Below are 72,089 nucleotides of genomic sequence, written 5' to 3' on the forward strand. Positions count from 1 at the left end.
TGAGTTTTGCTGATTCTTCAAACGTTGTTGGTCTAGACCCAAGCATTTCTGTTGTAAATTTGCTAAGCGTAATAATAACTACAAGTTAGTATAAAAGGAAAGCAAACTTTTTTTTTTGGGTAAATGTAAGTTTCATTAAGTAAAATAGTAGTACAGTACAACAATGTGATCATCAGTTGGTTTCTCCCTCGACAGGCCAAGGGATACGCCATAGTCTATATAAAGCTCGTGTACTGACTGATGTAGGTAGAGTAATGCTAAGAATCCGCTGTCTAATATCCTCAACTGATATAAAGCCATGGTGCTAGCTGTCCTCTCGGTGTGCTCGAATCGTCTCAAGTTTCTCTACCTCCAAATGTGGTAAACACATGCTGCTAGTAATGCTCGATAAGACATGTTAACAATATGCTTACCCCTCCATCTCTGGGAAGCCCAGTCAACATCTGTTTGCCAGTTTCTATTAGGCCAAGTAAATTGTACCACTCTCTGGATTGCTGCAAGACACTGTCGACTAAATCTGCACTGATAGAATAAGTGTCCATGTGTCTCCATTGCTCCCTCGTTACATAGAATACAAGGGCCAAGGTGGGCTAACCATGGTTTATCCGTCGTGCCAACTTGCCAAGGATAGCAAGCCATAGGATGAATAAATGACGAGGAATCTTCAATGATCCCGAAAGTAGTGAAGACCAGCCTACTTTCGGTCCTGGGGGGTCAAATAATCTATACAAATAATCTCTCCAAATCATCCGGTCCTCCCCTCCGTGGATCGTGGGTAATACATGTGTGATCTCCAAGCACTCGAAATTTCTGATAAGAGGCCACTGCCACGCTCCTCCACTAATCACCATACTGAGTCTTGCTGATTCTTCTATTCCGAGTAGTCTCGGTCCCCGTGGAAATATGTCACTAAGACGTCCAAGGTAATGCCACGTGTCCTGCCAAAGGTAGAATCTCCTCCCGTCTCCGATCTGATAGTCGACCATAGGGCGGAGGAAAACCCGTAGACGTAGAATTTTCCTCCAACCCCATGAGCCTCCATGCTCCCGAATTGACCAAATGGAGGTGTCTCGTAACCGACCATGGTAAAGCCATTCAACCCATATTGAGGTTCTATCGCACCTGATGATATCACATAGTTTCTTTGTCATTAATGCATGATTCAAGATAGAACTAGGAAAACAAACTGTTTTTTTTTTTTTTTGTTCCCAATAGAGAGTGGAAAGATGACATTACACACCACCAAAAACACACACTTTTGTCTTCCCCATGAAAACTCCGACCGGCGATGGAGGAGAAGCGCCGGCCGGCGACGACTATGGTGGAGAGGAGGCCGACAGCCGTCCGGTGGCCGGGGATGGAGGGGAGGAAGATGAACAGTTGCTGCGCGAAGAAGAACCCCAACTCGCCATGGAAGAAGAAGAGCCGGCCTCCTCTGATCCGGCGACCGAAGGTGACTCCCATGGCAGCCCAACGTCTGTGGAGGTGGAAGGAACGTTGGTGATAAGAAATGGTGAAGAAATGGGCGGTGAACAGCCGGATCTGGAACTGAGGTCTCGCGCCGTCAACAATGGCGGAAATGGGTCTTCGTCTCCACGCGACTTCAACTTGGACGAGTTCCTCACTCTCGCACACAAAGTAATCGACCATGGCGACTCACAGGCAATGGATGCTCTGAACGAACTGAAACGATTATGGGAGGCTCGATTTGGGATTGAGAAGTCGCGGTTGCCGGCGGAAAGCTTGAATGTTGACGATACACCCGTTTGCTCGCGAGTTGAAACAGGTATGCCGGAGACGTACAACACAGGCGACGACGATACTAGGGACCGGAATGGCAGCGACACTTCAGCGTCGACCGGCTGTGCGTGGGAGAATAATCACACCTTCTCCGCCGGCGGCTTTGCACAGCAACAACGCAAACCAAATCTCGGCGGCGGCTTTGAGAAACGCGAACCAGACCTCGCCGGCGGCTTTGCACAGCAGCAACGTGAACCAGACTTCGCCGGCGGCTTTGCACAGCAGCAACGAGAACCAGATCTCGCCGGCGACCGTTGGAATTCCGACGAAGAATGACGTGCGCAATGTTGCTGACATGGACGCCTCGGTGGACAACGTTGGAGCTGATGTGGCGGGGAATGTGAGTGACATGGAGGCTTGCTTGGAACATACTGCTGACATCAGCCCTAGTAGGACTGACATCATCGCTGCTGCTAGGGCTGACATCATCACTGATGCTAGGGCTGACATCATCGCTGCTCCTAGGGCTGACATCAGCGATTACATTGATGCTGATGTCAGCAATGACACAGGTGCACCTAGGGCTGATGTCAGCAATTACACTATCAAATCTAGGGCTGACATCATCGATGATACAAGGCTCGGACACATGCAAAAATAGGGCTGATGTCAGCAATTCTGTGGAAAGAAAACAAGCTATGCATGATGCTCCTGTTCCAACGGGATTGTACGTTGGAAATATCCCGTTGCACGCATACCGGAAACAATCATTGACGACAAAATAGCGCATGCATTTAATCATTCGACCCGGAAAACCTTATCATTCATTGCCCCAACAATGCAAAACGGAGAGGTTGTCGTTCGACCTTCTTTAGATGCGGTCCGTAATGGGTCTAAACGTTGGAAATCTACTGCAGTTGGCTATTTCATGGGCAAACGGCCATATTATCATCACCTTAAGGAGTTTGCACATTCGGTCTGGCCAGCACTAAGGGAGGTGACATCGACCACAAACAGATTCTTCTTTTTTTAGTTTAAAACAGTTTTTGATATGGAGGAGATAATTGAGGGAGGCCCGTGGTTGTTCCAAGGGCAGCCGATAGTACTTCAAAAGTGGGAACCGGGGATGGCCATGAGAAAGTTGAAGCATACACAAGTGCCCGTCTGGATTAAATTACGACACCTTCCGATGGAATTTTGGACGACAGAAGGATTGAGCACTGTAGCGAGTGGTCTGGGGAAGCCCCTTTACCCCGACGCGATTACAAGAGCATGCACGACACTGGACTTTGCTCGTGTATGTGTGATGATTGATGCCACACAAAAGTTGCATAAACATATAATTGTCATGGCACCTGATGAAGAAGGAGGGGAGACACCTTGCAAAGTTGACGTTGAGTACGAATGGCTCCCGCCAAAGTGCACAGCATGCATGTCATTGGGACATTTGGATAAGGATTGTGCACTAAACAAAACCCGCAAACCGACGAAGCCAACAGTAAATGTGTATGTGCCGAAAGTCAATGTATCACAGCCACAACTTCCGACTAAGGGACGTAATACGATGAAACCAGTGGTTGAAGATATACCCAAAGCAGATGTGGGAGATAGACATGTGGACCAGAACCACTCCAAGCAAGACGAGAGAGGTAAGGCAATTGTTATTTATAATGCTTTTGACGCTTTGCACTTAATTGATGATGCAGGTGAGCATTCAGGGGGTCCTAACACAAGCAGCCCCATGGACAATGATCCATGTTGAACATCGCTATGTGGAATGTCCGTGGGCTGAACAAACGAGACCATCACCTCGCTTTGAAGGACTTGGTCTCTGAATACAGGTTACACTTCCTAGGCATTCTTGAAACTCGTGTTCGTTTAAATAATGTTATGCATATTCAATCGTTTCTACTTCCACATTGGAAATGGTTTGTCGATTATTCTTCTGTTGGTAATCGCATCTGGCTAGCTTGGGATGAGAATGTTGTTGATGTCCATATCTTAGACTCGGCAGATCAATTTATTCACTGTCGGGTTACTAATATGGCTGACAATGAATCTGTTATTATCACTGTTGTTTATGGGGCATCTGAGGTGATTGATCGTCGGAATTTATGGACTGCACTGGAGATGCTAGCTCAGCAATGCTCTGACATCCCGTGGATGGTGGGAGGGGATTTTAATGCAATACGTGACCTTAACGAAGTATGTGGCATCTCAGGAGATATAAGGATGGCCACCGAAGAATTTAATGCCGGTATTCTGGAGGCGGGGCTGATCCCACTTCCTATGCAAGGTGATTGGTTCACGTGGCATAATTGCAGTACGTCTATGAGGAGTTTATGGAAGCGGCTGGATCGGATTCTTATTAATGACCGCTGGCTGGCAAGGTTCCCGAGTGCATATTATCACAGCCTTACTCCACGGACATCTGACCACTCTCCACTGGTTTTACATGGGGATATACAACAGCATAATGGAGGCATGTTTCGATTTGATAACTATCTTGCCCATTCACCTGAGTTTATCCACAATGTGCAGAATATTTGGCATCATGAGATTGTTTGTATTCCTATGTATGCTGTGACACGTAAGCTGTAGGCACTTAAACCAGTCTTTAGACTACAAAGGAGAAATAAGGGAGATTTGACGATGAATGTCCAACTAGCCAAAGGTTTTCTTGATGAGGCACAACAGTTGGTGAGCTCTGACAGACAAAATGAGCTATATTTACTTCTGGAGCATTGTTGTCGAGTCGTTTATGCTAAAGCGGCAAAACTTGAACAAATTATGCTGCAACAGAGAGCCAAGATGGAGTGGATGAAAGACGGAGACCAATGTTCCCGGGTTTTCTTTCGTAAAATTGCACAGAGACGAGTAATGAGAAGAATCTTACAGATCAATGATGAGAATGGTTTCACACACACGGATCTAGGGGAAGTCGCCCATGAGTTTGTCTCATACTATCAGAACCTCTTAGGAGGCACCAGAAGACGGCTGTTAGTGGATATTCGTTATCTTAAACCGTGGGCAAGGCACTGTATCACTGATGAGGAAGCTAATCAATTACTCCTTCCACTCTCGGCGGATGATGTGAAGCAAGCAGTGTTCGATATTGCTGATGACAAGGCACCGGGACCTGATGGTTACTCGTCAAGGTTTTTCAAGGCGGCTTGGCCTGTGGTGGGGGAAGAAGTTACGAGGGCGGTACTAGATTTCTTTTCTACCGGAAAACTTCTGAAGCAGATCAACTCCACGATCTTGGCCCTGATCCCAAAGGTACATACTCCTATGTCGGTTAATGATTTTAGACCAATTTCATGCTGCAATGTTTTATACAAGATCATTGCGAAACTACTCGTCCAAAAAATTAGTGTGCTACTGGACAAGATAGTTAGCCCATGTCAGACAGCTTTTATTCCGGGAAGAAGCATTGGGGACAACATTATGTTAGCCCAGGAATTATTCTCGAGATATAACCAGATGCGCCTACCCCCGAGATGCGCACTTAAAGTGGATATCAGGAAGGCCTATGATACGGTGGAGTGGGACTTCCTCTTAGCAGTTTTGCAGTTGTTCGGGTTTCCACCTACGTTTACAAGGTGGATTGAGGAGTGTGTTTCCACGACATCATTCTCGATTGGGCTCAATGGAAAACCTCATGGGTTCTTTGCTGGAGCGAGAGGACTACGACAGGGAGACCCACTTTCTCCTTATCTGTTTGTTCTTGTTATGGAAGCTTTACATCTGGGATTCTTGCAACGAATTGAACAGGACATCCAATTCACTTATCATTGGAAGTGTGAGAGTTCTAAGGTTTTTCAGATGGGATTTGCAGACGACCTCCTCTTACTTTGCAGAGCTGACTTAGACTCCATCAGAGTCTTCAAAGAGGGATTGGACTGGTTTACGGAGTTGTCGGGCCTTCGGTTGAATGTCCAAAAAAGTCACTTAATCATTTCACGTTCGGCTCAAAATTTGAAGGACCAGATGTTGGATATTTTGGGCTTTCAGGAGGGCCACCTTCCAATGAGGTACTTGGGTCTTCCCTTAATCTCGTCTAGGTTGACCATCTCTGATTGCCAACCGCTTATCTCAAAAATTGATGCACGTATTAATGGATGGGAAGGGATTTCATTATCATATGCTGGTCGGGTACAAATCATCAAATCTGTGCTTTCAGCATTGAGCTTATATTGGGCTTCTGCATTCATATTACCTAAGAAAGTCATCAATGAAATTGAGAAGAGATTGAGGACTTTCCTATGGAAGGGTACGACGTCTAGTGGGTACGCTAAGGTAGCCTGGAAAGATGTGTGTCGACCGATGGATGAGGGGGGACTTGGGTTCAAGGACATCTCCACCTTGAATCGCGCATTAATGAGCAAGAAATTATGTGATGTTATCAGTGTGACAGGACATCCATATGGGTTCAGTGGCTCTACCAAGACCGATTACGTGAGAGATCGATTTGGACTATCCGTGAACATGGAGGTTCTTGGGGATGGCGAAAAATACTCAGGCTTCGTCCTTTCCTTCGCGCTATCGTGGATTACCAGATTGGAAATGGAGACAGATTCTTTGTTTGGCAGGACCCGTGGCATCACTTGGGTCCACTTATCGAGCGATTCCCTTAAGGTCCTCGCCATCTTAGACTTGAAGAATCAGCAAAACTCAGTTTGGTGATTTCAGCAGGAGAATGACAATGGCCTACCATCACTGACTTTGAATGTTTGGAAATCACACATAACCTACCGCTTATTTTCGGAGGAGAGGATCGGGTGGTGTGGAGATGTGACGAAGGGCAACCTACTACTCAGGCCCTCTACCGATTATTCGCTCACCCTGAGCCGAAAGTAGGATGGTCTTCACTACTTTTGGGCTCCTTGAAGATTCCTCGTCATTCGTTCATCTTATGGCTAGCAATCCTTGGCAAACTACCTACCACAGACAAATCATGGCTATCTCACCTGGGGGTGTGCATATTGTGCGATGAGGGAGCTACGGAATCTCATCCACATTTATTCTTCCGATGCAGATTTAGTCGTCAGTGCCTTTATAAGATTCGCAGAAGGATTCGCTTTCACTGGCCCAATAGAGATTGGGCAACAGATATTGAATGGGCGACACGGAAATGGAGAGGTAAGCACATTATTAATAGAGCTTACCGTACACTACTGGCAGCGTGTGTCTACCACATATGGAAGGAGAGGAACTTGAGGAGATTTGATCATACTGAGCGAACACCGGCCACATTGAGCATCCTAATCATCAATGACGTCAAACAGAGGATTCTTAGCGTTGATTTAGCATCGTCAGTCAGTACACGAGCATTGTATAGATTATGGCGTATCCCTTGGGTAGAGGGAGAAACCAGTTGATAATCCCATGTTGTACTGTACCATTACTCTTTATTAATGAAATTTACATTTACCCAAAAAAGATGACATTACATTCCCACCTAAGTTCACAAGGTGGATCGAGGAGTGTATTTCCACGACATCATTCTTAATTGGTCTCAATGGAAAACCTCATGGGTTCTTTACTGGAGCGAGAGGATTACGACAGGGAGACCCACTATCGCCTTATCTGTTTGTCCTCGTTATGGAAGCTTTACATTTGGGATTCCTGCAACGAATTGAGCAGGACATGCAATTCACCTATCATTTGAAGTGTGAGAGTTCCAAGGTTTTCCAGATGGGATTTGCAGACGACCTGCTTCTTTTCTGTCGAGCTAACTTTGACTCCATCAGAGTCTTCAAGGAGGGATTGGACTGGTTCGCGGAGGTGTCGGGCCTTAGGCTGCATGTTCAAAAAAGCCACTTAATCATATCCCATTCAGCTCAAGAATTGAAAGATCAGATGTTGGAGATTTTGGGCTTCCAAGAGGGGCATCTACCGATGAGGTATCTGGGTCTCCCCTTAATCTCTTCTAGACTGTCTATCTCTGACTATCAGCCTCTTATTTCAAAAATCGATGCACACATTACTGGATGGGAAGGGATTTCGTTATCATATGCTGAGCGGGTACAAATCATCAAATCCGTACTTTCGACATTGAGCTTATACTGGGTATCTGCATTCATACTACCTAAGAAAGTTATCAATGAAATTAAGAAGAGGTTGAGGAATTTCCTATGGAAGGGTACGACGTCTAGTGGCTACGCCAAGGTAGCCTGGAAAGATGTGTGTCGACCGACAGATGAGGGGGGACTCGGGTTCAAGGACATCTCTACCTTGAATCGCGCATTAATGAGCAAGAAATTATGTGATGTTATCCGGTGTGACAGGACATCCATCTGGGTTCAATGGCTTTACCAAGACCGATTACGGGACACATCAATTTGGACTGTCTGTGAACATGGAGGATCTTGGTGATGGCGGAAAATGCTCAGGCTCCGTCCTTTTCTTCGCTCTATCGTGGATTACCAGATTGGAAATGGAGATAGATTCTTTGTTTGGTAGGACCCGTGGCATCACTTGGGTCCACTTATTGAGCGGTTCCCTCGTGGTCCACGTCATCTTAGACTTGAAGAATCTGCAAAACTCAGTTCGGTGATTTCAGCAGGAGAGTGGCAATGGCCTACCATCACGGACTTCGAATGTTTGGAGATCACACATAACCTACCGCTTATTCTTGGAGGTGAGGATCGGGTGGTGTGGAGATGTGACGAAGGGAAACCTACTACTCAGGCCCTCTACCGATTATTTGATCCCCCCGAGCCGAAAGTAGGATGGTCTTCACTACTTTCGGGCTCCATGAAGATTCCTCGTCATTCGTTCATCTTATGGCTCGCAATCCTTGGCAAACTACCTACCACGGACAAATCATGGCTATCTCACATGGGGGTATGCATATTGTGCGATGAGGGAACTACAGAATCTCATTCACATTTATTCTTCCAATGCAGATTTAGTCGTCAATGCCTTTTTGAGATTCGCAGATGGATTCGTTTTCACTGGCCTAACAGGGATTGGGCAACAGATATTGAATGGGCGACGCGGAAATGGAGAGGTAAGCACATTATTTATAGCGCTTACGGTACACTTCTTGCATCGTGTGTCTACCACATATGGAGGGAGAGAAATTTGAGGAGATTTGAACACACTGAGCGGACACCGGCCACATTGAGTATCCTAATTGTCGATGACGTCAGGCAGAGGATTCTTAGCGTTGATTTAGCTTCGTCAGTCAGTACACGAGCATTGTATAGATTATGGCGTATCCCTTGGGTTGAGGGAGAAACCATTTGATGATCACATGTTGTACTGTACCATTACTCTTTATTAATGAAATTTACATTTACCCAAAAAAAAAAAAAGATGACATTACATGGGCTTCACGGAGATGGAGGGGTAAACACATCATCAACATGTCTTATAGAGCACTACTTGCATCATGTGAATACCACATTTGGAAGGAAAGAAACCTGAGACGATTCGATCACACCGAGAGGACGCCTACCACCATAGCATTACTGATCATTGAGGACATTAGACAGCGAATCCATAGCATCACACTAACTAGATAAGTCAGCACATGTGCTTTATATTGATTATGGCGAATCCCTTGGCCTGTCGAGGGATAAACCATTTGGGGACCACATTGTTCTACTGTACCATTTATACTTAATGAAACTTACTTTTACCAAAAAGAAAAAACAAACTTGTTTTAATAAAACCGTACAAAACAGCTAAATTTTGAGCATTCTTAGAATTCAACGAAACTTGACCCAAACGTAGGTCTAGACCCAAGAGTTTGTGTGTTAAATTTTCTAAGCGTAATAATAACTACTTTGAGTGAAGAGGACGTCAATTCTTTACTCCTGCCATTCACAACAGCGGACGTCAAGTAGGCAGTTTTTGATATTGCTGAGGATAAAGCACCGGGACCAGACGGGTATTCATCGGGCTTTCTCAAAGCTGCTTGGCATATTGTGGGGCAAGAGGTGTCTTCAGCAGTGCTGGAATTCTTTAATACGGGCCGACTTCTGAAGCAGATTGGCCTCTTATCACAAATTTTGAGTGTTTGGAGATCACACATGTATTACCCACGATCCACGGAGGGGAAGACCAGATTATTTGGAGATTTGAGCAGGGGCACCCCACAGCTCAGGCTCTTTATAGATTATTTGACCCCCCAGGACCGAAAGTAGGCTGGTATTCACTACTTTCGGGATCATTAAAGATTCCTCGCCATTTATTCATCCTATGGCTTGCTATCCTTGGCAAGTTGGCCACGACGGATAAACCATGGTTAGCCCATCTTGGCCCTTGTGTCCTATGTAACGAGGGAGCAATGGAGACACATGGACACTTATTCTTTCAATGCAGATTTAGTCGACAGTGTCTTGCAGCAATACGGAGAGTGGTACGATTTACTTGGCCCAATAGAAACTGGCAAACAGATGTTGACTGGGCTTCCCAGAGATGGAGGGGTAAGCATATTGTCAACATGTCTTATCGAGCACTACTAGCAGCATGTGTTTACCACGTTTGGAGGGAGAGGAACTTGAGAAGATTCGAGCACACCGAGAGGACAGCTAGCACCATGGCTTTATTGATAGTTGAGGATATTAGACAGCGGATTCTTAGCATTACTCTATCTACATCAGTCAGTACACGAGCTCTATATAGACTATGGCGTATCCCTCGGCCTGTCGAGGGAGAAACCAACAGATGATCACATTGTTGTATTGTACTACTGTTTTTACTTAATGAAAGTTACATTTACCCAAAAAAAAAATAATAACTACAAGTTAGTATAAAAGGGAAACAAACTTGTTTTAATAAAATCGTGCAAAACAGCTAACTTTTGAACGTTCTCAGAATTCGACGAAACTTGACCTAATCGCAGGTCTAGACCCAAGCATTTGTGTTGTAAATTTGCTAAGCGTAATAATAACTACAAGTTAGTATAAAAGGGAAACAAACTTGTTTTAATAAAACCGAGCAAAACAGCTCAATTTTGAGCTTTCTCAGAATTCGACGAAACATGACCCAAACGTAGGTCTAGACCCAAGCGTTTGTGTGTTAAATTTTCTAAGTGTAATAATAACTACAAGTTAGTATAAAAGGAAAAAAAACTTGTTTTAATAAAACCGTGCAAAACAGCTAACTTTTGAACGTTCTCAGAATTCGACGAAACTTGACCTAATCGCAGGTCTAGACCCAAGCATTTGTGTTGTAAATTTGCTAAGCGTAATAATAACTACAAGTTAGTATAAAAGGGAAACAAACTTGCTTTAATAAAACCGTGCAAAACAGCTAAATTTTGAATGGTCTCAAGATGAAACTTGACCCAAACGTTGATCTAGACCAAAGCATTTGTGTTGTAAATTTGCTAAGCGTAATAATAACTACAAGTTAGTATAAAAGGGAAACAAACTTGTTTTAATAAAACCGTGCAAAACAGCTCAATTTTGAGCTTTCTCAGAATTCGACGAAACTTGACCCAAACGTAGGTCTAGACCCAAGCGTTTGTGTGTTAAATTTTCTAAGTGTAATAATAACTACAAGTTAGTATAAAAGGAAAAAAAACTTGTTTTAATAAAACCGTGCAAAACAGCTAACTTTTGAACGTTCTCAGAATTCGACGAAACTTGACCCAATCGCAGGTCTAGACCCAAGCATTTGTGTTGTAAATTTGCTAAGTGTAATAATAACTACAAGTTAGTATAAAAGGGAAACAAACTTGCTTTAATAAAACCATGTAAAACATGTTCCTGGCCGGAGCATAGGGGACAATGTTATGTTAGCACAGGAACTCTTCACTGGTTATAATCAGGCCCGACTCCCACCGAGATGTGCTTTGAAAGTTGATATCCGAAAGGCGTATGACACTGTCGAGTGGGATTTCCTGCTATCGGTGCTTCAGCTATTTGGCTTCCCAGAGATATTCAGTCGATGGATTGAGGAGTGTATCAGCTCACCATCCTTTTCGGTAGGGATGAACGGAAAGCCACATGGTTATTTTGCGGGTGCCAAAGGGCTTCGATAGGGCGACCCCTTATCGCCATATCTATTCGTCCTTGTGATGGAGGTTCTACACATGGGAATTCTACAGCTGATCGAGCAGGACATGAACTTTGCATTCCATTGGAAGTGTGCCGATCTTAGACTCTTCCAACTGGGGTTTGCTGATGACTTACTCCTATTCTGCCGAGCCAATACTGAATCTGTTCGGGTCTTCAAATCCGGATTGGATAGATTTGCCGATTGGTCGGGGCTAAGACTCAATGTTGAAAAAAGCCATATCATTATATCCCGTTCAGCCCAAAATATACGAGAGGAATTGCTTTCGGTGTTAGGATTTCAGGAAGGCCACTTACCGATGAGGTATTTGGGTCTACCATTGATCTCTTCTCGATTAACTATCGCCGACTGCCAACCATTACTGAACAAGATCGATACACGTATCAATGGTTGGGAGGGATTGGCACTGTCATATGCGGGCAGGGTACAAATCATTAAATCTGTCCTTGTGGCTCTGGGTGTCTATTGGGCTTCGGCATTTATTTTGCCAAAAGGGATCATTAAAGACATTGAGAAGAGATTGCGAGTCTTCTTATGGAGAGGTACGGATTTAGTGGATACCCTAAAGTTGCATGGAAGGAGATTTGCAAGTCAAAAGAGGAGGGAGGCCTTGGCCTTAAGGATATGAGTACCCTTAATCGAGCATTGATGTGCAAAAAGCTCAGTGAAGTCATCCGATGTGATAGGACTTCTATCTGGGTCGAGTGGTTGCGACATAGCCGCCTACGAGATGATTCAATATGGACTATCCCGGAGAATCGTGGGCCATGGGGATGGAGAAAAATTTTGCGATTGAGAGGTTGGTTACGCTCAGTGGTGGAATATCGTATTGGCAATGGAAATGAATTTTTCTTATGGAAGGATCCCTGGCATCACCTTGGGCCCCTCTTCAACAGATTTCCGCGGGGACCCAACAGTCTGGGATTGCATGAGTCTACCAAGTTGAGCTCGGTTATCTATGAGGGCCATTGGCACTGGCCATTGATTACGGACATGGAATATGTGGAGATTACACACGTGCTGCCTCGAATCCATGGGGGTACAGATCGTATTATATGGAAGGGTTCGAGTGGGAAACCCACTACCCAGGAGTTCTATCGGGCTATGATACCAGCAGGACCGAAAGTAGGTTGGATTTCTCTACTTTCGGGTTCTTTGAAGATCCCGCGACATTTGTTTATCCTTTGGCTAGCTATCCTAGAGAAGCTAGCAACGACAGATAAACCATGGCTTTCCCATCTTGGGTGCTGCGTGCTGTGCAATGAAGACATGGTGGAGTCACATAACCACCTGTTTTTCCACTGCAGATTCAGTAGAAGATGCCTCAATAGTATTCGGCGCATTGTACGATTCCAGTGGCCTAATAGGGATTGGGTCAGAGATGTTGAATGGGGTGCAAGAAAATGGTGTGGGAAGCACATCATCAATATGTCCTACCGAAGCCTGCTAGGATCTTGTGTTTACCATATTTGGAGGGAGAGAAACCTGAGACGGTTTGAACACGAGGAGAGGCCACCGAGTGTAGTGGGCAACTTAATAGTAGAAGATGTTCGGCAACGTATACTCAGTATTAAGCTACCTAGCTCTATTAGCACATGTGCCTTGTATAGACTGTGGCGTATCCCTTGGTCTGTTGAGGGAAACGCCTAATGAGGGACATTGTTGTACTATACTTCTCTCTTTTTTAAATGAAAATTACACTTACCCCAAAAAAAAAAACCATGTAAAACAGCTAAATTTTGAACGGTCTCAGAATTCGATGAAACTTGACCCAAACGTTGGTCTAGACCAAAGCATTTGTGTTGTAGATTTGCTAAGCGTAATAATAACTACAAGTTAGTATAAAAGGGAAACAAACTTGTTTTAATAAAACCGTGCAAAACAGTCAACTTTTGAACGTATACAGAGTTCAACGAAACTTGACCCAATCGTACGTCTAGACCCAAGCATTTTTGTTGCAAATTTGCTAAGCGTAATAATAACTACAAGTTAGTATAAAAGGGAAACAAACTTACTTTATAAAACCGTGCAAAACTGCTAAATTTTGAACGTAAACCATAAGAAAATGGTCCACAAAAATTCTCTCTCTAAAAATTCTCTCTCTCCTACACACACTAACACATCACAAATGGCACACACACATACATCACACACGGCCATCGATGGTGGAGGAGATCCGACCGACGAGGAAGACATCGGGGCTGAGGAAATCTGTCATGGGAAGGGCAGTCGTGAAGGTAGATCGGAAAAATTTTGCTTAGAATATGAACGGTCGCCGGCGGATTTTGAGAAGCTGTTGTTGAATAGCGCCGGTTTGGAGGAAGAAGATGACGTGATCTTTGCTGCAGATGTTGAGGAAGTCACAGAAACTAAAACTGACTCGAACCTAGCCATGGATGAGACGATTTCCCTCGCGGCCGCCAAACCTAGGGTTTTCTGCAAATCTGGTTTTGGAGGATGAAGACGATCGGATTGCGCCGGCCAATGGCGTTTTTCAGGCGAAAGAATGTGATCAGACGAATGGGGAGACATCAGCATTAATTTCACATGGGAAAGGAGGAACCTTGGGCAAGAAAAAAACGGCTGCTTCAGCGCCGCAATTTTTAGGGTTTGCTGCAACCTTGGAAGACGATGAGACACGCGATTCTCTGCCGGCGTTTGACGGTAATTTTCACGACTCTAATTGCAGCCAAGGTTTCAGGGGGATGGGAGGAACACAACCATGTGGAAAAGACGTTACCTTGCGTGCTGAAACTATTGATCCAAAGCTAGGGTTTGATGCCGCCACCATGGGCGACAGCATTGATGCGGAATCCAAGCTTTCTGGTTTTAATTTTAATGAGTTTTTGGGACTTGCTTACAGGGTTTGAGATGGTGATACCTCGTCCATAACAGCACTCAATGAACTCAAACGTCGATGGGAAGAAAAAATTGGAGGCTGTGAGTTGAATCGCGCAACGGCGGCGCCGGTTCGCCATCCCAAACCTAGAAGATGTCTTCTACCTGGACATCGTCACTATATGGCCGGAAAACAGACGGAGGAGAAGGAGATGAACACTGAATATGCTAGGTCGCGCTTTTTGCCGGAGAAAAATCCGATTTCGACGGCAAAATTGCAGTTTCCGATGATGAGGAGCAGTTCTCCAGCGACGACACTTGTACTTCCGGTGGATGACGCAGCAGCTAACGTGGATCATGGGGATGAAGGAAAATCCTTCGATTACGGATGTTTCTCCGAACCATGGTGGACTATCAGATTGGAGATGGGAGGAATTTCTTCTTGTGGCAGGATCCATGGCACCACCTTGGCCCTCTTTGTGACTCCTTCCCACGAGGACCGAGGCTACTTGGACTAGATGAGTCATCCAGACTAAGCACGGTGATTCATAAAGGAGTATGGCAGTGGCCCCTTATCACGGATCTTGAGTGTTTGGAGATCACACATGCACTACCCACTATTTTTGGAGGGGAAGACTGCATAATTTGGAGATTTGAGAATGACCAACCAACAACACAGGCTATTTATGAGTTATTTGACCCACCAGGACCAAAAGTAGGCTGGTCTTCACTACTTTCGGGATCACTTAAAATTCCACATCACAACTTTATTCTATGGCTTGCCATCCAAGGCAAGTTGGCTACGACAGATAAACCATGGCTTGCTCACCTTGGCCCATGTATCCTATGCAATGAAGGAATGACAGAGACACATGCACATTTATTCTTCCAATGCAGATTTAGTCGAAGATGCCTTACGGAAATTCGAAGAACGATACGGTTCTTGTGGCCCAATAGAGAGTGGAAAGATGACATTACATGGGCTTCACGGAGATGGAGAGGTAAACACATCATCAACATGTCTTATAGAGCACTACTTGCATCATTTGTATACCACATTTGGAAGGAAAAAAACCTGACACGATTCGATCACACAGAGAGGACGCCTACTACCATGGCATTGCTAATCATTGAGGACATTAGACAGCGAATCCATAGCATCCCACTATCTAGATCAGTCAGTACACGTGCTTTATTTCGATTATGGCGAATCCTTTGGCCTATCGAGGGATAAACCATTTGGGGACCATATTGTTGTACTGTACCATTTTTTTTTTTTGGTACGTGTAATTTTCATTAAAAAGAAAGTATAGTACAACAGTGTCCCTCATTAGGCGCTTCCCTCGACAGGCCAAGGGATACGCCACAGTCTATACAAGGCACATGTGCTAATAGAGCTAGGAAGCTTAATACTGAGTATACGTTGCCGAACATCTTCTACTATTAAGTTGGCCACTACACTCGGGGGCCTCTCCTCGTGCTCAAAACGTCTCAGATTTCTCTCCCTCCAAATATGGTATACACACGATCCAAGCAGGCATCGGTAGGATATATTGATGATGTGCTTCCCACGCCATTTTCTTGCACCCCATTCAACATCTCTGACCCAATCCCGATTAGGCCACTGGAATCGTACAATGCGCCGAATACTACTGAGGCATCTTCTACTAAATCTGCAGTGGAAAAACAGGTGGTTATGTGACTCCACCATGTCTTCATTGCACAGCACGCAGCACCCAAGATGGGAAAGCCATGGTTTATCCGTCGTTGTGAGCTTCTCCAGGATAGCTAGCCAAAGGATAAACAAATGTCGCGGGATCTTTAAAGAACCCGAAAGTAGTGAAATCCAACCTACTTTCAGTCCTGCTGGTATCATAGCCCGATAGAACTCCTGGGTAGTGGGTTTCCCACTCGAACCTTTCCATATAATACGATCTGTACCCCCATGGATCCGAGGCAGCACGTGTGTAATCTCCACGCATTCCATGTCTGTGATTAATGGCCAGTGCCAATGACCCTCACAAATAACCGAGCTTAGCATGGTAGACTCATGCAATCCTAGACTGTTGGGTCCCCGCGGAAATCTGTCAAGGAGGGGCCCAAGGTGATGCCAGGGATCCTTCCATAAGAAAAAATCACTTCCATCACCAATGCAATATTCCACCACTGAGCGTAACCAGCCTCTCAACCTCAACATTTTTCTCCATCCCCATGGTCCACGATTCTCCGGGATAGTCCATATCGAATCATCTCGTAGTCTGCCATGCCGCAGCCACTCGACCCAAATAGAAGTCCTATCACATCGGATGACTTCACAGAGTTTTTTGCACATCAATGCTCGATTAAGAGTTCCCATATCCTTAAGGCCAAGGCCTCCCTCCTCCTTCGGTTTGCAAATCTCCTTCCATGCAACTTTAGGGTATCCACTATTTCCCGTACCTCTCCATAAGAAAGCTAGCAATCGCTTCTCAATGTTTTTCCTGGTAATGATAAATTTCATAAATGAAAAATATGGTACAGTACAACAGTGAATTGGGTATTCCCTCGACTGGCCAAGGGATACGCCATAGTCTATATAGAGCACATGTACTAATCGAACTAGAAAGATTAAGACTCAATATCCTCTGCCTAACATCGTCAATAATAAGAGAAGCCAATACATTAGGCAGGTGCTCAATCTGCTGGAACCGTCTGGAATTTCTTTCTCTCCACAAATGGTAAACGAATGACCTAAGTAATGCTCGGTATGCTACATTAATGATATGCTTCCCTCTCCATTTCCTCACTGCCCATTCCACATCCATTGCCCATGTTCGATTGGGCCAAGCGAATCGAATGATTTCCCGTATGGCTTTAAGGCATCTTCTGCTAAATCGGCATCGGAAGAATAAGTGATTATGCTTCTCGATTGCTTCTTCATCACATAGAATACACCCTCCAATGTGTGTGAGCCAAGGTTTGTCTGTTGTTGGTAGTTTTTCCTGAATAGCCATCCATAGGATAAAACAATGTCGTGGGATCTTCGCTTCTCAATGTTTTTAATGACCCCTTTTGGCAAAATAAATGCCGAAGCCCAATAGACACCCATAGCCACAAGAACAGACTTAATGATTTGTACCCTGCCGGCATATGACAGTGCCAATCCCTCCCAACCATTGATCCGTGTATCGATCTTACTCAGTAATGGTTGGCAGTCGGCGATAGATAATCGAGAAGAGATCAATGGTAGACCCAAATACCTCATCGGTAAGTGGCCTTCCTGAAACCCCAACACCGCAAGTAGCTTCTCTCGTATATTCTGGGCTGATCGGGATATGATGATGTGGCTTTTTTCAACATTGAGGCGTAACCCCTACCAATCAGCAAATCTATCTAATCCAGATTTGAAGACCCGAACAGATGCAGTATTGGCTCGGCAGAATAGGAGTAAGTCATCAGCAAACCCCAGTTGGAAGATTCTAAGATCGTCACACTTCCAATGGAATGCGAAGTTCATGTCCTGCTCGATCAGCTATAGTATTCCCATATGTAGAACCTCCATCACAAGGACGAAGAGATATGGTGATAAGGGATCGCCCTGTCGAAGCCCTCTGGCACCCGCAAAATATCCATGTGGCTTTCCGTTCATCCCCACCGAAAAGGAAGGTGAACTGATACACTCCTCAACCCATCGACTGAAAGTCTCTGGGAAACCGAAAAGCTGAAGCACCGATAGCAGGAAATCCCATTCGACAGTGTCATACGCCTTCCGAATGTCAACTTTCAAAGCACATCTCGGTGGGAGTCGGGCCTGATTGTAACCAGTGAAGAGTTCCTGTGCTAACATAACATTATCCCCTATGCTCCGGCTAGGGACAAACGCTGCCTGGCAGGGGCTGATAATCTTGTCCAATATCACACTCAATTTTTGGACAATAAGTTTAGCAATGATTTTATAAAGTACGTTACAACAGGAGATAGGGCGAAAATCTGCAAGAGCTGTGGGAGAGTGTACCTTGGGGATAACCGTCAATATTGTGCTATTAATCTGCTTAAGAAGCTTCCCCGTAGAAAAAAAATCCAGTACTGCCTTCGTTATCTCCTGTCCCACCACCGGCCAGGCTTTTTTATAGAATCCTGATGAATACCCATCAGGTCCAGGTGCTCTATCCTCGCCGATGTCAAAAACAACTTTTTTTATATCCTCTGCACTGAACGGTTCAAGTAGGTGGCCTGCCTCCTCAGTTGTTATGATATGCCTCGCCCAAGGCCGAAGAAACCGAAGGTCCATCAGACCTAATGATGTCATCCATGATGTAAGCCCTGATGAGGTCATCCATGATGTAAGCCCTGATGATGTCACCCATGATGTAAGCCCTGATGATGTCATCCATGATGTAAGCCCTGATGATGCCAGCCATGATGTAAGCCATGATGTTGTCAGATGTGATGTCATCAATGATGTGAAAAATTGCAGAATTTTTCCTAAGCAATCTAGCCCTATTCCGACTGGATTATTCGTTGGGAACATACCACTACATACTTATCCTAATGCGATTGATGAAGATAACTTGTAGTTATTATTACGCTTAGCAAATTACCAACACAAATGCTTGAGTCTAGACCAACGGTTGGGTCAAGTTTCCTCGAATTTTGATAACGTTCAAAATTTAGCTGTTTTGCATGGTTTTTGTTTTTTTTGGGGTAAATGTAAGTTTCATTAAAAAAAGAGGTATAAAGTACAACAATCATTGGTGGCTCCCCCAACAGACCAAGGGATACGCCAAAGTCTATAGAGTGCACATGTACTAATAGAACTGGAAAGATTAATACTACTTATCCTCTGTCTAACGTCTTCTATGATGCAAGTAGCTAATACAGTTTCCGGCTAATGGGTGTGCTCAAAAATCGTCTCAAATTCCTCTCTCGCCATATATGGTATATGCATGCACCAAGTAATGCTCGATAAGCAACATTGACAATATGCTTCCCCTCCACTGCTTCGATGCCCATTCCACGTCTCTTGTCCACTCACGATTGGGCCAAGCAAATCGAATATGTTGTCGTATAGCTGCAAGGCATCCTCTGCTAAATCGACATCGGAAGAACATGTGAGTGTGTGTCTCCACTGTACCCTCGTCACAGAGAATCCATGGTTTATCAGTTGTCGGTAGCTTCTCCTAAATTGTTAACCAAAGAATGAAGTTATGGATGGCTATCCAGGAAAAGTTACCGACAACTGACAGACCATGGCTCACACACCTTGGTGGGTGTATTCTTTGTAACGAGGAGGCATTGGAGACGCATAGCCACCTCTTCTTCCGATGCCGATTCAGTAGATTATGCCTTGCAGCTGTTCGTCGAATTATTCGAGTCCCTTGGCCCAACCGGGAATGGGGAAGGGACGTCGAATGGGCAACAAGAAAATGGAGAGGGAAGCATATTATTAACTCAGCCTATCGAGCACTACTTGGATCACTCGTCTACCATATATGGCGAGAAAGAAACTTGAGACGATTCCAGCAAATTGAACATCCGGCAAACGTTTTGGCTTCTTTCATTGTAGATGATATTAGACAGAGGATCTTGAGTATTAATATGTCTATTTCCATTAGCACAATTGCTCTTTACAGATTGTGGCGTATCCCTTGGCCTGTCGAGGGATAAACCAATTGACTGTTGTACTGTAACTTTATTATCTTAATGCAAATTACATTTACCAAAAAAAAAAGAATGAAGTTATGACGGGGAATCTTCGAAGAACCCGAAAGTAGTGAAGATCATCCTACTTTCGGTCCAGGTGGACAGAAAAGTCTGTATAGGGATTGTGTAGTGGGTCGTCCCTCTGAAAACCGCCATTTGATCCTGTCATCCCCTCCATGAATCTGGGGTAACATGTAAATAATCTCCATACATTCCAAATCAGTTATGAAAGGCCATTGCCATTGCCCCTCATTAATGACTACTTGTAGTTTGGCGAATTCATCAAGTCCTAAGAGGCTCGGTCCCCGTGGGAATCTAGCAATAAGTGGGCCCAAGTGGTGCCACGGGTCCTTCCACAAATAGAATGCCCTCCCCTCTCCAATAAGAAACTCTGTCATAGGTAGTATAGAGCTGCGAAGTCGGAGCAGTTTTCGCCATCCCCATGATCCTCCCTTCTCATTAATTGTCCAAATTGAAGTGTTGTGCAAACGTGTCTGCTTCAACCACTCAACCCATATAGATGTTCGGTCACATCTAATAACATCACATAGCTTCTTTGCTATTAAGGAATGGTTAAGGATGCCGATATCCTTAATTCCTTGGCCTCCTTCCTTAATTGGTTTACACACATCCTTCCATGCTACCATGGCGTATCCCGACGTAGAAGTGCCTTTCCAAAGAAAAGTTCTGAGACGTTTCTCAATTTTTTTAATAATAGCCTTCGGTAAGATGAATGCAGACGCCCAATAAATGCTCATTGCTGAAAGTACAGATTTAATGATTTGTATACGTCCAGCATACGATAATGAAATTCCTTCCCAGCCATTAATGCGAGCATCAATTTTCAATAAAAGTGGCTGACAATTGGAAATAGAATATCTAGATGACAGTAGAGGGAGGCCCAAGTACCTCATTGGTAGTTGGCCCTCCTAGAAGCCCATAATTGTTAAAATCTGATCCTTCCAACCTTGTGCTGATCGAGAGATAATGACATGACTTTTTTGTACATTCAGCCCTTCCCGACCATTCTGCAAATCGGTCCAACCCCCTCTTGAGGATCCTGAGTGAATTCAAGTCAGCTCTACAGAAAAGCAGGAGATCGTCTGCGAATCCCAACTGGAAGACTTTGGCCGGCTCACATTTTCAGTGATAAGAGAATTGCAAATCCTGCTCAATAAGTTGCAATAATCCCAAATGCAAGGCTTCCATGACGAGAACAAAAAGATAGGGAGATAGAGGGTCTCCCTGTCTTAATCCACGTGCTCCTGCAAAGAAACCATGAGGGTTTCCATTAAGACCAATCGAAAATGCCGTCGTCGTTACACACTCCTCAATCCACCTGATGAACGTTTGGGGGAATCCAAATAATTGCAAGACTGCAAGTAGGAAATCCCACTCTACAATATCATATGCCTTCCTGATATCGACTCTCAGGGTGCAACGAGGTGGGAGCCTCACCTGGTTGTATCCCGTGAGCAGTTCCTGTGCCAACAAAATATTGTCCCGAATGCTACGCCCTGGGATAAACGCTCCCTGACAGGGACTAATTATCTTGTCCAGGACCACCCTCAACCGTTGGACAAGTAATTTCGCAATAATTTTGTATAACACATTACAGCATGAAATTGGCCTAAAATCACCAACAGTCATAGGAGTGTGTACCTTTGGGATTCGTGCCAAAAGTGTGGAGTTGACTTGTTTGAGTAGTTTACCTGTACTAAAGAATTCCAGTACCGCCTTTGTAACTTCCTGTCCCACTACTGGCCAGGCTGCTTTAAAGAATCCTGATGAATATCCATCAGGTCCCGGGGCCTTGTCCTCTGCAATGTCAAATACTGCTTGCTTCACATCGTCCGGTGTAAACGCCAATATAAGATGGCCAGCCTCCTCATTAGAAAGAATATGTCTTGCCCACGGTCTGAGAAAACTAATATCTAACGTTATCTGACGTTTGTTACCGCCCAAGAGATTTTGATAGTAACAGACAAATTCATTGATAATCTTTTCTGGTTCAGTGTGGAAGGTCCCGTTGTCATCATTTATCTGCAGTATCCTCCTTGCCACCCTTCTCTGGGCAATTTTACGAAAGAAAATTCGAGAGCATTGGTCACCCCCCTTCATCCACTGCATCTTGGCACGCTGTTGCAGCATGATTTGTACCAGTTTTGCCGGTTTTGTATAAATCAGGCGGCAATAGTGTTCTAATTGTAGAAAGGCCTCATTCTATCTATCTGAGCTCACCAGCTGTTGTGCCTCATCTAGAAAGCCTTTAGCTAATTGAACGTTTAGGGTCAAATCCCCCTTCTTCCTCTTTTGCTCTCTGAAGACCGGCTTCAATGCTTTAAGTTTACGTGTTACCGCAGACATAGGCACCCCAACTATTGTATTCTGCCAGATATTCTGCACACTGGGGATAAATTCAGGTGAGTGTGTTAGGTAGTTGTCAAATCGAAACATACCTCCTGTTTGACCTTGCCTGTCCCCATGCAGTACAAGCGGCGAGTGGTCAGAAGTCCGCGGTATAAGGCAATGATAACATGAGGAAGGAAACCTCGCAAGCCATCTATCATTAATAAGAATTCGATCCAATCTCTTCCACAGACTCCGCGAGTTCGTGCTGCAGTTGTGCCAAGTATACCATTCTCCCTGCATAGGCAAAGGTATTAACCCGGCCTCCTGAATACCAGCGTTGAATTCTTCCATGGCCATCCTTATATCCCCAGAAGCTCCACACACCTCATTCATTTCTCGGACTGCGTTGAAGTCCTCCCCCACCAGCCAGGGCTCATCCGAGTGCTCTCGAGCATTTCCAAGGTATTCCATAAACTTCTGCGATCAATCATCTCAGAGGCACCATAAACAATAGTGATTATGAGGGTTCCACTATCTGCCCTATGAGTGACACGACAGTGCATATATTGATTCCCCAAATCAAGAATATGAGTCACATTGGATAACATCACATAATTTATGACACAAAAATGAACCACAAAAATTCTCTCTCTAAAACACACACTAGCACACCATATCAAACACACACTGCCGGCGACGAGGAGGAGGACGAAGACACTCCGGCCAATAACGGGGAGATCGGAAAAATGGGAGGCCGACGAAGGATGACCGGCGATGGCGAGAAACACGGTAAACCGCGGCAGAATTTTGAGGAAGAAGACGACTTGCAATCGACCGGCGAAAGACGCTACCACAACGTTGTTCGAGACCGTGGCTCTCAATGAGAACGCGGAAGAATGCAAATTTGTCGCCGAACAGACCGGTTGGAAGGAGCCGCGCAGATTAGGGTTTTCTCCAAAAAAAACGGCCGAGGAAGATGAAGGGTTTTCTGAGATTCAGCCGTCGGCAACCGGAGTATATCCACGATCTGATGCCATAGACTCCTTTGGGAGAGTGCCCCGACCACAACTAGAACAAAAAGATGGAAACTTGGCCGAAGAATGGACGGGTACGAAAATGCAGCAAAGGGCGAAAATGCAGTGGATGAAGGATGGTGACCAATGAGTGCTAAAAAATGGAGAGAAAAAATTCTCTCTCTAAAAACTCTCTCTCTAGCCTAACACACACTTACACACATCCACAAACACACACAACAGCCGATTCAAATCATCCAACCGCCGGCGACGATGATGGGACTCCGACCGACGAAGAAGCAGTCGATGGCCGGCGAAAGGCATCGGATTTATATCAGTTCTCCGGCGAAAATCGCGACTCTCACATGGAAACCGAAAAGTCGCCAATGAACGAGAATGGATCGGAGAAGATGACCGGCGAGTATACATACTGGAATCGAACTGGAGATGATAAGGAGGATAACCTGATTGGGAAAGCAGCAGATCTAGCCGCTTGTTCGTTAACTTCAAAACTAGGGTTTCGCGCAGACGGGGAAGAAGAAAAGACGCCCATGGAAGATGAATCGATTCCCAACAGCTTAGGCATGGCTGATGATGGTACTGAGAGATCTGAGGACGGCGAAACCATGCCAACCGAAAAAGATTCAAACTTGGCTGATAAAGAAGGTGAACTGATGCGCCGCCCAAAACTAGGGTTTGGCGGCGCACCCTTGATGAACAACAATGGCGGACGACAACCAGGTACGTTTAATATGGGTGAGTTCATTCGGTTAGCACGCACTGTTATAGATACTGGTGATATTGAATCGATAAAAGCACTAGAAGATTTGCAAACAAAATGGAAGACGCGATTTGGAAAGGAGAAAGATACGAACAGATTTCCGTCACCGAAGCCGATAACAGAACCTCCTCTGGTTCGAGGGTTACGCAAAGCCATCAGGAACATTCGTCCTCCGGCGACAAGGATCCAAACTCAAGAAACAACCACTGCGATCAGGGATGGAATTTCTTCGACGGGATTTCGGTTTTCCGGCGAGATTGTTGACCGGACAGACACGGAAATGAGGAACAGACATGTTATCTTGGGTTCTGGTACTGTTCCGACCAGAACAGCAGATCTCCGGCCGATGACTGAGGGTAAAAACGCAGTTCCGGCGATGCTGACTTTTGCTGACGCAGTTGCTGACGTAAGCCCTGAATACCCTGCTGATGTAAGCAATGACCTTGCTGCTGATGTCATCTCTGCTGACATGGGGCATGACATCATCTCTGCAATGAAAAAAAACAGCAATTTTGGGAGAAAAACTGTACATGTTCCGTTATTTATTGGGAATATTTCATTGAATACTAATTCAAAAGGAATTGTTGATGATAAAATTGCCGATGCATTTAACAATTCATCTCGAAAAACGTTAAATTACATAGCCCCAACGAGACAAAACGGGGAGATTATTGTTCGACCATCTTTAGAAAATATACGAGATGGGTCAAAAAGATGGCAAACTACGGCAGTAGGATACCTTTTGGGAAAAAGACCGTATTATTATCACTTGAAGGAATTTGCCCATTCCATTTGGCCGACGTTACGAGAAGTCACTGCAACTGATAATGGCTTCTTCTTCTTTCAATTTAAATCTGAAATTGATATGGAGGAAATTATTGAAGGAGGACCGTGGCTATTCCAGGGACAGCCGATAGTTTTACAAAAATGGGAACCTGGTATGGTTATGAGAAAATTGAAGCATACACAAGTGCCAGTATGGATAAAAATGAGACACCTCCCTATGGAATTCTGGACGACGGACGGATTGAGTATTGTAGCGAGTGGTGTGGGTAAGCCTTTATACCCTGATGCAATAACGAGGGCATGCACGAGACTGGATTTCGCTCGTGTATGCGTAATGATCGATGTTAATCAGACATTACCAAATCATATTATTATAATGACGCCAGATGAGGAGGGTGGGGAAACCCCATGCAAGATAGATATTGAGTATGAATGGCTCCCCCCTAAATGTACAGGATGCCTAACACTGGGTCACTCGGTGAAGGATTGCTCGATACAAAAAACTCAGAAACATACAAAGCCGCCGGTTAAAGTGTATGTACCTAAAACCACCGCCACTCCTCCACCTCCCAAGGAGCAACAAAAGAAACATGAGTTTGTAGTTGAGGTGGATAAAGTACAAAAGAAAAATCATGGTGTTGAACAGGAAGAACGAGAAACGTCATCACATAAAGAGAAAGGTAAGGAAGTAGTTATCTATAACCCATTTGAGGCATTGAATTTACTTGATGACGCAGATGAAACTACTAGGGGTCCTAACACATGCAACCCCTCTAGTAGTGACCCATGTTGAACATAGCAGTATGGAACGTCCGGGGGTTGAATAAAAGAGACCATCAGCTCGCAGTAAAGGAGCTAGTCTCGAAATACAGGTTACATTTTATTGGCATATTAGAAACTCGTGTTCGTATCAATAATGCTTTGAATATTCAGTCGTTTTTGCTTCCTCATTGGAAATGGTTTGTTGATTATGCATCTGTGGGTAACCGTATTGGGGTAGCGTGGGATGCAAATATTGTTGATGTTCATATACTTGATTCAGGGAATCAATTTATGCATTGTCGTGTTACTACAAGGGTTGATAGTGAATCGATCATTATTACTGTCGTTTATGGTGCCTCTGAGATGATTGATCGTAGGAACTTATGGACTACACTGGAAACATTGGCACATGAACACGCGGACGAGCCCTGGCTGGTAGGGGGTGACTTCAATGCAGTCAGGGATCTCAGTGAGGTCTGTGGTACGTCGGGAGATATAAGGGTGGCGATGGAGGAGTTTAATACGTGCCTACAGAATACTGCGCTTTTACCATTACCGATGCAGGGTGAATGGTACACATGGCATAACCGAAGTGCTGGTCCTCGCAACTTGTGGAAGCGACTTGATCGTCTACTAACCAATGATACATGGACTATGCGGTTTCCATAAGTGTTCTATCAATGCCTCACACCACGGACATCGGATCACTCGCAGATGGTGATTAATGGGGATAACCAGCAGCGATTTGGAGGTATGTTCCGGTTGGACAACTTCCTTACTCTCTCACCAGAGTTTATTCCTACCGTGCAGAGTATATGGCAACATCAAATAATGGGAGTGCCTATGTTCTCAGTCACCCGCAAGCTCAAGGCACTCAAACCTCTTCTTCGAGAACAGAGGAGAAAAAAAGGGGATATCTCCCATAATGTTGAGCTGGCAAGGGGGTTCCTGGAGCAAGCCCAGGTATTGGTAAGCTCACACAGACAAGATGAGCTAGACGAATCTTGCAAATTAATGATGCCCAAGGAATTACAATCACGGAACCAAATGCAGTCATACATGAATTTATCTCCTACTATCAGTCCTTGCTAGGGGGAGACAGGCGTCAGAGGGTGATGGACCTTCGGTTTCTTAGGCCTTGGGCGAGGCATATCATAACAACTGAGGAGGCAGGCCACCTACTGGAACCATTCAGTGCAGAGGATATAAAAAAAGCTGTTTTCGACATCGGCGAGGATAAAGCACCTGGACCTGATGGGTATTCATCAGGATTCTATAAAAACGCCTGGCCGGTGGTGGGACAGGAGGTAACGAAGGCAGTCCTGGAGTTCTTTTCTACGGGGAAGCTTCTTAAGCATATTAATAGCACAATATTGACGGTTATCCCCAAGGTACACTCGCCCACGTCTGTCGCAGATTTTCGCCCTATCTCCTGCTGTAACGTTCTTTATAAAATCATTGCTAAACTTATTGTCCAAAAATTGAGTGTGGTTTTGGACAAGATTATCAGCCCCTGCCAAGCAGCGTTTGTTCCTGGCCGGAGCATAGGGGACAATGTTATGTTAGCACAGGAACTCTTCACTGGTTATAATCAGGCCCGACTCCCACCGAGATGTGCTTTGAAAGTTGATATCCGAAAGGCGTATGACACTGTCGAGTGGGATTTCCTGCTATCGGTGCTTCAGCTATTTGGCTTCCCAGAGATATTCAGTCGATGGATTGAGGAGTGTATCAGCTCACCATCCTTTTCGGTAGGGATGAACGGAAAGCCACATGGTTATTTTGCGGGTGCCAGAGGGCTTCGACAGGGCGACCCCTTATCGCCATATCTATTCGTCCTTGTGATGGAGGTTCTACACATGGGAATTCTACAGCTGATCGAGCAGGACATGAACTTTGCATTCCATTGGAAGTGTGCCGATCTTAGACTCTTCCAACTGGGGTTTGCTGATGACTTACTCCTATTCTGCCGAGCCAATACTGAATCTGTTCGGGTCTTCAAATCCGGATTGGATAGATTTGCCGATTGGTCGGGGCTAAGACTCAATGTTGAAAAAAGCCATATCATTATATCCCGTTCAGCCCAAAATATACGAGAGGAATTGCTTTCGGTGTTAGGATTTCAGGAAGGCCACTTACCGATGAGGTATTTGGGTCTACCATTGATCTCTTCTCGATTAACTATCGCCGACTGCCAACCATTACTGAACAAGATCGATACACGTATCAATGGTTGGGAGGGATTGGCACTGTCATATGCGGGCAGGGTACAAATCATTAAATCTGTCCTTGTGGCTCTGGGTGTCTATTGGGCTTCGGCATTTATTTTGCCAAAAGGGATCATTAAAGACATTGAGAAGAGATTGCGAGTCTTCTTATGGAGAGGTACGGGAAATAGTGGATACCCTAAAGTTGCATGGAAGGAGATTTGCAAGCCAAAAGAGGAGGGAGGCCTTGGCCTTAAGGATATGAGTACCCTTAATCGAGCATTGATGTGCAAAAAGCTCAGTGAAGTCATCCGATGTGATAGGACTTCTATCTGGGTCGAGTGGTTGCGACATAGCCGCCTACGAGATGATTCAATATGGACTATCCCGGAGAATCGTGGGCCATGGGGATGGAGAAAAATTTTGCGATTGAGAGGTTGGTTACGCTCAGTGGTGGAATATCGTATTGGCAATGGAAATGAATTTTTCTTATGGAAGGATCCCTGGCATCACCTTGGGCCCCTCTTCAACAGATTTCCGCGGGGACCCAACAGTCTGGGATTGCATGAGTCTACCAAGTTGAGCTCAGTTATCTATGAGGGCCATTGGCACTGGCCATTGATTACAGACATGGAATATGTGGAGATTACACACGTGCTGCCTCGAATCCATGGGGGTACAGATCGTATTATATGGAAGGGTTCGAGTGGGAAACCCACTACCCAGGAGTTCTATCGGGCTATGATACCAGTAGGACCGAAAGTAGGTTGGATTTCTCTACTTTCGGGTTCTTTGAAGATCCCGCGACATTTGTTTATCCTTTGGCTAGCTATCCTGGAGAAGCTAGCAACGACAGATAAACCATGGCTTTCCCATCTTGGGTGCTGCGTGCTGTGCAATGAAGACATGGTGGAGTCACATAACCACCTGATTTTCCACTGCAGATTCAGTAGAAGATGCCTCAATAGTATTCGGCGCATTGTACGATTCCAGTGGCCTAATAGGGATTGGGTCAGAGATGTTGAATGGGGTGCAAGAAAATGGCGTGGGAAGCACATCATCAATATGTCCTACCGATGCCTGCTAGGATCTTGTGTTTACCATATTTGGAGGGAGAGAAACCTGAGACGGTTTGAACACGAGGAGAGGCCACCGAGTGTAGTGGGCAACTTAATAGTAGAAGATGTTCGGCAACGTATACTCAGTATTAAGCTACCTAGCTCTATTAGCACATGTGCCTTGTATAGACTGTGGCGTATCCCTTGGCCTGTCGAGGGAAACGCCTAATAAGGGACATTGTTGTACTATACTTCTCTCTTTTTTTAATGAAAATTACACTTACCCCAAAAAAAAAAAAAGGATGGTGACCAATGCTCTAGGGTCTTCTTTCGTAAGATTGCTCATAGAAGAGTGACAAGGAAAATCTTACAGATCAATGATGAGAATGGCAACATCTACACGGAACAAGGGGAAATGTTCATGAATTTATCTCATACTATCAGAACCTCTTAAGAGGTACCAGAAGAAAAGTTCCAGTGGATATTCGATACCTTAGGCCGTGGGCGAGGCATATTCTTACCGTTGAGGAAACTGGTCTCCTCCTCTTGCCATTTTCACCAGATGATGTTAAGCAGGCAGTGTTTGACATCGCCGAGGATAAGGCACCGGGACCTGATGGCTTCTCATCAGGATTCTTTAAAGCAGCTTGGCCAGTGGTGGGGGATGAAGTTACAAGGGCGGTTTTGGACTTCTTTGCTATGGGAAATCTCCTTAAACAGACCAATTGCACACTCTTGGCATTGATTCCTAAGGTACACACACCTATGTCAGTTGGTGATTTTAGACCCATCTCATGCTGCAATGTCTTATACAAAATTATTGCTAAACTCCTTGTCCAACGACTAAGTGGGGTATTGGACAAGATCATTAGTCCCTGTCAGGCAGCATTTATCCCAGGAAGAAGCATTGGAGATAACATAATGCTAGCGCAAGAACTATTCACGGGCTATAACCAGATACGTCTTCCCCCAAGATGTGTAATGAAAGTTTTTTTGGGTAAATGTAATTTGCATTATGAAAATAAAGGTACAGTACAACAGTCAATTGGTTTATCCCTCGACAGGCGATGTGGCAGCCATGGCAGCGCTGTCCGATCTGAAACAGAAATGGGAATTGCAGTATGGCCGGCCGGCGAGAATTCCGGCGAAAACTCCTAGACATGTGCAGCCAACTGTGAGACGTGTTGTGCGATGCCTTCTCGACGATCCTACAGTGCCAAAACAGCCGCTAAACAACAGCAACGCTGCTGCAGAATTTTCAGATTCTGCTGCAGAAAATCCAGATTTTTCTGCAGCGTTGTGTGCCGGAAAACGAACTCGGAATGGCGCAAAAATCGCAGCAACAATATACAGCGTTGTTGGGAGGGAATACAATGGAAATATAGCAGAATGACGCTGCTGCAGAATCAGAATCTGCTGCAGAAATTTCAGATTTTTCTGCAGCGTTTTTGGCCGGAAAACATGCGGAAGACGAGCTCGAAATGGTGCAAAAATCGCAGCAACAATCTACTGCGTTGTTGGGTGAAATTTCAATGGAAATTCAGCAGAAATTGCCTTCAGATTCAGCGATAACGGCCTCCAAAATGTTGATGAAGACCACGTCAATGGGAGGTAACTCGGTCGAAAATTCTCGCAATACCAAGGTCTGCAATTCTCATTCGGGTATTTTTATTGGGAATATTCCTTTACATACAAGCTCGGACAATTACTTAGATGAGGATAAAATTGCACGTGCTTTCAATAATTCATCCCATAAAACGCTTACGTACATTGCCCCAACGAAACAAAATGGGGAGATTGTGGTTCGCCCTTCTTTGGACATTGTGCGTGAAGGGTCAAAACGATGGAAATCTACGGCGGTAGGATATTTTCTGGGGAAACGACCGTACTACCATCACTTGAAAGAATTTGCTCACTCGGTTTGGCCAGCTCTACGTGAGGTTACAGCGACAGTTAATGGCTTCTTTTTCTTTCGATTTAAAACTGTGATAGATATGGAGGAAGTGATTGAAGGAGGTCCGTGGTTGTTTCAAGGACAGCCGATTGTACTACAGAAGTGGGAACCGGGGATGGCTATGAGGAAGTTGAAGCATACCCAAGTACTGGTCTGGATCAAACTTCGCCATCTCCCCATGGAATTCTGGACGACGGAAGGATTGAGCACTGTTGCAAGTGGAGTTGGTAAGCCACTTTACCCGGATGCAATTACAAGAGCATGCATGAGATTGGACTTCGCTCGTGTATGCGTGATGATTGATGTAACACAAAAGATTGAAAAACATATTATCATCATGACACCGGATGAAGATGGTGGGGAGACACCTTGCAAGGTAGATGTTGAGTACGAATGGCTTCCCGCAAAATGCACGGATTGTATGACGTTGGGGCATTCGATTAAGGATTGTACAGTGAACAAACCTCGCAAACCGACTAAGCCACCGATAGCTGTTTATGTACAAAAAGCTACCATCCCTCCTCAACCAACCGCTCCTGAAAAAGGAAGCAGCACTTTAAACCATACAGCTAATGAGACACCGAGACGAGAGGAGAATGATGTTCATGTTGAACGCAATGTATCTCAACATAGCGATAAGGGAAAGGAAGTGGTTATTTATAATGCCTTTGATGCTTTACATTTGCTAGATGACGCCGAAGAGCCAACCAGGGGTCCTAACATTAGCAGCCCGGTCAAAAGTGATCCATGTTGAACATTGCTGTGTGGAACGTCCGCGGGCTGAATAAAAGGGACCATCAACTCGCACTACAGGACCTTGTCTCTGATTACAGGTTACATTTTTTGGACATTTTGGAAACTCGTGTTCGATTAAATAATGTCATGCCTATTCAGTCATTTCTGCTTCCTCAATGGAAATGGTTTGTCGATTATGCCACTATTGGAAACCGTATATGGCTTGCCTGGGATGAAAATATTATTGACGTACATGTACTTGACTCAGGGGAACAATTCCTACACTGTCGTGTTACTAGTAGGACTGATAATGAAGTTGTTATGATTACTATTGTTTATGGTGCATCTGAGGTGATAGATCGAAGAGCCCTATGGACTGCACTAGGGACAATGGCCCAACAGTGTACGGATGAGCCGTGGCTGGTGGGCGGGGATTTCAATGCAGTCCGTGATCTTAATGAGGTATGTGGCATTTCGGGAGATATAAGGATGGCCATGGAAGAATTTAATGCTAGCATTCAGGAGGCTGGGTTACTGCCTCTACCTATGCAAGGTGAATGGTATACATGGCACAACTACAGTACGACCCCACAAAGTTTATGGAAGCGACTGGATCGGATTCTTATAAATGATCGGTGGCTTGCAAGATTTCCTACATTGTCATATCATTGCCTTACGCCCCGGACTTCTGACCACTCACCATTAGTCTTACATGGGGATACACAACAACAAAATGGAGGTATGTTTCGGTTTGACAATTATCTGGCCCATTCGCCTGATTTTATCCCCAGTGTCCAGAATATATGGCAGCATGAGGTGGTTGGAGTGCCCCTGTATGCAGTGTCACGTAAACTAAAGGCCCTCAAACCGGTCTTTAGACAGCAGAGGAGGAATAAGGGAGACTTGACCCTTAATGTCCAATTAGCGAAGGGGTTCCTTGAAGAGGCACAAAACTTGGTGAGTTCAGACAGGCGGAATGAGCTCTTCCTCTTTCTAGAACATTGCTGCCGGCTAGTGTACGCTAAAGCAGCCAAACTTGAGCAAATTATGCTACAACAGAGAGCCAAGTTGCAATGGATGAAGGGAGGGGACCAATGCTCCCGGATCTACTTTCGCAAAATCGCTCAGAGATGGGCAGTGAGGAGGATCTTGCAAATAAATGATGAGAATGGTACCACTCACACAGAACCGAGTGAGGTCGTGCAAGAATTCGTGTCATTTTATCAGAACCTTTTAGGAGGTAACAGACATCGGTTATTGGTGGATATTAAGTACCTCAGACCTTGGGGGAGGCATATACTATCCAATGAGGAAGCTAGCCACTTAACCCTACCTTTCTCACGGGAAGATGTGAAACTAGCCATTTTTTACATTGCCGAGGATAAGGCTCCGGGCCCTGATGGTTTCTCGTCCGGCTTCTTCAAGGCAACTTGGCCAGTTGTGGGTACAGAAGTTACAAGGGCAGTATTGGATTTCTTTACTACGGGGAAACTCCTTAAACAAGTTAACACCACACTTTTGGCATTGATCCCTAAGGTACATACTCCTATGTCTGTCAATGATTTTAGACCAATCTCATGCTGTAATGTTTTATATAAGGTCATTACTAAACTGCTTGTCCAACGGTTGAGTATGGTTCTGGACAAGTTAATCAGTCCCTGCCAAACAGCCTTCATCCCGGGAAGAAGCATTGGGGACAATTTTTGTTAGCACAGGAACTGTTCACAGGATATAATCAGATACGCCTTCTTAAAGTGGATATTAGAAAGGCCTACGACACAGTCGAATGGGACTTCCTTGCTGCAGTTTTACAGTTCTTCAACTTTCCAACTACATTCATTAGATGGATTGAGGAGTGCATTATGACGGCCTCATTTTCGATTGGCCTCAATGGAAAACCTCACGGGTTTTTTAATGGGGCGAGAGGTCTACGCCAAGGAGACCCTTTATCTCCTTACCTCTTTGTGCTTGTCATGGAAATTCTACATTTGGAATTCTTACAACTTATTGAACAGGACATGCAATTCACCTACCATTGGAAGTGTGAGCCAGCTAGGGTATTCCAATTGGGTTTTGCAGATGATCTCCTACTCTTTTGCAGAGCTGATATGGACTCAGTAAGAGTGTTCAAGATGGGACTGGACAGATTTGCAGAGTGGTCAGGCCTCCAGTTGAATATACAAAAGAGTCATCTTATTCTATCCCGGTCTGCACAAGATAGGAGAGAACAGATGTTAGCAGTGCTGGGTTTTCAAGAGGGGCATCTCCCGATGAGGTACTTGGGTCTCCCCCTACTCTCATCTAGATTGTCTATTTCCGACTGTCAGCCACTTCTATCTAAAATTGATGCACGTATTACTGGATGGGAAGGAATATCATTATCATATGCTGGGCAGGTACAGATCATCAAATCTGTACTTTCAACACTGAGCTTGTATTGGGCATCTGCATTTATCTTACCAAAGGCTGTCATTAAGGAAGTGGAGAAACGCCTTCGAACATTCCTATGGAAAGGAACCTCTATGATGGGATATGCCAAAGTAGCGTGGAAAGATATTTGCAAACCGGTTGAAGAAGGAGGTTTAGGAATTAAAGATATTGGTATTCTTAATCGTGCCTTAATGACAAAAAAATTGTGCGATGTCATTAGATGTGACCGAACATCTATCTGGGTTGAGTGGTTGCAGCACGGACGATTACGGAATAACTCCATATGGACAGTTGGCGAACATGGAGGATCGTGGGGTTGGAGAAAAATGCTTCGTCTGCGCAGATCTATACAACCAATGGTGGAGCTTCATATTGGAGATGGGAGAAGCTTCTATCTGTGGAAGGATCCATGGCATCAACTTGGACCCCTGCTTCCTAGATTTCCACGCGGACCGATCTTACTTAGACTTGAAGACTCCACTAAGCTTTCTTCGGTCATTGACGGAGGCCAATGGCACTGGCCCCTCATCATGGATCTGGAATGCCTTCAAATCACATATACACTACCCCAGATTCATGGAGGCGATGATAGAATCATTTGGCGATTTCCTGAGGGGCAACCCACTACCCAAGCACTTTTTTTGGGTAAATGTAAATTTCATTAATAAAGAGTAATGGTACAGTACAACATGGGATTATCAACTGGTTTCTCCCTCTACCCAAGGGATACGCCATAATCTTTACAATGCTCGTGTACTGACTGACGATGCTAAATCAATGCTAAGAATCCTCTGTCTGACGTCATTGATGATTAGGATGCTCAATGTGGCCGGTGTCCGCTCAGTATGATCAAATCTCCTCAAGTTCCTCTCCTTCCATATGTGGTAGACACACGCTGCCAGTAGTGTGCGGTAAGCTCTATTAATAATGTGCTTACCTCTCCATTTCCGTGTCGCCCATTCAATATCTGTTGCCCAATCTCTATTGGGCCAATGAAAGCGAATCCTTCTGCGAATCTCATAAAGGCACTGACGACTAATTCTGCATCGAAAGAATAAATGTGGATGAGATTCCGTAGCTCCCTCATCGCACAATATGCACACCCCCAGGTGAGATAGCCATGATTTGTCTGTGGTAGGTAGTTTGCCAAGGATTGCTAGCCATAAGATGAACGAATGACGAGGAATCTTCAAGGAGCCCAAAAGTAGTGAAGACCATCCTACTTTCGGCTCAGGGTGAGCGAATAATCGGTAGAGGGCCTGAGTAGTAGGTTGCCCTTCGTCACATCTCCACACCACCCGATCCTCTCCTCCGAAAATAAGCGGTAGGTTATGTGTGATTTTCAAACATTCAAAGTCAGTGATGGTAGGCCATTGCCATTCTCCTGCTGAAATCACCAAACTGAGTTTTGCTGATTCTTCAAGTCTAAGATGGCGAGGACTTTACCGACTTTTTTGCCCGCCTGAACCGAAAATGGGCTGGACTTCACTACTTTCGGGATCTTTGAAGATTCCACGCCATTCATTTATCTTATGGATGGCTATTCAGGAAAAGTTACCGACAACTGACAGACCATGGCTCACACATCTTGGTGGGTGTATTCTTTGTAACGAGGAGGCATTGGAGACGCATAGCCACCTCTTCTTCCGATGCCGATTCATTAGATTATGCCTTGCAGCTGTTCGACGGATTATTCGAGTCCCTTGGCCCAACCGGGAATGGGGAAGGGACGTCGAATGGGCAACAAGAAAATAGAGAGGGAAGCATATTATTAATTCAGCCTATCGAGCACTACTTGGATCACTCGTCTACCATATATGGCGAGAAAGAAACTTGAGACGATTCCAGCAAATTGAGCATCCGGCAAACGTTTTGGCTTCTTTCATTGTAGATGATATTAGACAGAGGATCTTGAGTATTAATATGTCTAATTCCATTAGTACAATTGCTCTTTACAGATTGTGGCGTATCCCTTGGCCTGTCGAGGGATAAACCAATTAACTCTTGTACTGTACCTTTATTTTCATAATGCAAATTACATTTACCCAAAAAAAATCAAGAATATGAACGTCCACAACATTATCATCCCACGCTACCCAAATACGGTTACCCACAGTTGCATAATCAACAAACCATTTCCAATGAGGAAGCAAAAAAGACTGAATATGCATGACGTTGTTAATACGAACACGAGTTTCTAAGATGCCTATAAAATCTAACATGTATTCCGAGATAAGGTCCTTTAATGCAAGCTGATGGTCTCTCTTATTCAGCCCTCGGACATTCCACACTGCGAGATTCAACATGGATCACTACTAGAGGGGCTGCATGTGTTAGGACCCCTAGTATTCTTTTCTGTGTCGTCCAGTGAGTTCAGAGCATCAAAAGGATTAAAAATAACCACTTCCTTACCCTTCTCTTTCTGCGATGAGGTGTAGCGTTTATTCTGTTTTGTACCTTCATCTCCTCTCACTTTATCCTCCACTACAACCACGGTCTTGTGTTTCTTTTCTCTCTCCTCGGCGACTGGTGGAGGGGGGGACATTTGCTTTTGGTACATACACTTTCACCGGAGGCTTTGTCTATTTCTGAGGGTTGATCAACGAACACTCCTTCACCGAGTGACCCAACGTCATGCATCCTGTGCATTTAGAGGGAAGCCATTCATATTCAATATCAACCTTGTATGGGGTTTCCCCACCATCTTCATCTGGCGTCATTATGATAATATGTTTTTCTATTTTCTGAGTAACATCAATCATCATGCATACACGAGCGAAGTCCAGTCTCGTGCATGCCCTCGTTATCGCATCAGGGTATAGTGGCTTACCCACACCGCTAGCCACAGTACTCAATCCTTCCGTCGTCCAGAATTCCAATGGAAGGTGTCGTAGTTTTATCCAGACAGGCACTTGTGTATGCTTCAACTTTCTCATAGCTGAGGAAAAAAAATGGACCACAAAAATTCTCTCTCTAAAACACACACTAGCACACCATATCAAACACACAGTAATGCACATTCCATGCACATGGCTGCCGGCGACGAGGAGGAGGACGGAGACACTCCAGCCAGTGACGTGGAGGTTGGAAAAGTGGGAGGCCGTCGATGGATGACCCGTGATGGCGAGAAACACGGTAAACCGCGGCAGATTTTTGAGGAAGAAGACGACTTGTCCGTGCAATCGACCGGCAATTTCCCGGTGACTGATGATACCCCAACATTCTTCGAGACCGTGGCTCTCAATCAGAACGCGGAAGAATGCGATTTTGCCGCGGACCACACCTGTTGGAAGGAGCCGCGCAGATTAGGGTTTTCTCCACAACAAACGGCTGTGGAAGATGAAGGGTTTTCCGAGATTCAGCCGTCGACAACCGGAGTATATCCACGATCTGATGACATAGACTTCTTTGGGAGAGTGCCCCGACCACAACTAGAAAAAAAAGGTGGAAACTTGGCCGAAGAATGGACGGGAACGAATTTAGGGTTTGGCGCCGCCATTGACGCCATTGATGTCGAAGCTGCTATACACGATGATGGATCTCAATGGGAAAGCGAAACTCACCATCTACTATGAGTGCTGATGATTTGGGAACTGGAAACGTCAAGGAGACGAATCGTTCGCCGGGAAACCCACGCGACGACAACCTTGGCCAAGCTTCCATGGCTGACGGCTTTCACGGCGATAAATACCAACCACACTTCAACTTCTTCGAATTTCTTACCCTTGCTCATAAGGTCGTCAATTCAGGCGATGTGGCAGCCATGGCAGTGCTATCCGATCTGAAACAGAAATGGAAATTGCAGTATGGCCGGCCGGCGAGATTTCCGACGAAAACACCTAGACATGTGCAGCCACTTGCAAGACGCACTGTGCGTTGCCTCCTCGACGATCCTGCAGTGCCAAAACAGCCGTTAAACAACAGCAACGCTGCTGCAGAATTTTCAGATTCTGCTGCAAAAATTACAGCATTTTCTGCACCGTTTTGTGCCGGAAAACAGCCGGAAGACGAACTCGGAATGGCGCAAAAATCGCAGCAACAAACTACAGCGTTGTTGGGTGGGAATTCAATGGAAATACAGCAGAATGACGCTGCTGCAGAATCAGAATCTGCTGCAGAAATTCCAGGTTTTTCTGCAGCGTTTTTGGCCGGAAAACATCCGGAAGACGAGCTCGGAATGGTGCAAAAATTGCAGCAATAGTCTACTGCGTTGTTGGGTGAAATTTCAATGGAAATTCAGTAGAAATTGCCTTCAGATTCAGCGATAACGGCCTCCAAAATGACGATGAAGAACACGTCAATGGGAGGTAACTCGGTCGAAAATTTTCGCAATACCAAGGTCTCCAATTCTCATTCGGGTATTTTTATTGGGAATATTCCTTTACATACAAGCTCGGACAATTACTTAGATGAGGATAAAATTGCACGTGCTTTCAATAATTCATCCCGTAAAACGCTTACGTACATTGCCCCAACGAAACAAAATGGGGAGATTGTGGTTCGTCCTTCTTTGGACATTGTGCGTGATGGGTCTAAACGTTGGAAATCTACAGTGGTAGGATATTTTCTGGGGAAACGACCGTACTACCATCACTTGAAAGAATTTGCTCACTCGGTATGGCCAGCTCTACGTGAGGTTACAGCGACAGTTAATGGCTTCTTTTTCTTTCGATTTAAAACTGTGATAGATATGGAGGATGTGATTGAAGGAGGTCCGTGGTTGTATCAAGGACAGCCGATTGTACTACAGAAGTGGGAACCGGGGATGGCTATAAGGAAGTTGAAGCATAGCCAAGTACCGGTCTGGATCAAACTTCGCCATCTTCCCATGGAATTCTGGACGACGGAAGGACTGAGCACTGTTGCAAGTGGAGTGGGTAAGCCTCTTTACCCGGATGCAATTACAAGAGCATGCACGAGATTGGACTTCGCTCGTGTATGCGTGATGATTGATGTAACACAAAAGATTGAAAAACATATTATCATCATGACACCGGATGAAGATGGTGGGGAGACACCTTGCAAGGTAGATGTTGAGTACGAATGGCTTCCCGCAAAATGCACGGATTGTATGACGTTGGGGCATTCAGTTAAGGATTGTACATTGAACAAACCTCGCAAACCGACTAAGCCACCGATAGCTGTTTACGTACAAAAAGCTACCATCCCGCCCCAACCAATCGCCCCTGAAAAGGGAAGCAGCACTTTAAACCAAACAGCTGATGAGACACCGAGACGAGAGGAGAATGATGTTCATGTTGAACGCAATGTAACTCAACATAGCGATAAAGGAAAGGAAGTGGTTATATATAATGCCTTTGATGCTTTACATTTGCTAGATGACGTCGAAGAGCCAACCAGGGGTCCTAACATTAGCAGCCCCGTCAGAAGTGATCCATGTTGAACATTGCTGTGTGGAACGTCCGCGGGCTGAATAAAAGGGACCATCAACTCGCACTAAAGGACCTTGTCTCTTAATACAGGTTACATTTTTTGGGCATTTTGGAAACTCGTGTTCGATTAAATAATTTCATGCCTATTCAATCATTTCTGCTTCCTCAATGGAAATGGTTTGTCGATTATGCCACTATTGGAAACCGTATATGGCTTGCCTGGGATGAAAATATTATTGACGTACATGTACTTGACTCAGGGGAACAATTCCTGCACTGCCGTGTTACTAGTAGGACTGATAATGAAGTTGTTATTATTACTATTGTTTATGGTGCATCTGAGGTGATAGATCGAAGAGCCCTATGGACTACACTAGGGACAATAGCCCAACAGTGTACGGATGAGCCGTGGCTGGTGGGGGGGGATTTCAACGCAGTCCGTGATCTTAATGAGGTATGTGGCATTTCGGTAGATATAAGGATGGCCATGGAAGAATTTAATGCAGGCATTCAGGAGGCCGGGTTATTGCCCCTACCTATGCAAGGTGAATGGTATACATGGACAACTACAGTACGACCACACGAACTTTATGGAAGCGACTGGATAGGATTCTTACAAATGATCGGTGGCTTGCAAGATTTCCTACATCGTCATATCATTGCCTTATGCCCCGGACTTCTGACCACTCACCATTAGTCTTATATAGGGATACACAACAACAAAATGGAGGTATGTTTCGGTTTGACAATTATCTGACCCATTCACCTGATTTTATCCCTAGTGTACAGAATATATGGTAGCATGAGGTGGTTGGCGTGCCCATGTATGCAGTGTCACGTAAACTAAAGGCCCTCAAACCGGTCTTTAGACAGCAGAGGAGGAATAAGGGAGACTTGACACTTAATGTCCAACTAGCGAAGGGGTTCCTTGAAGAGGCACAAAACTTGGTGAGTTCAGACAGGCAGAATGAGCTCTTCCTTTTTCTGGAACACTGTTGCCGGCTAGTGTACGCTAAAGCAGTCAAACTTGAGCAAATTATGCTACAACAGAGAGCCAAGATGCAATGGATGAAGGGAGGGGATCAATGCTCCCGGATCTTCTTTCGCAAGATCGCTCAGAGACGGGCAGTGAGGAGGATCTTGCAAATAAATGATGAGAATGGTACCACTCACACAGAACCGAGTGAGGTAGTGCAAGAATTCGTGTCATTTTATCAGAACCTCTTAGGAGGTAACAGACGTCGGTTATTGGTGGATATTACTTACCTCAGACCTTGGGCGAGGCATATACTATCCAATGAGGAGGCTAGCCATTTAATCCTACCTTTCTCACCAGAAGATGTGAAGCTAGCCATTTTTGGCATTGCCGAGGATAAGACTCCGGGCCCTGATGGTTTCTCGTCCGGTTTCTTCAAGGCAGCTTGGCCAGTTGTGGGTACAGAAGTTACAAGGGCGGTATTGGATTTCTTTACTACGGGGAAACTCCTTAAACAAGTTAACACCACACTTTTGGCATTGATCCCCAAGGTACATACCCCTATGTCTGTCAATGACTTTAGATCAATCTCATGCTGTAATGTTTTATATAAGGTCATTACTAAACTGCTTGTCCAACGATTGAGTATGGTTCTGGACAAGTTAATCAGTCCCTGCCAAACAGCCTTCATCCCGGGAAGAAGCATTGGGGACAATATTTTGTTAGCACAGAAACTTTTCACAGGATATATCAGATACGCCTTCCCCCAAGATGTGCACTTAAAGTGGATATTAGAAAGGCCTACGACACAGTCGAGTGGGACTTCCTTGCTGCGGTTCTACAGTTCTTCAACTTTCCAACTACATTCATTAGATGGATTGAGGAGTGTATTACGACTGCCTCATTTTCGATTGGCCTCAATGGAAAACCTCACGGGTTCTTTAATGGGGCGAGAGGTCTACGCCAAGGAGACCCTTTATCTCCTTACCTCTTTGTGCTTGTCATGGAAATTCTACATCTGGAATTCTTACAACTTATTGAACAGGACATGCAATTCACCTACCATTGGAAGTGTGAGCCAGCTAGGGTATTCCAATTGGGTTTTGCAGATGATCTCCTACTTTTCTGCAGAGCTGATATGGACTCTGTCAGAGTGTTCAAGATGGGACTGGACAGGTTTGCCGAGTGGTCAGGCCTCCGGTTGAATATACAAAAGAGCCACCTTATTCTATCCCGGTCTGCACAAGATAGGAGAGAACATATGCTAGCAGTGCTAGGTTTTCAAGAGGGGCATCTTCCGATGAGGTACTTGGGTCTCCCCCTACTCTCATCTAGATTGTCTATTTCCGACTGTCAGCCACTTCTATCTAAAATTGATGCACATACTACTGGATGGGAAGGAATATCATTATCATATGCTGGGCGGGTACAGATCATCAAATCTGTACTTTCAACACTGAGCTTGTATTGGGCATCTGCATTTATCTTACCAAAGGTTGTCATTAAGGAAGTGGAGAAACGCCTTCGAACATTCCTATGGAAAGGAACCTCAATGACGGGATATGCCAAAGTAGCGTGGAAAGATATTTGCAAACCGGTAGAAGAAGGGGGTTTAGGAATTAAAGATATTGGTGTTCTTAATCGTGCCTTAATGACAAAAAATTGTGCGATGTCATTAGATGTGACCGAACATCTATCTGGGTTGAGTGGTTGCAGCACGGACGATTACGGAATAACTCCATATGGACAGTTGGCGAATAGGGAGGATCGTGGGGTTGGAGAAAAATGCTTCGTCTGCGCAGCTCTATCCAACCAATGGTGGAGCTTCATATTGGAGATGGGAGAAGCTTCTATCTTTGGAAGGATCCATGGCATCAACTTGGACCCCTGCTTCCTAGATTTCCATGCGGACCGAACTTACTTGGACTTGAAGACTCCACTAAGCTTTCTTCGGTCATTGAAGGGGGCCAATGGCACTGGCCCCTCATCACGGATCTGGAATGCCTCCAAATCACATATACACTACCCCAGATTCATGGAGGCGATGATACGATCATTTGGCGATTTCCTGAGGGGCAACCCACTACCCAAGCACTTTACTGACTTTTTTGCCTGCCAGAACCGAAAGTGGGCTGGACTTCACTACTTTCGGGATCTTTGAAGATTCCACGCCATTCATTTATCTTATGGATGGCTATTCAGGAAAAGTTACCGACAACCGTCAGACCATGGCTCACACATCTTGGTGGGTGTATTCTTTATAACGAGGAGGCATTGGAGACACATAGCCACCTTTTCTTCCGATGCCGTTTCAGTAGATTATGCCTTGCTGCTGTTCGACGGAGTATTAATATGTCTAATTCCATTAGTAAAATTGCTCTTTATAGACTGTGGCGTATCCCTTGGCCTGTCGAGGGATAAACCAATTGACTGTTGTATTGTACCTTTATTTTCATAATGCAAATTACATTTACCCAAAAAAAAAAAAAAAGTTTCTCATAGCCATACCCGATTCCCACTTTTGCAACACAATTGGTTGTCCCTGAAACAGCCCCTTCTATGACCTCCTCCATATCGATTTCCGTTTTAAATCGGAAGAAAAAGAAGCCATTAGCAGTTGCTGTGACCTCTCTTAGCGCCGGCCAAATCAAATGGGCAAACTCCTTTAAGTGGTGATAGTACGGCCGCTTACCCATAAAGTATCCCACTGCCGTAGATTTCCATCGTTTGGCTTCGTCACGCACAGTATCAAGTGACGGACAAACTACAACCTCCCCATTTTGCTTCGTTGGGGCAATGAAAGATAGCATTTTCCTGGACGAATTGTTGAATGCGTCAGCAATTTTGTCATTGACAATCCCATTAGAACTAGTGTGAAGCGGAATGTTCCCAATAAACAAGGGAACTGGTGTCAATTTTTTCCCCAGGTTGCTGTTTTTTCCCCCCATAAAATTGGTGATGTCAGCCCTAGGATGGATGGCATCAGCCCTAGCATCATGGATGACCTCAGCCCTAGCATCATGGATGACATCAGCCCTAGTAGGGCTGATGTCAGCCGCCCTCTCATTTTCCACCTCACCATCCTTGTCACCCACTTCCGCCGCCACATCAGCTCCAGGCGTATCCACCTTGGCGTCCACATCAGATTTTCGGCACACGTCACCGGTCGCCGGAGAAGATTCCGTCCACTCACGAAATCGCCGGAAAAACGCGCCTGGGGGTCTCACAGCTGCGGACTCGTTCCCTGCAACTTTCCGACCACCAAGGTTGGCTGGACGACAAGAGAGATCTCCATTTCCGCCAGTCGCCGTCGTTGGAGCTCGCACAGTCACTGTCGCGGGGAGCTAGAGCGTCGACGGTGCCTTACCAGTATTTCGGACCGTTGTTTGCGCTGGATCTGGTGGGATAAGGCATCGCAACGCCTTGCGCAGACCACCGGTGACAGGTCGTTCACGGTCGCGCTCCATCGTCGTCATTTGCCGCGGCTTGGTGTTGTCTCCAAGTCGCTTTTGCCATCGGATTTTGAGCTCGTTCACCGCATCCATGGATGCCTCATCTCCGTGGTCAATGACGCGGGAGGCAAGATTCAAAAACTCGTCCAGATTGAACGAAGAAGAAGACGGTCCGCCATTGACGTTTTTCAAGCTCGCGTCGCCTCCAATGTTCGGATCTGAAATCGCGGTTTCAGCTCCCAAACTCCCACCTTTCTCCGTCGTCTGTCCATCTACCCCAAAGGAACCCTTGGCCTACCCTCAGCCGGCGGAAAAACGGCCGTTTCAGCCGGCGGCGGAAGACCCGACCAATCGTCCTCTACACGCACGGCTTGGTTTCCAAACCTTCGTCCATGGTTGTTCTTCTTTCGACAGCCGGCCACTGTTCCATCACCTTCACTATCTACCAGAGCTTCGCCAGCGGTCTCCCCGTCGCCGGCCGAAAGTGAGGAAGATGAAGGTGTACTGACTAATCTAGATAGTGTGATGCTATGGATTCGCTGTCTTATGTCCTCAATGATCAGTAATGCAATGGTGGTAGGCGTCCTCTCGGTGTGATTGAATCGTCTCAGGTTTCTTTCCTTCCAAATGTGGTACACACATGATGCAAGTAGTGCTCTATAAGACATGTTGATGATGTGTTTACCCCTCCATCTCCGTGAAGCCCATGTAATGTCATCTTTCCACTCTCTATTGTGCCACAAGAACCGTATCGTTCTTCGAATTTCCATGAGGCATCTTCGGCTGAATCTACATTGGAAGAATAAATGTGCATGTGTCTCTGTCAAATCTTCATTGCATAGGATACATGGGCCAAGGTGAGCAAGCCATGGTTTATCTGTCGTAGCCAACTTGCCTTGGATGGCAAGCCATAGAATAAAGTTGTGACGTGGAATTTTAAGTGATCCCGAAAGTAGTGAAGACCAATCTACTTTCGATCCTGGTGGGTCAAATAACTCATAAATAGCCTATGCTATTGGTCAATCATTCTCAAATCTCCAAATTATACGGTCTTCCCCTCCAAGATAGTGGGGAGTGCATGTGTGATCTCCAAACACTCAAGATCCGTGATAAGGGGCCATTGCCAAACTCCTTCATGAATCACCGTGTTGAGTCTGGATGACTCATCTATTCTAAGTAGCCTCGGTCCTCGTGGGAAAGATTCACAAAGAGGGCCAAGGTGGTGCCATGGATCCTGCGACAAGAGGAAACTCCTCCCATCTCCAATCCGGTAGTCCACCATATTTCGGAGAAAAATCCGTAATCGGAGGATTTTCCTCCATCCCCATGAGCCTCTTTGGTCCGTAATCGTCCATATGGAGGTATGTTGTAGGCGTCCCTGGTGCAGCCAATCAACCCAGATCGATGTCCTGTCGCATCTAATGACGTCACATAGTTTTTTTGTCATCAATGCACGGCTCAAGGTACTGATGTCCTTGAACCCAAGTCCTCCCTCCTCCTTTGGTCGGCATATATCTTTCCACGCAACCTTGGCATAACCACTATTCGTCATTCCCTTCCACAAGAAAGCTCGCAACCGTTTCTCAATTTCATTAATAACTTTCTTGGGTAATATAAATGTCGATGCCCAATAAACACTCATTGCTGTAAGTACAGATTTAATAATTTGTACTCTACCAGCATAAGACAAAGTGGTACCTCCCAACCAGCAATCCGTTTGTCAATCTTCAGTAATAGTGGCCGGCAATCTGCAATAGTTAGTCGAGACGATATAAGTGGTAACCTCAGATACCTCATTGGAAGAATCCCTTCCTGAAATCCAAGTAGCGCCAACATCTCCTCACGCAGTGCTTGTGCTGAGCGTGAGATAATCAGGTGGCTTTTCTGCACGTTCAGTCTGAGACCCGACCATTCGGCAAAACGATCCAGACCTGCTTTAAAGATTCTTAGAGAGTCCATATCAGCACGGCAAAATAATATCACATCATCAGCAAATCCCAACTAAAAGACCCTGGCTGCCTCGCATTTCCAATGATAGGAAAATCTCTCCTCCTGATCAATCAACTGCAGGAAGCCCAAATGGAGGACTTCCATCACAAGTACAAAAAGGTAGGGTGATAGAGGGTCACCCTGCCGAAGTCCTCTGGCTCCTCGAAAGAATCCATGGGGCTTCCCATTTAGCCCAATAGAGAATGAAGGTGTTGTCACACACTCCTCAATCCACTTCACGAAAGTACTAGGGAACCCAAACATCTCCATAACTACTATCAGGAAGTCCCAATCCACTGTGTCATATGCCTTCCGGATGTTAACTTTTAGAGCACATCTAGGAGGTAGACAAGTCTGGTTATAACCCGTAAAGAGTTCCTGTGCTAGCATGATGTTATCTCCAATGCTGCGTCCCGGCACAAATGCCGCTTGGCATGGACTGATCAGTTTGTCCATTATCACACTCAGCCTTTGGACAATGAGCTTTGCAATGATCTTATAAAGCACATTACAGCATGCTATGGGCCGAAAATCACTAACCGTCATAGGGGAATGTACTTTTGGAAGGAGCACCAACAGTGTAGTATTTATCTGCTTCAGAAGTCGGCCTGTACGAAAGAAGTTCAGTACTGCCGAAGTCACTTCCTGTCCAACAATAGGCCATGCTGCTTTGAAGAAGCCCGATGAGTATCCGTCCGGGCCTGGGGCTTTGTCCTCAGCAATGTCAAAAAACACCTGTTTGACATCTGCTGGTGTGAACGGTAACAGTAAATCGGTAGATTCCTCATTACTCAGAATGTGCCTAGCCAACGGTCTGAGAAATCGAATGTCAATAATTGTTCGTCGTCTATCTCCCCCTAGCAGGTTTTGGTAATATGTGACAAACTGATTAATAACTTCTTCTGGACCTGTGTGAGTGGATCCCTAGTCATCGTTGATCTGGAAGATCCTCCTTGATGATCTTCGTTGGGTAATCTTCCGAAAGAACACTCGGGAGCACTGATCACCTCCCTTCATCCACTGTATCTTCGCTCGTTGTTGTAGCATAATTTGCTCCAGTTTTGTTGCTTTGGCCAGTACGAGTCGACAACAGTGTTCTAGTTGTATGAATAGCTCATCTCGTCTTCTTGAGCTAACAAGAACTTGTGCTGCTTCAAGAAACCCCTTCTCCATTTGAACATTGTGTGATAGATCCCCTTTATTTCTCCTTTGCTCTCGGAATATTGGTTTCAATGCTTTGAGTTTGCATGCCACAGCATACATAGGCGTACCAACAATGTTATGTTGCCATATATTCCGCACACTAGGAATAAACTCAGGTGAACGAGCGAGGTAGTTATCGAATCGGAACATACCTCCATACTGCTGTTGTCGGTCCCCATATATTACCATCGGTGAGTGGTCTGAAGTGCGTGGTGTAAGGACCGAATAGAATGTGTTAGGGAATCGTGCGGTCCAATCTTTTCCAGAGGTTCCGTGGTGTCGCACTATGGTTGTGCCATGTGTACCACTCTCCCTGCATGGGTACTGGTAGTAATCCTGTATTCTGAATGGCTGCATTAAAGTCTTCCATAGCTATTCGGATATCCCCTGATGTGCCACAGACTTCGCTGAGGTCGCGAACTGCATTAAAGTCCCCTCCAATCAACCATGGGATATCAGCACACTAAATAGCTATATTTTCCAAGGCACTCCATAACTCTCTCCTATCAACCACCTTAGTAGCTCCATAAGCGACAGTAACAGCAACTGACTCATGTATTGCACGAATATTAATAAGACAATGAATAAATTGCATTCCACATTCAACCACTTCAACATCAATAAAATTATCATCCCATGCAATCCACACCCGATTACAAGAAGATCCATAATCCACATACCATTTTCAATGGGGTAATAGAAAAGATTGAATTTGAGCTGCATTATTAATACTAACCCGAGTTTCAAGAAGACCGAGAAATTGTAACCTGAATTCAGCAACGATGTCCTTCACTGCTTGCTGATGGTCTCTTTTATTCAGGCCACGAACATTGCATATTGCTGTGTTCAACATGGATCATGAAGTATGGGGCTGCGTTGATTAGGACCCCGGGCTATATCATCTGCATCGTCAACTAAGTGTAGAGCATCGAATGTATTATATACTACAATCTCCTTACCCTTCTCCTCTCGACTTGCCTTCAATCCACCTCCACGAGAAGGCACTGCCGTACCCCTATCGTTTTGTTTCTCCTCGTTTCTTGAAGTACCAACTCTCATTTTATCATTATTCGAAGCTTTCCTTTCATTGGCCAGTTGCGTTTGGGGAATGATAGCTTTCGGCACATACACAGCTACCGGTGGTTTAGTGGATTTAAGGGGTTTATTCATTGCACAATCTTTCGTCATATGTCAGATCATCATACAACTCATACATTTCGGAGGTAGCCATTCGTATTCGACATCTATCTTACACGGTGTTTCCCCTCCATCCTCATTCGGTGTCATGATTATGACATGGTTTATCATCTGGATATAGGGGCTTGCCCACTCCACTTGCAAATGTACTCAATCCTTCCGTTGTCCAGTATTCCATAGGCAAGTGCCGAAGTTTAATCCATACAGGTACTTGTGTATTTCTGGAGTACTATTGGCTGCCCTTGGAACAACCATGGTCCTCCTTCTATCACCTCCTCCATGGCAATGACATTTTTAATTGAAAGAAGAAAAATCCATTAGCTGTCGCGGTTATCTATAAAGAGAAAGGTAAGGAAGTAGTTATCTATAATCCATTTGAGGCATTGAATTGACTTGATGACGCAGACGAAACTACTAGGGGTCCTAACACATGCAACCCCTCTAGTAGTGACCCATGTTGAACATAGCAGTATGGAACGTCCGGGGGCTGAATAAAAGAGACCATCAGCTCGCAGTAAAGGAGCTAGTCTCGAAATACAGGTTACATTTTATTGGCATTTTAGAAACCCGTGTTCGTATCAATAATGCTTTGAATATTCAGTCGTTTTTGCTTCCTCATTGGAAATGGTTTGTTGATTATGCATCTGTGGGTAACCGTATTTGGGTAGCGTGGGATGCAAATATTGTTGATGTTCATATACTTGATTCAGGGAATCAATTTATGCATTGTCGTGTTACTACAAGGGCTGATAGTGAATCGATCATTATTACTGTCGTTTATGGTGCCTCTGAGATGATTGATCGTAGGAACTTATGGACTACACTGGAAACATTGGCACGTGAACACTCGGACGAGCCTGGCTGGTAGGGGAGGACTTCAATGCAGTCAGGGATCTCAATGAGGTCTGTGGTACGTCGGGAGATATAAGGGTGGCAATGGAGGAATTTAATACGTGCCTACAGAATACTGCGCTTTTACCATTACCGATGCAGGGTGAATGTACCACATGGCATAATCGAAGTGCTGGTCCTCGCAACTTGTGGAAGCGACTTGATCGTATACTAACCAATGATACATGGACTATGCGGTTTCCATCAGTGTTCTATCAATGCCTCACACCACGGACATCGGATCACTCGCCGATGGTGATTAATGGGGATAATCAGCAGCGATTTGGAGGTATGTTCCGGTTTGACAACTTCCTTACTCTCTCACCAGATTTTATTCCTACCGTGCAGAGTATATGGCAACATCTAATAATGGGAGTGCCTATGTTCTCAGTCACCCGCAAGCTCAAGGCACTCAAACCTCTTCTTCGAGAACAGAGGAGAAAAAAAGGGGATATCTCCCATAATGTTGAGCTGGCAAGGGGGTTCCTGGAGCAGGCCCAGGTATTGGTAAGCTCGCACAGACAGGATGAGGTATTTCTTCTGTTGGAGCACTGCAGTCGGCTTGTGTATGCAAAGGCGGCCGAATTGGAGAAGATCATGCTACAGTAGAGAGCAAAGATGGAATGGATGAAGGGTGGTGATCAGTGTTCCAGAGTATTCTTTTGTAAAATTGCCCAAAGACGGACAGCTAGACGAATCTTGCAAATTAATGATGCCCAAGGAATTACAATCACGGAACCAAATGCAGTCATACATGAATTTATCTCCTACTATCAGTCCTTGCTAGGGGGAGACAGGCGTCAGAGGGTGATGGACCTTCGGTTTCTTAGGCCTTGGGCGAGGCATATCATAACAACTGAGGAGGCAGGCCACCTACTGGAACCATTCAGTGCAGAGGATATAAAAAATGCTGTATTCGACATCGGCGAGGATAAAGCACCTGGAGCTGATGGGTATTCATCAGGATTCTATAAAAACGCCTGGCCGGTGGTGGGACAGGAGGTAACGAAGGCAGTACTGGAGTTCTTTCCTACGGGGAAGCTTCTTAAGCAGATTAATAGCACAATATTGACGGTTATCCCCAAGGTACACTCTCCCACGTCTGTCGCAGATTTTCGCCCTATCTCCTGCTGTAACGTTCTTTATAAAATCATTGCTAAACTTATTGTCCAAAAATTGAGTGTGGTTTTGGACAAGATTATCAGCCCCTGCCAAGCAGCTTTTGTCCCTGGCCGGAGCATAGGGGACAATATTGTGTTAGCACAGGAACTCTTCACTGGTTATAATCAGGCCCGACTCCCACCGAGATGTGCTTTGAAAGTTGATATCCGAAAGGCGTATGACACTGTCGAGTGGGATTTCTTGCTATCGGTGCTTCAGCTATTCGGCTTCCCAGAGATATTCAGTCGATGGATTGAGGAGTGTATCAGCTCACCCTCCTTTTCGGTAGGGATGAACGGAAAGCCACATGGGTATTTTGCGGGTGCTAGAGGGCTTTGACAGGGCGACCCCTTATCGCCATATTTCTTCATCCTTGTGATGGAGGTTCTACACATGGGAATTCTACAGCTAATCGAGCAAGACATGAACTTCGCATTCCATTGGAAGTGTGCCGATCTTAGACTCTTCCAACTGGGGTTCGCTGATGACTTACTCCTATTCTGCCGAGCCAATACTGAATCTGTTCGGGTCTTCAAATGCGGATTGGATAGATTTGCTGATTGGTCGGGGCTAAGACTCAATGTTGAAAAAAGCCATATCATTATATCCCGATCAGCCGAAAATATACGAGAGGAACTGCTTTCGGTGTAGGGTTTCAGGAAGGCCACTTACCGATGAGGTATTTGGGTCTACCATTGATCTCTTCTCGATTAACTATCGCCGACTGCCAACCATTACTGAGCAAGATCGATACACGTATCAATGGTTGGGAGGGATTGGCACTGTCATATGCGGGCAGGGTACAAATCATTAAGTCTGTCCTTGTGGCTCTGGGTGTCTATTGGGCTTCAGCATTTATTTTGCCAAAAGGGGTCATTAAAGACATTGAGAAGAGATTGCGAGTCTTCTTATGGAGAGGTACGGGAAATAGTGGATACCCTAAAGTTGCATGGAAGGAGATTTGCAAACCAAAAGAGGAGGGAGGCCTTGGCCTTAAGGATATGAGTACTCTTAATCGAGCATTGATGTGCAAAAAGCTCTGTGAAGTCATCCGATGTGATAGGACTTCTATCTGGGTCGAGTGGTTGCGACATGGCCGCCTACGAGATGATTCGATATGGACTATCCCGGAGAATCGTGGGCCATGGGGATGGAGAAAAATTTTGCGATTGAGAGGTTGGTTACGCTCAGTGGTGGAATATCGTATTGGTAATGGGAATGAATTTTTATTATGGAAGGATCCCTGGCATCACCTTGGGCCCCTCTTCGACAGATTTCCGCGGGGACCTAACAGTCTGGGATTGCATGAGTCTACCAAGTTGAGCTCGGTTATCTATGAGGGCCATTGGCACTGCCTATTGATTACGGACATGGAATATGTGGAGATTACACACGTGCTGCCTCGAATCCATGGGGTACAGATCGTATTATATGGAAGGGTTCGAGTGGGAAACCCACTACCCAGGAGTTCTATCGGGCTATGATACCAGCAGGACCGAAAGTAGGTTGGATTTCACTACTTTCGGGTTCTTTGAAGATCCCGCGACATTTGTTTATCCTTTGGCTAGCTATCCTGGAGAAGCTAGCAACGACAGATAAACCATGGGTTTCCCATCTTGGGTGCTGCATGCTGTGCAATGAAGACATGGTGGAGTCACATAACCACCTGTTTTTCCACTGCAGATTCAGTAGAAGATGCCTCAGTAGTATTCGGCGCATTGTACGATTCCAGTGGCCTAATAGGGATTGGGTCAGAGATGTTGAATGGGGTGCAAGAAAATGGCGTGGGAAGCACATCATCAATATATCCTACCGATGCCTGCTAGGATCTTGTGTTTACCATATTTGGAGGGAGAGAAATCTGAGACGGTTTGAACACGAGGAGAGGCCACCGAGTGTAGTGGCCAACTTAATAGTAGAAGATGTTCGGCAACGTATACTCAGTATTAAGCTATCTAGCTCTATTAGCACATGTGCCTTGTATAGACTGTGGCGTATCCCTTGGCCTGTCGAGGGAAGCGCCTAATGAGGGACATTGTTGTACTATACTTCTCTCTTTTTTTTAATGAAAATTACACTTACCCCCAAAAAAAAAAAATCGGGCCAGACCGAATGCGCATATTCCTTCAGATGATGGTACTAAGGCCGCTTTCCCAAAAAGTATCCAACTGCAGTAGTTTTCCAACGCTTAGCTCCATCACGCACAGTATCTAAGGATGGACGAACCACAACCTCACCATTTTGCGTCAATGGGGCTATACATGAGAGCGTTTTTCGTGATGAATTATTGAAGTCTTGGGTTATTTTGTCATCAATTACTGAGTTCCCATGTTCATGTAATGGAAAGTTGCCAATAAATAATCCCGTCGGAGCATGATTCGCAAGAGAAGGAAGCATTTTTTTCAAGCTATTTCGCAGGCTGACATCACTGCTGATGTCAGCAGAGTCAGCAGTGACGTCATCAGTCAACAGGTCAACTGTAGCTGCAGATGTGACATCAGCGATGATGTCATTCCCTTCCACATCCTTTGACACACGGTTTTCCAACTCAGCGCCAGCCTGGCTCGGGTTAGACACATCAGCATCCTGTGGTAACTCAACAGTCGACGGAGCATTCCTACCTGTAGCAGCAGACGCCGGCGGGAGCAAAGGAACGTCTTTTTCGGCGAAAAAACCAGTATCCGGCGCATTAGATACTTGCTGTCGCGACGCTTCGTTCCCCAGGTTTTCCGATGAAATTGAGGTGGTTCTCGACGGCAAAAGGCACCTCCTAGGCTGGTGAACAGCCGTTGCTCGAGGCGGCTCACCACCCACCTTGGAACTAATCCATGACTGCGTCGGCTTCACTTGAAATCGCCTCATCCACTTGGTTTTCAGATCTAATAGAGCCTTAACAGCCTTCTCATCGCCTTTATCAATTACAGTGTGAGCCAATCGTAGGAATTCCTCGAGGTTGAGTGGTTCATCATCGCATCCGCCATTGTTAGGAGGTGAAGATCCCCGAAACCCTAGTTTTTGCGGCGCTTCGATTGACAGCGATTCTAAGGTCAAGATCCCATCTTTCAAGTTTGTAGACGTACCTGTCATCTTCACAGACCCTCCGTTTCGATTGTTGGCCGGAATAACGCAAGTTTCCGTCGAATTTTCTCTGCGCAGCCCTTCGTCTTCCCGAAACCCTAAAAATGGCGATTCATTTCCCGACATGGTTTTCACCCCCAAATCATAACTAATCATCAGTGAATCTTCATTGTTTATCCCCGCAATACTAGCCTGTTCACCCATCGTCGGATAATCGATTTTTCCGATCTGAAAATTCAGATCCGACGCTGTAACTTCTTCGTCGGAAAATCGCTTTCTCCCATCACCGTCCTGCGCAAAACAGTCAGCCAAATCACCTTCGTTACCCACAGCGATCGCCTCACCTTCTTCCTCCATCATGCCATCGATTTGCATGAGAGATAGTAACTTTTCATTTTGTGTTCGGAAATCTGATTTTTCTCCCGAAAAACCGCCGCCGCCGGTCACCAGCCGGCGTCCACTTTCATCCTCGTCAGCCCAGTCATCGGCCGTCTCATCCTCATCATCGCCGGTCGGAGTTTGCATGGGGAAGACACTAGTATGTGTTTCTGGTGGTGTAGTAGTGTGTGTAGGAGAGAGAATTTTTAGTGAGAGAATTTTTGAAGTCCATTTATTTTATCACTTGTAGTATTATTACGCTTAGCAAATTTACAATACAAATGCTTGGGTCTAGACTGCGATTGGGTCAGGTTTCGTCGAATTCTGAGAACGTTCAAATGTTAGCTATTTTGCACAGTTTTATTAAAACAATTTGTTCCCTTTTACACTAACTTGTAGTTATTATTACGCTTAGCAAATTTACCACACAAATGCTTGGGTCTATACCAACGTTTGGGACAGGTTTCGTCAAATTTTGAGAACGTTCAAAATTTAGTTGTTTTGCACGGTTTTATTAAAGCAAGTTTGTTTCGCTTTTATACTAACTTGTAGGTATTATTACGCTTAGAAAATTTACCACACATATTCTTCTTTTTTTTGGTAAATGTAAGTTTCATTAAGTAAAATAAAATAGTAGTACAGTACAACAGTGTGGTTATCAGCTGGTTTCTCCCTCGACAGGCCAAGGGATACGCCACAATCTATGTAAAGCTCGTGTACTGACTGATCTAGGTAGAGAGATACTAAGGATCCGCTGCCTGATATCCTCAACAATCAATAAAGCCATGGTGCTAGGTGTCCTCTCGGTGTGCTCGAATCGTCTCAAGTTTCTCGCCCTCCAAATGTGGTAAACACATGATGCTAATAGTGCTCAATAAGATATGTTAACAATGTGTTTACCTCTCCATCTTTGGGAAGCCCATTCAATATCGGTTATCCAATCTCTATTGGGCCGAGGATATCGTACCACTCTCCAGATTGCTGTGAGACACTGTCGACTAACTCTGCACTGAAAGAATAAGTGGTCATGTGTCTCTGTCGCTCCCTCATTACGTAGAATACATGGGCCAAGGTGTGCTAACCATGATTTGTCCATCGTAGCCAATTTGCCTAGAATAGCAAGCCACAGGATGAAGAAATGACGTGGAATCTTCAGTGATCCCGAAAATAGTGAAGACCAGCCTACTTTCGGTCCTGGCGGATCAAAAAGCCTATATAGAGCCTAAGTTGTGTGTTTTCCCTGATCAAATCTCCAAATAATTCGATCCTCCCCTCTATGGATTGTGGGTAAATCATGTGTGATCTCCAAACACTCAAAATCTGTGATAGGGGGCCACTGCCACTCTCCTTCATTAATCACCGTGCTTAGTCTGGCTGATTCCTCCATTCTGAGTAGCCTCGGTCCCCGTGGCAATGTGACACTGAGCGGTCCGAGATAATGCCACGGGTCCTGCCAAAGGTAAAAAGTTCGCCCATCGCCGATCTGATAGTCCACCATAGGGCGGAGGAAAACCCATAGACGTAGAATTTTCCGCCAACCCCATGAGCCTCCATGCTCCCTAATCGTCCAAATGGAGGTGTCTCGTAATCGACCCTGGTAAAGCCATTCAACCCAAATTAAGGTCCTATCGCATCTGATGATATCACATAGTTTCTTTGTCATTAATGCGCGATTCAAGATAGCAATATCTTTGAATCCTAGTCCTCCCTCATCTTTCGGTCGGCATAGATCTTTCCATGCTACCTTCGCATAACCACTGTTTGTTGTCCCCTTCCACAAGAAAGTTCGCAGTCTCTTCTCAATTTCGTTAGTAACTTTCTTTGGCAGGATGAACGCCGATGACCAATATAAACTCAGCGACAAGAGTACAGATTTAATAATCTGCACCCTAGCAGCATAAGAAAGAGCCATACCCTCCCAACCCGCAATGCGTTTATCAATTTTCAAAAGTAATGGGTTACAATCAGCAATTGTTAATCGAGAAGATAAAAGAGGTAGCCCCAAATACCTCATCGGTAGGACTCCCTCTTGAAACCCGAGTACTTCCAGCATCTCTTCTCGTAATCCTTGTGCTGAACGTGAGATAATGAGGTGGCTTTTCTGCACATTCAGCCTGAGCCTCGACCATTCAGCAAAGCGATCCAATCCTGTTTTAAATACTCCAATAGAGTTCATATTAGCACGGCAGAATAGCAACATGTCATCAGCAAATCCCAGCTGAAAAATCCTAGCTGCATCACACTTCCAATGAAAGGAAAATAATTCATCCTGGTCAATCAACTGTAGGAAACCCAACTGTAGGACTTCCATCACAAGCACGAACAAGTACGGTGATAGAGGATCACCCTGCCGAAGCCCTCTGGCCCCCGTAAAGAAGCCGTGAGGTTTCCCATTAAGCCCAACAGAAAATGAGGGTGTTGTGACACACTCCTCAATCCATTTCACAAATGTATGGGGGAACCCAAATAATTCCATCACAGCTATCAGGAAGTCCCACTCCACCGTATCATATGCCTTCCGAATGTCCACTTTTAAAAAGCACACCGGGGTGGTAGATGAGTCTGGTTATATCCCGTAAACAATTCCTGCACCAACATAATATTGTCTCCTATGCTTCGTCCGGGCACAAACGCCGCTTGGCACGGACTAATAAGTTTGTCCAGTACCACACTCAACCGTTGGACAAGGAGTTTGGCAATAATCTTGTACAGTACATTGCAGCAAGATACAGGACGGAAATCACCAACATTCATAGGGGAATGTACCTTTGGCATGAGCGCCAAAAGTGTAGTATTTATCTGTTTCAGAATTCGGCTCATATTAAAGAAATCCAATACTGCCGAAGACACCTCCTGCCCTACTATAGGCCATGCAGCTTTGAAGAAGCCCGATGAATACCTGTCCGGCCCAGGTGCCTTATCTTCCGCAATGTCAAAAATCGCCTGCTTGACATCCGTATGTCTAAATGGCAAGACTAAGGAGTTGACATCATCTTCACTCAATATATGTCTAGCCCATGGTCGTAGGAATCGAAGATCTATCATGTCTCTTCGTCGTTCCCCACCAAGTAAATTTTGGTAGTACATGAAAACTCATTAATTACTGCTCCTGGATCTGTGTGAGTGGTTCCATTATCATCATTGATTTGTAAGATTCTCCTCGCCGATCTCCTTTGAGCAATCATACGAAAGAACACCCGGGAGCACTGGTCACCCCCCTTCATCCACTGCATTTTTTATCTCTGTTGAAGCATAATCTGTTCAAGTTTAGCTGCTTTAGCTAGTACTACCCGGCAGCAGTGTTCCAATTGTAGGAAAAGTTCATCCTGCCTGTTTGAAGTAACAAGTACTTGTGCCATCTCAAGAAACCCTTTTGCCAGTTGGACATTGTGTGATAAGTCCCCCTTTTTCCTCCTTTGCTCTCTAAACACCGGTTTAAGTGCTTTGAGTTTCCTTGTTACGGCATATATAGGTGTCCCTATAATGTTATGTTGCCAGACCTGCTGTACACTGGGAGTAAATTCTGGAGATAGGGCGAGGTAATTATCGAATCGAAACATACCTCCAAGTTGTTGTTGTCTATCCCCGCATAACGCCATTGGAGAGTGGTCTGAAGTGCGTGCTGTGAGAGAAGAATAATATGATGTCGGGAACTGAGCCATCCATCTATCATTGATCAGCATGCGATCCAGTCTTTTCCAGAGGTTTCGTGGCCCGGCACTACAATTGTGCTGTGTGTACCATTCTCCCTACATGGGTAATGGTAATAGTCCTGTATTCTGGATGCAAGTGTTAAAGTCTTCCATGGCCATTCGAATATCTCCTGATACACCACAGATTTCACTAAGGTCGCGCACTGTATTGAAATCCCCTCCAACAAGCCACGGGATATCAGTACACTGCATAGCAATAGTCTCCATGGAGAACGTTCGTTTCACAGTAAAAAATGGTACACAAAAATTCTCTCTCTACACTCACACACACTAACACACATCCAAAAACACACACTTATGCCCTTGCAACTTCACCAACGGCCGGCGATGAAGATGGGGCTCCGGCCGACGACGAGGGGGATGACGGTGATGGTTTCCGGCAAGAGACAGTCCGGCTTGGGAAAGTTTCCGGCGAAATACATGAACTCCATATAGAACCCGCAAATCCGCCATTGATGGAGTCTCGGATCGAGGATTGACGGCGATTCTGATACTCTCATGCGCTGGCATGGTGATGAGGATGGCAAGGGAATCATTTTGAATGGAAGATCAGTCGATTTAGGCCCTGGTTCGTCACTCTCAGAACTAGGGTTTTGCGCTGCCCGCGAAGATGAAACGACACCCATGGAAGATGAAACGTCTCTGACATTTCTTGGCATGACAAACGATCGATTAGGGGTCTTTGATGAAGGAGAAGCCATGCCAAAGGATAAAGCATCAAACTTGATAGAAAACGATCGAGATTTGGAGCGCCGCCCAAAACTAGGGTTTGGCGGCGCACCATTGACAACCAACAATGGTGGACGGCGAGAAGTTTCATTTAATATGTCTGAGTTTATCAAGCTAGCCCACACCGTTATAGATATTGATGACCACGCCTCTTTGACAGCACTTGAGGAGTTGAAAATGAAATGGGAGACGCGATTTGGGAAGGAAGCTGCTGCAAAAAGTTTTCCGGCAACGACGATGTTAGCGGAGCCGCCACTGGTAAGAGGGTTTCGCCAGGCCTTGGGAAACGCTTTCCCTCCGAATCTTGGGGAAAAATCGATGGGAAACAGAGATACAATTCGATCTCGAATTCTGCCGGTGAGAACGATAGTTACAGGCGATAATGGTGGCCGGACTGCGGCGGAAACGATGAACGGAGGTGCAGATTCAGGGTCTGTTACTGTTCCGACCAGATCTACAGAAATCAAGCCGGTGATTCATGGAGGTGCTGCGTTTCCATCACACGGCAAGGAGGTGAAATCTGCTGATGCAATTGCTGACGTGGGCGCTGACTCTGCTGTTGATGTGGGCGTTGACTATGCTACTGATGTGGGAGTTGACTGTGACGATGACATCACTGCTGAGCTAAGTGATGACATCAGCGCTGCAGGAAAAAAAACTGCAATTTTGGTACAAAATTAGCACCCACTCCTTTGTTTATTGGGAACACTCCGTTACACGCTAACGCTACTATGATTAATAATGATAAAATTGCTGATGCGTTCAATAATTCGACACGTAAAATGCTATCTTACATTGCCCCAACGACGCAAAATGGGGAGGTTATAGTTCGCCCTACAATTGATACGGTGCGTGAAGGATCCAAAAGATGGAAGGCTACGGCCGTTGGTTATTTTATGGGAAAACGGCCATATTTTCACCACTTGAAGGAGTTTGCACATTCGGTTTGGCCAGCACTTCGAGAGGTCACGACAACAGCTAATGGTTTCTTTTTTTTCCAATTTAAAACGGAAATTGATATGGAGGACGTCATTGAAGGGGGTCCATGGCTATTTCAGGGACAACCAATTGTATTGCAAAAGTGGAAACCGGGCATGGCTATGAGAAAATTGAAGCATATACAAGTGCCTGTCTGGATAAAATTGAGACACCTTCCAATGGAATTCTGGACGACGGAAGGTTTGAGTATTGTTGCAAGCGGTGTGGGTAAGCCTCTATACCCAGATGCGATAACGAGGGCATGCACGAGACTGGAGTTCGTCGTGTATGCGTGATGATTGACGTTACTCAGAAAATACAAAATCATATTGTTATAATGACACCAGATGAAGATGGCGGGGAAACCCCATGCAAGATTGATATCGAGTATGAATGGCTTCCACCTAAATGCACAGGATGCATGACATTGGGACACTCGGTGAAGGAGTGTACGTCGACTAAACCTCAGAAACAAACAAAGCCCCCAGTAAAAGTGTATGTACCAAAAACAAACGTCCTGCAACCACCAGCCCCCAAGGAAAGGCAAAAGAAACGCGAGACCATGGTTGAGGTGAATGATGCCACTAGAGGAGATAAAAGTGTTGAACACGATGAATGTGAACCCTCATATCACAAGGAGAAGGGTAAGGAAGTGATTATTTATAATCCATTTGATACTTTGAATCTAATTGACGATGCAGAAGAGATTACTAGGGGTCCTAACACATGCAGCCCCTCTAGTAATAATCCATGTTGAACATTGCGGTGTGGAATGTCCGGGGGCTGAATAAGAGAGACCATCAGCTCGCAGTTAAGGACCTCGTCTCGGAACACAGGTTACATTTTATGGGCATATTAGAAACTCGTGTTCATTCTAACAATATTATGCATATTCAGTCGTTTTTTGCTCCCTCATTGGAAATGGTTTGTTGATTATGTGTCTGTGGGTAACCTTATTTGGGTAACATGGGATGACAATGTTGTTGATGTTCATATTCTTGAATTGGGGAATCAATTTGTGCATTGTCGCGTCACTAATAGGGCTGATAGTGAATCCCTCACTATCACCGTTGTTTATGGTGCCTCTGAGATGATTGACCGTAGGAGTTTATGGAATACTTTGGAAACATTGGCTCGGGAGCAAAGGGATGATCCCTGGCTGGTGGGGGGGGATTTCAATGCAGTTCGAGAAATGAATGAAGTGTGTAGAGTTTCTGGTGATATAAGGACGGCCATGGAAGAATTCAATGCTGCTATCCAGGAGGCTGGGTTAATACCATTGCCCATGCAGGGTGAATGGTATACTTGGCATAATTGTAGTACGAGCTCTCGGAGTCTATGGAAGAGATTGGATCGGATCCTCATTAATGATAGATGGCTTGCGAGATTTCCTTCCTCGTGTTATCATAGCCTATTGCCGCGGACTTCTGACCTCTCGCCACTTGTAATACATGGGGACATGCAACATCATCAACAAACAGGCGGAGGTATGTTTCGATTTGACAACTACCTAACACACTCACCTGAATTTATCCCCAGTGTGCAGAATATTTGGCAACATTCTATTATTGGGGTTCCTATGTTTGCGGTAATACGTAAACTTAAAGCACTAAAGCCGGTCTTCAGGGAACAAAGGAGAAAGAAGGGGGATTTAACACTCAATGTTCAATTAGCCAAAGGATTTCTTGATGAGGCGCAACAGCTGGTGAGCAATGATAGACAAAATGAAGCACTTTTACAGCTAGAACACTGCTGCCGACTAGTTTATGCAAAAGCGGTAAAACTGGAACAAATCATGCTGCAACAGAGACCCAAATTTTCTTTCGTAAAATTGCCCAGAGAAGAGTGGCACGGAGGATACTGCAGATCAATGATGATTATGGAACAAGCCACACAGAACCAGGAGAGATCATCAATGAATTTTTCCATTACTACCAAAACCTCTTGGGCGGTAACAGAAGACAGATACTTATAGATATTGGATTTCTCAGACCGTGGGATAGGCATATTCTTTCTAATGAAGAGGCTAGCCATCTTATTTCGATTTTCACTCCGGATGATGTGAAGCAAGCGGTTTTTGATATAGCAGAAGACAAGGCACCGGGGCCTGATGGGTATTCATCTGGCTTCTTTAAAGCAGCATGGCCAGTGGTGGGACAAGAAGTTACAAAGGCGGTACTAGACTTCTTTAGAACCGGAAAATTACTCAAGCAAGTCAACTCCACAATTTTGGCTCTAATCCCAAAGGTACACACTCCTATGACTGTTGGAGATTATAGACCAATTTCGTGCTGTAATGTGTTATACAAAATTATTGCAAAATTACTTGTCCAACGGTTAAGTGTGGTTCTGGACAAGATAATCAGTCCCTGTCAGGGAGCGTTTATTCCAGGGCGTAGCATTGGGGACAATATTTTATTGGCACAGGAATTGTTCACAGGCTACAATCAGATGAGGCTACCACCTCGGTGTGCTCTGAAAGTTGATATTAGGAAGGCCTACGATACGGTGGAGTGGGACTTCCTACTTGCAGTCTTGCAATTGTTTGGCTTCCCACAAACATTCACAAAGTGGATTGAGGAGTGTGTAACGACGGCCTCATTCTCAATTGGGCTTAATGGAAACCCTCACGGTTTCTTTGCAGGAGCACGTGGATTAAGACAGGGTCACTATCCCCCTATCTTTTTGTTCTCGTTATGGAAGTATGGCATTTGGGATTTTTGCAACTCATCGAGCAGGATATGCAATTCACTTACCATTGGAAATGTGAGTCGGCCAAAGTATTCCAGCTGGGATTCGCTGATGACCTCCTGCTTTTCTGTAGAGCTGACTTGGACTCTCTCAGAGTCCTCAAGATGGGATTGGATCGATTTGCAGAATGGTCTGGACTTCGGCTAAACGTACAAAAAAGCCATGTCATTATATCCCAATCAGCGCAAGGATGGAAGGATCAGATCTTAGCAGCTATGGGGTTCCAGGAGGGCCACCTACCAATGAAGTACTTGGGAATCCCTCTTCTATCTTCCAGATTGTCTATAGCCGATTGTCAGCCACTTTTATTGAAAATTGATGCTCGTATTAAAGGCTGGGAGGGGATTTCATTATCATATGCGGGACGCGTACAAATCATTAAATCCGTACTATCAGCAATGAGCATATACTGGGCATCTGCATTCATATTATCAAAGGCTATTATTAAACAAATTGAGAAACGACTCAGAAATTTTCTATGGAAAGGCACTTATACATCGGGATACGCCAAGGTAGCGTGGAAGGATGTGTGCAATCCCCAGAAATAATTGCTAACCAAAGGATGAAATTATGTCTGGGGATCTTCAATGAACATGAAAGTAATTATAAGTGCCTTTCTACAGAAAATTTCTGAGTCGTTTCTCAATTTGTTTAATAATAGCCTTTGGTAATATGAATGCAGATGCCCAGTATATGCTCATTGCTGATAGTACGGATTTAATGATTTGTACGCGTCCCGCATATGATAATGAAATCCCCTCCCAGCCTTTAATACGAGCATCAATTTTCAATAAAAGTGGCTGACAATCGGCTATAGACAATCTGGAAGATAGAAGAGGGATTCCCAAGTACTTCATTGGTAGGTGGCCCTCCTGGAACCCCATAGCTGCTAAGATCTGATCCTTCCATCCTTGCGCTGATTGGGATATAATGACATGGCTTTTTTGTACGTTCAGCCGAAGTCCAGACCATTCTGCAAATCAATCCAATCCCATCTTGAGGACTCTGAGAGAGTCCAAGTCAGCTCTACAGAAAAGCAGGAGGTCATCAGCGAATCCCAGCTGGAATACTTTGGCCGACTCACATTTCCAATGGTAAGTGAATTGCATATCCTGCTCGATGAGTTGCAAAAATCCCAAATGCAATACTTCCATAACGAGAACAAAAAGATAGGGGGATAGTGACCCTGTCTTAATCCACGTGCTCCTGCAAAGAAACCGTGAGGGTTTCCATTAAGCCCAATTGAGAATGAGGCCATCGTTAAACACTCCTCAATCCACTTTGTGAATGTTTGTGGGAAGCCAAACAATTGCAAGACTGCAAGTAGGAAGTCCCACTCCACCGTATCGTAGGCCTTCCTAATATCAACTTTCAGAGCACACCGAGGTGGTAGCCTCATCTGTTTGTAGCCTGTGAACAATTCCTGTGCCAATAAAATATTGTCCCCAATGCTACGCCCTGGAATAAACGCTCCCTGACAAGGATTGATTATCTTGTCCAGAACCACACTTAACCGTTGGACAAATAATTTTGTATAACACATTACAACACGAAATTGGTCTATAATCTCCAACAGTCATAGGAGTGTGTACCTTTGGGATTAGAGCCAAAATTGTGGAGTTGACTTGCTTGAGTAATTTGCCGGTTCTAAAGAAGTCTAGTACCGCCTTTGTAACTTCTTGTCCCACCACTGGCCATGCTGCTTTAAAGAAGCCAGATGAATACCCATCAGGCCCCGATGCCTTGTCTTCTGCTATATCAAAAACCGCTTGCTTCACATCATCCGGAGTGAAAATCGAAATAAGATGGCTAGCCTCTTCATTAGAAAGAATATGCCTAGCCCACGGTCTGAGAAATCAAATATCTATAAGTATCTGTCTTCTGTTACCGCCCAAGAGGTTTTGGTAGTAATGGACAAATTCATTGATGATCTCTCCTGGTTCTGTGTGGCTTGTTCCATAATCATCATTGATCTGCAGTATCCTCCGCGCCACTCTTCTCTGGGCAATTTTACGAAAGAAAATTCGGGTGCATTGGTCACCTTCCTTCATCCACTGTATTTTGGCTCTCTGTTGCAGCATGATTTGTTCCAGTTTTACCGCTTTTGCATAAACCAGTCGGCATCAGTGTTCTAGCTGTAAAAGTGCTTCATTCTGTCTATCATTGCTCACCAGCTGTTGCGCCTCATCAAGATATCCTTTGGCTAATTGAACATTGAGTGTTAAATCCCCCTTCTTTCTCCTTTGTTCCCTGAAGACCGGCTTTAGTGCTTTAAGTTTACGTATTACCGCAAACATAGGAACCCCAATAATAGAATGTTGCCAAATATTCTGCACACTGGGGATAAATTCAGGTGAGTGTGTTAGGTAGTTGTCAAATCGAAACATACCTCCGCCTGTTTGTTGATGATGTTGCATGTCCCCATGTATTACAAGTGGCGAGTGGTCAGAAGTCCGTGGCAATAGGCTATGATAACACGAGGAAGGAAATCTCGCAAGCCATCTATCATTAATGAGGATCCGATCGAATCTCTTCCATAGACTCCGAGAGCTCGTACTACAATTATGCCAAGTATACCATTCACCCCGCATGGGCAATGGTATTAACCCGGCCTCCTGGATAGCAGCATTGAATTCTTCCATGGCCGTCCTTATATCACCAGAAACTCCACACACTTCATTCATTTCTCGAACTGCATTGAAATCCCCCCCCACCAGCCAGGGATCATCCCTTTGCTCCCGAGCCAATGTTTCCAAAGTATTCCATAAACTCCTACGGTCAATCATCTCAGAGGCACCATAAACAACGTTGATAGTGAGGGATTCACTATCAGCCCTATTAGTGACGCGACAATGCACAAATTGATTCCCCAATTCAAGAATATGAACATCAACAACATTGTCATCCCATGTTACCCAAATACGGTTACCCACATACACATAATCAACAAACCATTTCCAATGAGGGAGCAAAAACGACTGAATATGCATAATATTGTTAGAATGAACACGAGTTTCTAATATGCCCATAAAATGTAACCTGTGTTCCGAGACGAGGTCCTTAACTGCGAGCTGATGGTCTCTCTTATTCAGCCCCCGGACATTCCACACCGCGATGTTCAACATGGATTATTACTAGAGGGGCTGCATGTGTTAGGACCCCTAGTGATCTCTTCTGCATCGTCAATTAGATTCAAAGTATCAAATGGATTATAAATAATCACTTCCTTACCCTTCTCCTTGTGATATGAGGGTTCACATTCATCGTGTTCAACACTTTTATCTCCTCTAGTGGCATCATTCACCTCAACCATGGTCTCGTGTTTCTTTTGCCTTTCCTCGGGGGCTGGTGGTTGCAGGACGTTTGTTCTTGGTACATACACTTTTACTGGGGGCTTTGTTTGTTTCTGAGGTTTAGTCGACGTACACTCCTTCACCGAGTGTCCCAATGTCATGCATCCTGTGCATTTAGGTGGAAGCCATTCATACTCGATATCAGTCTTGCATGGGGTTTCCCCGCCATCTTCATCTGGTGTCATTATAACAATATGATTTTGTATTTTCTGAGTAACGTCAATCATCACGCATACACGAGCGAAATCCAGTCTCGTGCATGCCCTCGTTATCGCATCTGGGTATAGAGGCTTACCCACACCGCTTGCAACAATACTCAAACCTTCCGTCGTCCAGAATTCCATTGGAAGGTGTCTCAATTTTATCCAGACAGGCACTTGTATATGCTTCAATTTTCTCATAGCCATGCTCGGTTTCCACTTTTGCAATACAATTGGTTGTCCCTGAAATAGCCATGGACCCCCTTCAATGACGTCCTCCATATCAATTTCCGTTTTAAATTGGAAAAAAAAGAAACAATTAGCTGTTGCCATGACCTCTCAAAGTGTTGGCCAAACCGAATGTGCAAACTCCTTCAAGTGGTGAAAATATGGCCGTTTTCCCATAAAATAACCAACGGCCGTAGCCTTCCATCTTTTGGATCCTTCACGCACCGTATCAATTGTAGGGCGAACTATAACCTCCCCATTTTGCGTCGTTGGGGCAATGTAAGATAGCGTTTTACGTGTCGAATTATTGAACGCATCAGCAATTTTATCGTTATTAATCATAGTAGCGTTAGCGTGTAACGGAATGTTCCTAATAAACAAAGGAATGGGTGCTAATTTTGTACCAAAATTGCAGTTTTTTTTCCTGCAGCGCTGATGTCATCACTTAGCTCAGCAGTGATGTCATCATCACAGTCAACTCCCACATCAGCAGCATAGTCAACGCCCACATCAGCAGCAGAGTCAGCGCCCACGTCAGCAATTGCATCAGCAGATTTCACCTCCTTGCCGTGGGATGGAAACGCAGCACCTCCATGAATCACCGGCCTAATTTCTGTAGATCTGGTCGGAACAGTAACAGACCCTGAATCTGCACCTCCGTTCATCGTTTCCGCCGCAGTCCGGCCACCATTATCGCCTGTAACTATCGTTCTCACCGGCAGAATTTGAGTTCGAATTGTATCTCTGTTTCCCATCGATTTGTCCCCAAGATTCAGAGGGAAAGCGTTTCTCAAGGCCTGGCGAAACCATCTTACCAGTGGCGGCTCCACTAACGTCGTCGTCGCCGGAAAACTTTTTGCAGCAGCTTCCTTCCCAAATCGCGTCTCCCATTTCGTTTTCAACTCCTCAAGTGCCGTCAAAGAGGCGTGGTCATCAGTATCTATAACGGTGTGGGCTAGCTTGATAAACTCAGACATATTAAATGAAACTTCTCGTCGTCCACCATTGTTGGTTGTCAATGGTGCGCCGCCAAACCCTAGTTTTGGGTGGCGCTCCAAATCTCGATCGTTTTCTGTCAAGTTCGATGCTTTATCCTTTGGCATGGCTTCTCCTTCATCAAAGACCCCTAATCGATCGTTAGTCATGCCAAGAAATGTCAGAGACGTTTCATCTTCCATGGGTGTCGTTTCATCTTCGCGGGCGGCGCAAAACCCTAGTTCTGAGAGTGACGAACCAGGGCCTAAATCGACTGATCTTCCATTCAAAATGATTCCCTTGCCATCCTCATCACCATGCCAGCACATGAGAGTCTCAGAATCGCCGTCAATCTCCTCGATCCGAGACTCCATCAATGGCGGATTTGCGGGTTCTATATGGAGTTCATGTATTTCGCCGGAAACTTGCCCAAGCCGGACTGTCTCTTGCTGGAAACCATCACCGTCAACCCCCTCGTCGTCGGCCGGAGCCCCATCTTCATCGCCGGCCATTGGTGAAGTTTTTTTTTTTTCGGTAAATGTAAATTTCATTAATAAAGAGTAATGGTACAGTACAACATAGTACAACATGGGATTATCAACTGGTTTCTCCCTCTACCCAAGGGATACGCCATAATCTATACAATGCTCGTGTACTGACTGACGATGCTAAGTCAACGCTAAGAATCCTCTGTCTGACATCATTGATGATTAGTATGCTCAATGTGGCCGGTGTCCGCTCAGTATGATCAAATCTCCTCAAGTTCCTCTCCTTCCATATGTGGTAGACGCACGCCGCCAGTAGTGTACGGTAAGCTCTATTAATAATGTGCTCCCCTCTCCATTTCCGTGTCGCCCATTCAATATCTGTTGCCCAATCTCTATTGGGCCAGTGAAAGCGAATCCTTCTGCGAATCTCATAAAGGCACTGACGACTAAATCTGCATTGGAAGAATAAATGTGGATGAGATTCCGTAGCTCCTTCATCGCACAGTATGCACACCCCCAGGTGGGATAGCCATGATTTGTCTGTGGTAGGAAGTTTGCCAAGGATTGCTAGCCATAAGATGAACGAATGGCGAGGAATCTTCAAGGAGCCCAAAAGTAGTGAAGACCATCCTACTTTCGGCTCGGGGTGAGTGAATAATCTGTAGAGGGCCTGAGTAGTAGGTTGCCCTTCGTCACATCTCCACACCACCCGATCCTCTCCTCCGAAAATAAGCGGTAGGTTATGTGTGATTTCCAAACATTCAAAGTCAGTGATGGTAGGCCATTGCCATTCTCCTGCTGAAATTACTAAGCTGAGTTTTGCTGATTCTTCAAGTCTAAGATGGCGGGGACCTTGAGGGAATCGCTCGATAAGTGGACCCAAGTGATGCCACGGGTCCTGCCAAACAAAGAATCTGTCTCCATTTCCAATCTGGTAATCCACGATAGCGCGAAGGAAAGGACGTAGCCTGAGTATTTTTCGCCATCCCCAAGAACCTCCATGTTCACGGATAGTCCAAATCGATCTCTCACGTAATCGGTCTTGGTAGAGCCACTGAACCCATATGGATGTCCTGTCACACTGGATAACATCACATAGTTTCTTGCTCATTAATGCGCGATTCAAGGTGGAGATATCCTTGAACCCAAGTCCCCCCTCATCCATCGGTCGACACACATCTTTCCAGGCTACCTTAGCGTACCCACTGGACGTCGTACCCTTCCATAGGAAAGTCCTCAACCTCTTCTCAATTTCACTGATTACTTTCTTAGGTAATATGAATGCAGAAGCCCAATATAAGCTCAATGCTGAGAGCACAGATTTGATGATTTGTACCCGCCCAGCATATGATAATGAAATCCCTTCCCATCCATTAATACGTGCATCAATTTTTGAGATGAGCGGTTGGCAATCAGCGATGGTCAGCCTAGACGAGATTAAGGGAAGACCCAGGTACCTCATTGGAAGGTGGCCCTCCTGAAAGCCCAAAATATCCAGCATCTGGTCCTTCAAATTTTGAGCCGAACGTGAAATGATTAAGTGACTTTTTTGGACATTCAGCCGAAGGCCCGACAACTCCGCAAACCAATCTAATCCCTCTTTGAAGACTCTGATGGAGTCTAAGTCAGCTTTGCACAGTAAGAGGAGGTCGTCTGCAAATCCCATCTGAAAAACCTTAGAACTCTCACACTTCCAATGATAGGTGAATTGGATGTCCTGTTCAATTCGTTGCAAGAATCCCAGATGTAAGGCTTCCATAACAAGAACAAACAGATAAGGAGAAAGTGGGTCTCCCTGTCGTAGTCCTCTTGCTCCAGCAAAGAACCCATGAGGTTTTCCATTGAGCCCAATCGAGAATGATGTCGTGGAAACACACTCCTCAATCCACCTTGTAAACGTAGGTGGAAACCCGAACAGCTGCAAAACTGCTAACAGGAAGTCCCACTCCACCGTATCATAGGCCTTCCTGATATCCACTTTAAGTGCGCATCTCGGGGGTAGGCGCATCTGGTTATATCTGGAGAATAATTCCTGGGCTAACATAATGTTGTCCCCAATGCTTCTTCCCGGAATAAAAGCTGTCTGACATGGGCTAACTATCTTGTCCAGTAGCACACTAATTTTTTGGACAAGAAGTTTCGCAATGATCTTGTATAAAACATTGCAGCATGAAATTGGTCTAAAATCATTAACCGACATAGGCGTATGTACCTTTGGGATCAGGGCCAAGATCGTGGAGTTGACCTGCTTCAGAAGTTTTCCGGTAGAAAAGAAGTCTAGTACCGCCCTCGTAACTTCTTCCCCAACCACAGGCCAAGCCGCCTTGAAAAACCTTGACGAGTAGCCATCAGGTCCCGGTGCCTTGTCATCAGCAATATCGAACACTGCTTGCTTCACATCATCCGCCGAGAGCGTACTGCAATTAATAAGAATCCGATCCAGCCGCTTCCATAAACTCCTCATAGACGTACTGCAATTATGCCACGTGAACCATTCACCTTGCATAGGAAGTGGGATCAGGCCCGCCTCCAGAATACCAGCATTAAATTCTTCGGTGGCCATCCTTATATCTCCTGAGATGCCACATACTTCGTTAAGGTCACGTACTGCATTAAAATCCCCTCCCACCATCCACGGGATGTCAGAGCATTGCTGAGATAGCGTCTCCAGTGCCGTCCATAAATTCCGACGATCAATCACCTCAGATGCCCCATAAACAACAGTGATAATAACAGATTCATTGTCAGCCATATTAGTAACCCGACAGTGAATAAATTGATCTGCCGAGTCTAAGATATGGACATCAACAATATTCTCGTCCCAAGCTATCCAAATGCGATTACCAACAGAAGAATAATCGACAAACCATTTCCAATGTGGAAGTAAAAACGATTGAATATGCATAACATTATTCAAACGAACACGAGTTTCAAGAATACGTAGGAAGTGTAACCTGTATTCGGAGACCAAGTCCTTCAAAGCGAGCTGATGGTCTCGTTTGTTCAGCCCACGGACATTCCACACAGCGATGTTCAACATGGATCATCGACCATGGGGCTGCTTGTGTTAGGACCCCCTGAATGCTCACCTGCATCATCAATTAAATGCAAAGCGTCAAAAGCATTATAAATAACAATTGCCTTACCTCTCTCTTCTTGCTTGGAGTGGTTCTGGTCCACATGTCTATCTCCCGCATCTGCTTTGGGTATATCTTCAACCACTGGTTTCATCGTCTCACGTCCCTTAGTCGGAAGTTGCGGTTGTGCTACATAGACTTTCGGCACATACACATTTACTGTTGGCTTCGTCGGTTTGCGGGTTTTGTTTAGTGCACAATCCTTGTTCGAATGTCCCAATGACATGCACGCTGTGCACTTTGGTGGGAGCCATTCATACTCAATGTCAACTTTGCAAGGTGTCTCCCCTCCTTCTTCATCAGGTGCCATGACAATAATATGTTTATGCAACTTTTGTGTGGCATCAATCATCACACATACACGAGCAAAGTCCAGTCTCGTGCATGCTCTTGTAATCGCGTCGGGGTAAAGGGGCTTCCCCACACCACTTGCAACAGTGCTCAATCCTTCTGTCGTCCAAAATTCCATCGGAAGGTGTCGTAATTTAATCCAGACGGGTACTTGTGTATGCTTCAATTTTCTCATGGCCATCCCCGGTTCCCACTTTTGAAGAACTATCGGCTGCCCTTGGAACAACCACGGGCCTCCCTCAATTATCTCCTCCATATCAAAAACTGTTTTAAACTGAAAAAAGAAGAATCCGTTTGTGGTCGCTGTCACCTCCCTTAGTGCTGGCCAGACCGAATGTGCAAACTCCTTAAGGTGATGATAATATGGCCGTTTGCCCAAGAAATAGCCAACTGCAGTAGATTTCCAACGTTTAGACCCATTACGTACCGCATCTAAAGAAGGTCGCACGACAACCTCTCCGTTCTGCATTGTTGGGGCAATGAATGATAAGGTTTTCCGGGTCGAATGATTAAATGCATGCGCTATTTTGTCGTCGATAATTGTATCCGGGTATGCGTGCAACGGGATGTTTCCAACGTACAGTCCCGTTGGAAGAGGAGCATCATGCATAGCTTGATTTCTTTCCACAGAATTGCTGACATCAGCCCTATTTTTTCATGTGTCAGTGCTGATGTCAGCCCTAGCTTTCCTTGTATCATCGATGATGTCAGCCCTAGCTTTGATAGTGTAATTGCTGACATCAGCCCTAGATGCACCTGTGTCAGCGATGATGTCAGCCCTAGCAGCAGCGATGATGTCAGCCCTAGAAGCAGCGATGATGTCAGCCCTAGAAGCAGCGATGATGTCAGCCCTAGTTGCAGCGATGATGTCAGCCCTAGCAGCAGCGATGATGTCAGCCCTAGCATCAGTGATGATGTCAGCCCTAGCAGCAGCGATGATGTCAGCCCTACTAGGGCTGATGTCAGCATTATGTTCCAAGCAAGCCCCCATGTCATTCACCTTCACCGCCACATCAGCGCCGACATTGTCCACCGTGGCGTCCATGTCAGCAATATTGCACACGTCATTCTTCGTCGGACTTCCAGCGGTCGCCG

General features: G+C 45.2%; 1 protein-coding gene across 1 annotated transcript; it reads left to right on the plus strand.

Moving 5' to 3' along the window:
- Window positions 1-38,652: 38,652 nt before the first annotated feature.
- Window positions 38,653-44,702, plus strand: LOC148785038 (uncharacterized). The gene is made up of 6 exons (XM_088875205.1): window positions 38,653-39,250; window positions 39,464-39,763; window positions 40,027-40,220; window positions 40,568-41,293; window positions 41,413-42,047; window positions 44,153-44,702. Exons 1-6 carry the CDS (start codon window positions 38,653-38,655, stop codon window positions 44,700-44,702), a joined length of 3,003 nt encoding a protein of 1,000 aa, XP_088731331.1.
- Window positions 44,703-72,089: the final 27,387 nt, after the last annotated feature.

This window comes from Sesamum indicum, linkage group LG11, assembly GCF_026168435.1.
Source record: "Sesamum indicum cultivar Baizhima isolate 11 linkage group LG11, ASM2616843v1, whole genome shotgun sequence".
NCBI classification, from domain to species: Eukaryota; Viridiplantae; Streptophyta; class Magnoliopsida; order Lamiales; family Pedaliaceae; genus Sesamum; species Sesamum indicum.

Bases quoted from the DNA above. Each gene is read 5' to 3' on its own strand.
- LOC148785038 (XM_088875205.1), top strand. From the start codon at position 38,653: ATGACGATGAAGAACACGTCAATGGGAGGTAACTCGGTCGAAAATTTT. The intron at 39,764-40,026 runs GTGATCCATGTT...TACTTGACTCAG, and splicing joins CATTAGCAGCCCCGTCAGAA to GGGAACAATTCCTGCACTGC. The intron at 42,048-44,152 runs GTACTTGGGTCT...TGGTGGGATAAG, and splicing joins GAGGGGCATCTTCCGATGAG to GCATCGCAACGCCTTGCGCA.